General features: G+C 49.8%; 2 protein-coding genes across 4 annotated transcripts in view; one reads left to right on the top strand and one right to left on the bottom strand.

Moving 5' to 3' along the window:
• Window positions 1-3,260, bottom strand: part of kcnq2b (potassium voltage-gated channel, KQT-like subfamily, member 2b) — an 87,932-nt gene extending 84,672 nt beyond the window's left edge. Inside the window, 1 exon segment of the mRNA XM_078418599.1 lies at window positions 2,902-3,260. Coding sequence (XP_078274725.1) covers window positions 2,902-3,164 — 263 coding nt within the window. The 5' untranslated portion in view covers window positions 3,165-3,260.
• A 31,066-nt stretch (window positions 3,261-34,326) lies between these two features.
• Window positions 34,327-61,961, top strand: LOC144604328 (large ribosomal subunit protein P1-like). 3 transcript variants are annotated; one of them, XM_078418564.1, is made up of 4 exons: window positions 34,327-34,503; window positions 55,935-56,009; window positions 59,124-59,247; window positions 60,287-61,961. In XM_078418564.1, the coding sequence occupies exons 1-4, from the start codon at window positions 34,402-34,404 to the stop codon at window positions 60,364-60,366; spliced, it is 381 nt and encodes a 126-aa protein (XP_078274690.1). In that variant the 5' UTR covers window positions 34,327-34,401; the 3' UTR covers window positions 60,367-61,961. The 3 variants fall into 3 exon arrangements, with proteins under 3 accessions (XP_078274690.1, XP_078274689.1, XP_078274692.1); XM_078418563.1 differs by having other exon boundaries at window positions 34,327-34,533; XM_078418566.1 differs by having other exon boundaries at window positions 34,327-34,473; window positions 60,287-61,959.
• The last annotated feature ends 9,696 nt before the right edge of the window (window positions 61,962-71,657 follow it).

Raw genomic sequence — 71,657 nt, 5'->3', positions numbered from 1 at the left:
GCGGGGTCTGTCCCCAGGGTGGGGGCGGGGTCTGTCCCCAGGGTGGGGGCGGGGTCTGTCCCCAGGGTGGGGGCGGGGTGGGGTGTGTCTGTCCCCAGGGTGGGGGCGGGGTCTGTCCCCAGGGTGGGGGCGGGGTCTGTCCCCAGGGTGGGGGCGGGGTCTGTCCCCAGGGTGGGGGCGGGGTCTGTCCCCAGGGTGGGGTGGGGTGTGTCTGTCCCCAGGGTGGGGGCGGGGTCTGTCCCCAGGGTGGGGGCGGGGTCTGTCCCCAGGGTGGGGGCGGGGTCTGTCCCCAGGGTGGGGGCGGGGTCTGTCCCCAGGGTGGGGGCGGGGTCTGTCCCCAGGTTGGGGGCGGGATCTGTCCCCAGGGTGGGGGCTGGGTCTGTCCCCAGGGTGGGGGCGGGGTCTGTCCCCAGGGTGGGGGCGGGATCTGTCCCCAGGGTGGGGGTGGGGGTCTGTCCCCAGGGTGGGGGCGGGGTCTGTACCCAGGGTGGGGGCGGGGTCTGTCCCCAGGGTGGGGGCGGGGTCTGTCCCCAGGGTGGGGGCGGGATCTGTCCCCAGGGTGGGGTGGGGTGTGTCTGTCCCCAGGTTGGGGGCGGGGTCTGTCCCCAGGTTGGGGGCGGGGTCTGTCCCCAGGGTTGGGGGCGGGGTCTGTCCCCAGGTTGGGGGCGGGGTCTGTCCCCAGGGTGGGGGCGGGATCTGTCCCCAGGGTGGGGGCGGGGTCTGTACCCAGGGTGGGGTGGGGGTCTGTCCCCAGGGTGGGGGCGGGGTCTGTACCCAGGGTGGGGGCGGGGTCTGTCCCAAGGGTGGGGGCGGGGTCTGTACCCAGGGTGGGGGCGGGGTCTGTCCCCAGGGTGGGGGCGGGGTCTGTCCCCAGGTTGGGGGCGGGGTCTGTCCCCAGGGTGGGGGCGGGGTCTGTCCCCAGGGTGGGGGCGGGGTCTGTCCCCAGGGTGGGGGCGGGGTCTGTACCCAGGGTGGGGGCGGGGTCTGTCCCCAGGGTGGGGGCGGGGTCTGTCCCCAGGTGGGGGCAGGGGTCTGTCCTCAGGGTGGGGGTGGGGTCTGTACCCAGGGTGGGGGCGGGGTCTGTCCCCAGGGTGGGGGCGGGGTCTGTCCCCAGGGTGGGGGCGGGGTCTGTCCTCAGGTTGGGGGCGGGGTCTGTCCCCAGGGTGGGGGCGGGGTCTGTCCCCAGGGTGGGGGCGGGGTCTGTACCCAGGGTGGGGGCGGGGTCTGTCCCCAGGGTGGGGGCGGGGTCTGTCCCCAGGTGGGGGCAGGGGTCTGTCCTCAGGGTGGGGGTGGGGTCTGTACCCAGGGTGGGGGCGGGGTCTGTCCCCAGGGTGGGGGCGGGGTCTGTCCTCAGGTTGGGGGCGGGGTCTGTACTCACACATAGGCGTGGTAGACGAATGCCCAGCCGCGGGGAATCAGACCCCCAGGGGTGAGGTGGGGTCAAACACCCCAGCAGCTTTGGAGGTAAGATGATTCCCCCCACCCAGAGGGGGTGATGGTGGGGTCAGGTACTCCCGGGAGGGGACCCCCGTGAGTGGGTGGGAGGTTCCCTAGGGTGGGGAGTAGGGTTACTTCTCCCCAGGGTTATGGGGTGGTATTGGCGTCAGGTCCCCCAGGATGGGGTCATATCTCGTCAGGATGGGGTCTTCCGAGAGGTGGTGGGGAGGGTTCTTCTTCGGGTATGGTCCATCCAGGGGTTGAGCGGGGTCTCCCCATGGTGGGGGTGGGGGGGCCCCCGACAGGACAGGGTCTGTCCCCATGGTGAGTGAGGTGGGGTCTGTCCCCAAGGTGGGGGCGGGGTCTGTACCCAGGGTGGGGTGGGAATCTGTCCCCAGGGTGGGGTGGGGGTCTGTACCCAGGGTGGGGTGGGGGCGGGTCTGTACCCAGGGTGGGGGCGGGGTCTGTACCCAGGGTGGGGTGGGGGTCTGTCCCCAGGGTGGGGTGGGGGTCTGTCCCCAGGGTGGGGGCTGGGTCTGTACCCAGGGTGGGGTGGGTCTGTCCCCAGGTTGGGGGCGGGGTCTGTCCCCAGGGTGGGGGCGGGGTCTGTCCCCAGGGTGGGGGCGGGATCTGTATCCAGGGTGGGGGCGGGGTCTGTCCCCAGGGTGGGGGCGGGATCTGTCCCCAGGGTGGGGGCGGGGTCTGTCCCCAGGGTGGGGGCGGGGTCTGTCCCCAGGGTGGGGGCGGGGTCTGTCCCCAGGGTGGGGGCGGGGTCTGTCCCCAGGGTGGGGGCGGGGTGTGTCTGTCCCCAGGGTGGGGGCGGGGTCTGTCCCCAGGGTGGGGGCGGGGTCTGTCCCCAGGGTGGGGGCGGGGTGTGTCTGTCCCCAGGGTGGGGGCGGGGTCTGTCCCCAGGGTGGGGGCGGGGTCTGTCCCCAGGGTGGGGGCGGGGTCTGTCCCCAGGGTGGGGGCGGGGTCTGTCCCCAGGGTGGGGTGGGGTGTGTCTGTCCCCAGGGTGGGGGCGGGGTCTGTCCCCAGGGTGGGGGCGGGGTCTGTCCCCAGGGTGGGGGCGGGGTCTGTCCCCAGGGTGGGGGCGGGGTCTGTCCCCAGGGTGGGGGCGGGGTCTGTCCCCAGGGTGGGGGCGGGGTCTGTCCCCAGGGTGGGGGCGGGGTCTGTCCCCAGGGTGGGGGCGGGGTCTGTCCCCAGGGTGGGGGCGGGGTCTGTCCCCAGGGTGGGGGTGGGGTCTGTCCCCAGGGTGGGGGTGGGGTCTGTACCCAGGGTGGGGGCGGGGTCTGTCCCCAGGGTGGGGGCGGGGTCTGTCCCCAGGGTGGGGGCGGGGTCTGTCCCCAGGGTGGGGGCGGGGTCTGTCCCCAGGGTGGGGGCGGGGTCTGTCCCCAGGGTGGGGGCGGGGTCTGTCCCCAGGGTGGGGGCGGGGTCTGTCCCCAGGGTGGGGGAGTATGTACTCACACATAGGCGTGGTAGACGAATGCCCAGCCGCGGGGCCGCTCCAGCACGTTGTACATGAAGTTCTGCAGGTGGCGGTAGCAGACGTGCCGCCGGGTGCGGGGCCTGCGGGCGGCCGAGCGGCCTGCGATCAGCAGCGCCCCGTCCCGGGAGCAGGCGGGCTCGGCGCCCTCCACACCCACGAAGCCCACCCGCAGCCTCCTGACGGCCGGCCCGTCTCCCTCGCCGCCCGCTGCCGCCTCCCTCCGCTTCCCTTTCTGCACCATGATCGCGGCCGCTCAGCCCATCGCCCGGGATCATTCCGTGCGGCCGCCCATGCCCATGGGCCGGAGTAGCGGCGCTCCCTCCCTCAGCGTCGGGGCTGCAAACAATGGCGGCGCCGCCGGGGGCGCGCGCACACCAACGGCCGCTGCACCTGCGCTGCGCAGCGCGCGCCGCTCCCCTTAACCCCCTCCCCGCCGCCGCTCGGCCCGCCCGCCCGCGCCCAGCCCCCTCCCCGCCGCCGCTCGGCCCGCCCGCCCGCGCCCAGCCCCCTCCCCGCCGCCGCTCGGCCCGCCCGCCCGCGCCCAGCCCCCTCCCCGCCGCCGCTCGGCCCACCCGCCCGCGCCCAGCCCCCTCCCCGCCGCCGCTCGGCCCGCCCGCCCGCGCCCAGCCCCCTCCCCGCCGCCGCTCGGCCCGCCCGCCCGCCGCCGCTCCCCTTAACCCCCTCCGCGCCCAGCCCCCTCCCCGCTCGGCCCGCCCGCCCGCGCCCAGCCCCTTAGCGCAAGGAAGGTAAAGACCAGTCCAATGCTCACCACTTAGGTTAATAGTAGAGTAGGACTACTCTCTAGCTGGTTGCTGGTTGGTTGGTTGGTTGTTACCTGATTACAGCTGGGAAGAAACTCCCTGAATGTGGAAGTGTGCATTTTCACACTTCTGTACTTTTTGCCCGATGCCTCTGCTATTACACTCATCTACTCGAGTGCGCAGCATAAGAACAGGCCCCTCAGGCCACTCCCATCCCTCTACACTGCCTCTGTGCAATCCCACTTTCACATCTACTCAACAGTACACCACATGAAGGCCTTCAGGCCACCACCACCCCTCCACATTGCTTGTACGTTATCACACTTTGGCATCCACTCATCTACTCAATGATACAGCACAAGAACAGGCCCTTCAGCCCACAATATTTATGCCGCAATGAAGGCATTGGACTTGGTCCCGGGACTGGTGCACCACAATGCTGAGGACTATATTCCGCACTCTGTATCTTCCCCTTTGCTCGAACGTCATAGCACATGGTTACACAGCATGGAAACAGGTCCTTCACCCCAACTCATCCATGCCCACAAAATGCCCCATCTATGCTAGTCCTATTCCGTTCCCTCCATATCCATGTGCCTATCTAAAAACTACTTAAACACCACCCTCGTATCTACCACCACCCCCGGCAGCACATTCCAGGCACTCACCACCCGCTGTGTAAAACAACTTGCTGCACACATCTCCTTTAAACTTTGCCCCCCTCACATTAAAGCTCTGCCCTGTCTTTGATATTTCTACCCTGAGAAAAAGCTTCTGACAGTCTACCCTATCTATGCCTCTCATTATTTTGTAAACTTCTATCAGATGTTTCCTCAACCTCTGCCACTCCAAAGAAAACAATCCAAGCTTGTCCAACCTCTCTTCACAGCTAATATCCTCTAATCCAAGCAGCATTCTGGTAAATCGCTTCTGCACCCTTCCAAAGCTTACACATCCTTCTTGTAATGGGTTGACCAGAACTGCATGCAGTACTCCAAATCCTCCACCAATCACCCGTTCACACTAGCTCAATGTTAGCCCACTTTCCAATCCACTCCCTACACACTAGGAGTGATTTACTGATACAATTAACCTACAAACCCGCACGTCTTTAGGATTTGGGAGGACCCGCAGTGATCGGGTGCGTCCTGTTGGTGGCAGCGGCCTGAAGAAGGTGCCGTGTCCAGGAGCTACAACGTGAGCCACAACAACAGCCTCGTCAAGGAATGTAAAGAAGGGTTCACTGGTGCACCTTGTGAGTCGGGTGTGGCACCAGTAGCCACGGCTCTAAGCAGAGGGGAAGCGATGTGGAAAGGATGTTTCCATTGGGAGAGTCTAGGACCAGAGGTCATAGCCTCAGAATTAAAGGGCACTCTTTTAGAAAGGTGAGGGAGGAACTTCTTTCGTCAGAGGGTAGTTAATCTGTGCAACTCATTGCCACAGAGGGCTGTGGAGGCCGTCAGTGGATATTTTTAAGGCAGAATTAGACAAATTCATGATTAGAATGGATGTCAGAGGTATGGGGAGAAGGCAGGAAAATGGGATTAGGAGGCAGAGATCAGCCATGATTGGATGGCGGAGTCGACTCGATGGGCCGAATGGCCTAATCCTACTCCTATAGCTTGTGAAACTGGAGCACCTGGAGGAAACCCAAGCAGTCACAGGAAGAAAGTGCAAACTCCGTACGGACAGCACCTGAAATCAGGATCGAATCTGGGTCTCAAGGCAGTAACTCTACCGCTGCTCCACTGTGGAGTTTGGAAAAGTGAGAGGAAGCTTGACTGAAACATGAAAGATTCTGCCAGGTCTGGCCAGGCTGGATGTGGAGAGGAAGTTTCAATGTATTTGCACTCTGACTACTCACTGTAGTGGAGTGCTGACTGGAGAGTTTGTGTGCAGTTCTCTGCAGTGTGATCTGATATCTAGCAACCAGGCTGTGACCCACTTAGCCACACTCCACACTCATCTGTGCTATCTATATACATCCAACCTTTGTTCCACTAGACTTTAAAATGCACAGTTTTTGCTCACTGTGTCTTTGGGATCTTTTGCCATGTTAGTTTAGTTTTAGTTTAGTTTATTGTCATGTGCACCAGAGGTACAATGAAAAGCTTTTGCATGCTATCCAGTCTGCGGAAAGACTATACATGATTACAATTGAGCCATCCACAGATACAGGATAAAGGGAGTAATGTGAAGAATGTTTAGTACAAGACAAAGTCCAGTAATATCTGATTAGAGATAGTACGACGGTCTCCAATGAGGTAGATAGTAGCTCAACACTTCTCTCTAGTCGGAGATCATATATCATATATCATATCATATATATACAGCCGGAAACAGGCCTTTTCGGCCCACCAAGTCCGTGCCGCCCAGCGATCCCCGCACATTAACACTATCCTACACCCACTAGGGACAATTTTTACATTTACCCAGCCAATTAACCTACATACCTGTACGTCTTTGGAGTGTGGGAGGAAACCGATGATCTCGGAGAAAACCCACGCAGGTCACAGGGAGAACGTACAAACTCCTTACAGTGCAGCACCCGTAGTCAGGATCGAACCTGAGTCTCCGGCGCTGCATTCGCTGTAAAGCAGCAACTCTACCGCTGCGCTACCGTGCATATGGTTAATATGCCAGATAACAGCTGGGATGAAACTGCTTCTGAATCTGGAGGTGTACATATTCACAATTCAGTGCCTCTTCCCTGATGCGAGAGGGGAGAAGACCGAGTGGCCAGGTTGCGACTCATCCTTGATTATGCTGCTGGCCTTGCGGAGGCAGTGTGAGGTATAAATGGAGTCAATGGAAAGGAGGATGGTTTGTGTGATGGTCTTCATGTTTCATTGTGTGGTGTGATGGTAACAGTGGGTGTTAGCTTGTGCCCCTGTGGTACTGGTGATCGCACCTCACTGTGCTGACCAGTGGCAATGGCCAAAACCACCAAGGCAAGACTCGGTATGGAACATAGAACAGTACAGCAAAGGAACACATCTTTCAGCCCAACATGATGCCAGGTTAAACAAATCTCTGCCTGCTCATGATGAGAGGGGATCTCTCATCATGATATAATTTTATTAAATTAAAAAAGGACTGGACAAGCTAGATGCAGGAAAAATGTTCCCAATGTTGGGCGAGTCCAGAACCAGGGGTGACAGTCTTAGAATAAAGGGGAGGCCATTTAAAATTGAGGTGAGAAGGAACTTTTTCACCCAGAGAATTGTGAATTTGTGGAATTCTCTGCCACAGAGGGCATTGGACGCCATATACATTAATGACTTGGATGAAGGGATTAAAAGTACCATTAGCAAATTTGCAGATGATACAAAGCTGGGTGGTAGTGTCAACTGTGAGGAAGATGCTATGAGGTTGCAGGGTGACTTGGACAGGTTGTGTGAGTGGGCGGATGCATGGCAGATGCAGTTTAATGTGGATAAGTGTGAGGTTATCCACTTTGGTGGTAAGAATGGGAAGGCAGAGTATTATCTGAATGGTGTCAAGTAAGGAAAAGGGGACGTACAACGAGATCTGGGTGTCCTAGTGCACAGGCACTGAAAGGAAGCATGCAGGTACAGCAGGCAGTGAAGAAAGCCATTGGAATGTTGGCCTTCATAACAAGAGGAGTTGAGTATAGGAGCAAAGAGGTCCTTCTGCAGTATAAGAAAATAACTGCAGATGCTGGTACAAATCGATTTATTCACAAAATGCTGGAGTAACTCAGCAGGTCAGGCAGCATCTCGGGAGAGAAGGAATGGGTGACGTTTCGGGTCCTTCTGCAGTTGTACAGGGCCCTAGTGAGAGCTCACCTGGAGTACTGTGTGCAGTTTTTGTCTCCAAATTTGAGGAAGGATATTCTTGCTATTGAGGGCATGTAGCGTAGGTTTACTAGGTTAATTCCCGGAATGGCGGGACTGTCATATGTTGAAAGACTGGAGCGACTAAGCTTGTATACACTGGAATTTAGAAGGATGAGAGGAGATCTCATCAAAACATATAAGATTATTAAGAGGCAGGAAACATGTTCCCAATGTTGGGGGAGTCCAGAACAAGGGGCCACAGTTTAAGAATAAGAGGTAGGCCATTTAGAACTGAGATGAGGAAAAACTTTTTCAGTCAGAGAGTTGTGAATCTGTGGAATTCTCTACCTCAGATGTCTCTCATAATTTTATAAACCTAACAGGTCTCCCCTGAGCTTCTGGTGTTTCAAAGAAAACAATCCAATCTCACCTTGTAGCTGAAACCCTCTAATCCAGACAGCATTCTGGTAAACCTCCTCTGCACACATCCTTCCTGTAATGGGGCGAGCAGAACAGCATGCTGTACTCTGAATGTAGCCTGACCAAAGTCTTATAGTGCTGCTATGGTTGCATGTGGAGTCACAAGAGATTGCACATGCTGGGATCTGAGCAAAAGCAAACTGCTGGAGCAACTCTGTGGGTCAGGAAGCATCTGTGAAGTGTACTGACTGTCCATTCCCTCCACTGGTGCTGCCTGACATAACATATAACATATAACAACTACAGCATGGAAGCAGGCCTGTCCGGCCCTACCAGTCCACGCCGACCATTCTCCCTGACCTAGTCTCATCTACCTGCACTCAGACCATAACCCTCTAATCCCCTCCTATCCATATACCTATCCAATTTACTCTTAAATAATAAAATCGAGCCAGCCTCCACCACTTCCACCGGAAGCCCATTCCATACAGCCACAACCCTCTGAGTAAAGAAGTTCCCCCTCATGTTACCCCTAAACCTTTGTCCCTCAATTCTGAAGCTATGTCCCCTTGTTGGAATCTTCCCCACTCTCAAAGGGAAAAGCCTACCCACGTCAACTCTGTCCGTCCCTCTCAAAATTTTAAAAACCTCTATCAAGTCCCCCCTCAACCTTCTACGCTCCAAAGAATAAAGACCCAACCTGTTCAACCTCTCTCTGTAGCCTAAGTGCTGAAACCCAGGCAACATTCTAGTAAATCTCCTCTGTACCCTCTCCATTTTGTCGACATCCTTCCTATAATTTGGCGACCAGAACTGCACACCATACTCCAGATTCGGCCTCACCAATGCCCTGTACAATTTTAACATTACACCCCAACTTCTATACTCGATGCTCTGATTTATAAAGGCAAGCATACCAAACGCCTTCTTCACCACCCTATCCACATGAGATTCCACCTTCAGGGAACAATGCACAGTTATTCCCAGATCCCTCTGTTCCACTGCATTCCTCAATTCCCTACCATTTACCCTGTACGTCCTATTTTGATTTGATTTGTCCTACCAAAATGCAGCACCTCACACTTATCAGCATTAAACTCCATCTGCCATCTTTCAGCCCACCCTTCCAAAAGGCCCAAGTCTCTCTGTAGACTTTGAAAATCTACCTCACTATCAACTACACCACCTATCTTAGTATCATCTGCATATTTACTAATCCAATTTGCCACACCATCATCCAGATCATTAATGTAAATGACAAACAACAGTGGACCCAACACAGATCCTTGGGGTACTCCACTAGACACTGGCCTCCAACCTGACATACAATTGTCAACCGTTACCCTCTGGTATCTCCCATTCAGCCATTGTTGAATCCATCTTGCAACCTCACTATTAATACCCAACGATTTAACCTTCTTAATCAACCTTCCATGTGGAACCTTGTCAAATGCCTTACTGAAGTCCATATAGACAACATCCACAGCCTTGCCCTTATCAATTTCCCTGGTAATCTCTTCAAAAAATTCAAGAAGATTAGTCAAACATGACCTTCCAGGCACAAATCCATGTTGACTGTTTCTAATCAGGCCTTGATTATCCAAATAATTATATATATTGTCCCTAAGTATCTTTTCCATTAATTTTCCCACCACAGACGTCAAACTAATAGGTCTATAATTGGACGCTGTTCCTCCGGCACTTGTAATTTGCTCAGTTTCTTCTCAGCTGTCATCAGGCAACTGAACCATCCTATCAACAACTAGCGAGCAGGCCTGAACTATCAACAACTAGAGAGCAGGCCTGAACTATCAACAACTAGAGAGCAGGCCTGAACTATCAACAACTAGAGAGCAGGCCTGAACTATCAACAACTAGAGAGCAGGCCTGAACTATCAACAACTAGAGAGCAGGCCTGAACTATCAACAACTAGAGAGCAGGCCTGAACTATCAACAACTAGAGAGCAGGCCTGAACTATCAACAACTAGCGAGCGGGCCTGAACTACCATCTGCCTCATTGAAGATCCTTGGATTTTCTTTAATTGGACTTTACTAGACTTTATCTTGCACTAAATCATGTATTGTCTTTCCGCTGTCTGGATAGCATACAACAAAAAACTTTTCACTGTACACGTGCCAATAAACGACACCAAACTAAACACAACTAATGGATTGGATATGGCCTGGGTAGCTGACAAGGGTGATTTTTAAGAAAATGGACAATTCAGAACATATTTGGTCAGATTCAGTCCATCTATCTCATGCCTGTACCTGCATTAAAATGCATCCAATCTGAAATAGCCCACACAAAATCAGCTCCCAACCTCTGCCCCATAGTGGTGATTTATCTAGTCTGAAGAAGGGACCCGACCAGAAACATCACCTGTCCATTGCCTGACGTTAAGTTCCTCCAGCAATTTGTGTTTTGTTCAAGATTCTAGCATCTGCAGTTCCTTGTGTCTCAAAAAATGTTCTCTAAACAGCTTGCTCTGAGACTGATGATGACTGTATTTAGGGGTATAAGAAAATAACTGCAGATGCTGGTACAAATCGAAGGTATTTATTCACAAAATGCTGGAGTAACTCAGCAGGTCAGGCAGCATCTCGGAAGAGAAGGAATGGGTGACGTTTCGGGTCGAGACCCTTCTTCAGACTGATGTCAGGGGGGCGGGACAAAGGAAGGATATAACATATATAACATATAACAACTACAGCATGGAAACAGGCCTGTCCGGCCCTACCAGTCCACGCCGACCATTCTCCCTGACCTAGTCTCATCTACCTGCACTCAGACCATAACCCTCCAATCCCCTCCTATCCATATACCTATCCAATTTACTCTTAAATAATAAAATCGAGCCAGCCTCCACCAATTCCACCGGAAGCCCATTCCATACAGCCACAACCCTCTGAGTAAAGAAGTTCCCCCTCATGTTACCCCTAAACCTTTGTCCCTCAATTCTGAAGCTATGTCCCCTTGTTGGAATCTTCCCCACTCTCAAAGGGAAAAGCCTACCCACGTCAACTCTGTCCGTCCCTCTCAAAATTTTAAAAACCTCTATCAAGTCCCCCCTCAACCTTCTACGCTCCAAAGAATAAAGACCCAACCTGTTCAACCTCTCTCTGTAGCCTAAGTGCTGAAACCCAGGCAACATTCTAGTAAATCTCCTCTGTACCCTCTCCATTTTGTCGACATCCTTCCTATAATTTGGCGACCAGAACTGCACACCATACTCCAGATTCGGCCTCACCAATGCCCTGTACAATTTTAACATTACACCCCAACTTCTATACTCGATGCTCTGATTTATAAAGGCAAGCATACCAAACGCCTTCTTCACCACCCTATCCACATGAGATTCCACCTTCAGGGAACAATGCACAGTTATTCCCAGATCCCTCTGTTCCACTGCATTCCTCAATTCCCTACCATTTACCCTGTACGTCCTATTTTGATTTGATTTGTCCTACCAAAATGCAGCACCTCACACTTATCAGCATTAAACTCCATCTGCCATCTTTCAGCCCACCCTTCCAAAAGGCCCAAGTCTCTCTGTAGACTTTGAAAATCTACCTCACTATCAACTACACCACCTATCTTAGTATCATCTGCATATTTACTAATCCAATTTGCCACACCATCATCCAGATCATTAATGTAAATGACAAACAACAGTGGACCCAACACAGATCCTTGGGGTACTCCACTAGACACTGGCCTCCAACCTGACATACAATTGTCAACCGTTACCCTCTGGTATCTCCCATTCAGCCATTGTTGAATCCATCTTGCAACCTCACTATTAATACCCAACGATTTAACCTTCTTAATCAACCTTCCATGTGGAACCTTGTCAAATGCCTTACTGAAGTCCATATAGACAACATCCACAGCCTTGCCCTTATCAATTTCCCTGGTAATCTCTTCAAAAAATTCAAGAAGATTAGTCAAACATGACCTTCCAGGCACAAATCCATGTTGACTGTTTCTAATCAGGCCTTGATTATCCAAATAATTATATATATTGTCCCTAAGTATCTTTTCCATTAATTTTCCCACCACAGACGTCAAACTAATAGGTCTATAATTGGACGCTGTTCCTCCGGCACTTGTAATTTGCTCAGTTTCTTCTCAGCTGTCATCAGGCAACTGAACCATCCTATCAACAACTAGCGAGCAGGCCTGAACTATCAACAACTAGAGAGCAGGCCTGAACTATCAACAACTAGAGAGCAGGCCTGAACTATCAACAACTAGAGAGCAGGCCTGAACTATCAACAACTAGAGAGCAGGCCTGAACTATCAACAACTAGAGAGCAGGCCTGAACTATCAACAACTAGAGAGCAGGCCTGAACTATCAACAACTAGAGAGCAGGCCTGAACTATCAACAACTAGCGAGCGGGCCTGAACTACCATCTGCCTCATTGAAGATCCTTGGATTTTCTTTAATTGGACTTTACTAGACTTTATCTTGCACTAAATCATGTATTGTCTTTCCGCTGTCTGGATAGCATACAACAAAAAACTTTTCACTGTACACGTGCCAATAAACGACACCAAACTAAACACAACTAATGGATTGGATATGGCCTGGGTAGCTGACAAGGGTGATTTTTAAGAAAATGGACAATTCAGAACATATTTGGTCAGATTCAGTCCATCTATCTCATGCCTGTACCTGCATTAAAATGCATCCAATCTGAAATAGCCCACACAAAATCAGCTCCCAACCTCTGCCCCATAGTGGTGATTTATCTAGTCTGAAGAAGGGACCCGACCAGAAACATCACCTGTCCATTGCCTGACGTTAAGTTCCTCCAGCAATTTGTGTTTTGTTCAAGATTCTAGCATCTGCAGTTCCTTGTGTCTCAAAAAATGTTCTCTAAACAGCTTGCTCTGAGACTGATGATGACTGTATTTAGGGGTATAAGAAAATAACTGCAGATGCTGGTACAAATCGAAGGTATTTATTCACAAAATGCTGGAGTAACTCAGCAGGTCAGGCAGCATCTCGGAAGAGAAGGAATGGGTGACGTTTCGGGTCGAGACCCTTCTTCAGACTGATGTCAGGGGGGCGGGACAAAGGAAGGATATAACATATATAACATATAACAACTACAGCATGGAAACAGGCCTGTCCGGCCCTACCAGTCCACGCCGACCATTCTCCCTGACCTAGTCTCATCTACCTGCACTCAGACCATAACCCTCCAATCCCCTCCTATCCATATACCTATCCAATTTACTCTTAAATAATAAAATCGAGCCAGCCTCCACCAATTCCACCGGAAGCCCATTCCATACAGCCACAACCCTCTGAGTAAAGAAGTTCCCCCTCATGTTACCCCTAAACCTTTGTCCCTCAATTCTGAAGCTATGTCCCCTTGTTGGAATCTTCCCCACTCTCAAAGGGAAAAGCCTACCCACGTCAACTCTGTCCGTCCCTCTCAAAATTTTAAAAACCTCTATCAAGTCCCCCCTCAACCTTCTACGCTCCAAAGAATAAAGACCCAACCTGTTCAACCTCTCTCTGTAGCCTAAGTGCTGAAACCCAGGCAACATTCTAGTAAATCTCCTCTGTACCCTCTCCATTTTGTCGACATCCTTCCTATAATTTGGCGACCAGAACTGCACACCATACTCCAGATTCGGCCTCACCAATGCCCTGTACAATTTCAACATTACATCCCAACTTCTATACTCGATGCTCTGATTTATAAAGGCAAGCATACCAAACGCCTTCTTCACCACCCTATCCACATGAGATTCCACCTTCAGGGAACAATGCACAGTTATTCCCAGATCCCTCTGTTCCACTGCATTCCTCAATTCCCTACCATTTACCCTGTACGTCCTATTTTGATTTGATTTGTCCTACCAAAATGCAGCACCTCACACTTATCATCTTTCAGCCCACCCTTCCAAAAGGCGGATATAGGTGGAGACAGGAAGATAGAGGGAGATCTGGGAAGGGGAGGGGAAGAGAGGGACAGAGGAACTATCTAAAGTTGGAGAAGTCGATGTTCATACCACTGGGCTGCAAACTGCCCAGGCAAAATATGAGGTGCTGTTCCTCCAATTTCCGGTGGGCCTCACTATGGCACTGGAGGAGGCCCATGACAGAAAGGTCAGACTGGGAATGGTAGAAGGAGTTGAAGTGCTCGGCCACCGGAACACCAGTTTGGCCAACATGGACCGAGCACAGGTGTTGAGCGAAGCGATCGCCGAGCCTGCGCTTGGTTTCGCCAATGTAAATAAGTTGACATCTGGAGCAGCGGATGCAATAGATGAGGTTGGAGGAGGTGCAGGTGAACCTCTGTCTCACCTGGAAAGACTGTTTGGGTCCTTGGATGGAGTTGAGGGTGGAGGTAAAGGGACAGGTATTGCTTCTCGTGCGGTTGCAGGGGAAGGTGCCCGGGGTGGTTTGGGTAGGAAGGGACGACTGGACCAGGGAGTAATGGAGGGAACGGTCTCTGCGGAACGCAGAGAGGGGGGGGGGGGGGGATGGGAAGATATGGCCAGTGGTGGGGTCCCGTTGTAGGTGCCGGAAATGTTGGTGGATGATTTGTTGGATCCGCTGGCTGGTGGGGTGGAAGGTGAGAACGAGGGGGATTCTGTCCTTGTTGCGAGTGGGGGGAGGGGGAGCAAGAGCGGAGCTGCGGGATGTAGAAGAGACCCTAGTGAGAGCCTCATCTATAATGGAGGAGGGGAAGCCCCGTTTCCTGAAGAATGAGGACGTCTCTGACGCCCTAGTGTGAAACACCTCATCCCGGGCGCAGATGTGTATTTAGGGGGAATGCCGAGTTTAACTTAGATATACAGCATGGAAACAGACCTATCAACCATCCATCACCCATTCATACTAGCTTTATGTTATCGCACTTTCTCATCCATGCCCTACACACCTGAAACCAACGTGGGAACACCTCACCACAAGCGCCATTTACGGAATGTGGAAGGAAACCGGAGCACAGGGAGGTAACCCACACGGTTACAAGGAAAACATTCAAACTCCGCACAGACAGCAGCCTCCGTCAGGATTGAACCTGGGTCCCTGTGAGGCAGCAGCTCCACCAAATTAGCTGTTGGTGCTTCCCTATTACAGCAGTAAGTGAAATTAATTGTAAAATACTTTGGTTTTGCTGCAAGTAAGAATTTCTTGTTCCATTTCAGTACTTATACAGATGGGCCACTGAAAGCATTTTATCGGGGTGCATCACAGCATGGTTTAGGGATAGCTCCAACCAAGACCGCAAAAAAGTGCAGATATGTGTAGACACAGCCCAGACCATCACGCCAAACAACCTCCATTCCATCGCCTCCATCTACACTTCGCGCTGCCTTGGCAAGGCCAGAAGCATAATTAAGGACCAGTCTCACCCCGGTCACTACCTCTTCTCCCCTCTCCCATTGGGCAAGAGGTACAGAAGTGTGAAAATGCATACCTCCAGATTCAGGGACAGTTTCTTCCCAGCTGTTATCAGGCAATTGAACCGTCCTCTCACCAACTGCCTCTGCAGGGTCAGCCAGAGCTCCCTGGGTGTGCCGAGACCATTGGCCACTGTGCCACAGCTGGTGTTGCGATCAGGCTTTGACCTGCCCTTCCCCAAAGACTCTTTACATATATAAAGTTTCAAGTGTTTTAATGAAGTCTTACACTGCAGAGCAGAATGATGCAGCTCGGATCCTGTTCCTGGACTCAAGGGGGAGGGCGAGCAATTAAGGAGGAGAGATGCACTCCCACAGCGCGGCGCTCCCTCACCCCCCCTCCCACAGCGCGGCGCTCCCTCACCGCCACTCCCACAGCGCGGCGCTCCCTCACCCCCCCTCCCACAGCGCGGCGCTCCCTCACCCCCCCCTCCCACAGCGCGGCGCTCCCTCACCGCCACTCCCACAGCGCGGCGCTCCCTCACCCCCCCTCCCACAGCGCGGCGCTCCCTCACCCCCCCCTCCCACAGCGCGGCGCGCCCTCACCGCCCCTCCCACAGCGCGGCGCTCCCTCACCCCCCCTCCCACAGCGCGGCGCTCCCTCACCCCCCCCTCCCACAGCGCGGCGCTCCCTCACCGCCCCTCCCACAGCGCGGCGCTCCCTCACCCCCCCCTCCCACAGCGCGGCGCTCCCTCACCCCCCCCTCCCACAGCGCGGCGCTCCCTCACCCCCCCCTCCCACAGCGCGGCGCTCCTTCACCGCCCCTCCCACAGCGCGGCGCTCCCTCACCGCCCCTCCCCCACAGGACGGCGCTCCCTCACCCCACCCCCTCCCACAGCGCGGCGTTCCCTCACCGCCCCTCCCACAGTGCGGCGCTCCCTCACCCCACCCCCTCCCACAGCGCGGCGCTCCCTCACCCCACCCCCTCCCACAGCGCGGCGCTCCCTCACCGCCCCTCCCCCACAGCGCGGCGCTCCCTCACCCCACCCCCTCCCACAGCGCGGCGCTCCCTCACCCCACCCCCTCCCACAGCGCGGCGCTCCCTCACCCCCCCCTCCCACAGCGCGGCGCTCCCTCACCCCTCCCTCCCACAGCGCGGCGTTCCCTCACCCCACCCCCTCCCACAGCGCGGCGCTCCCTCACCCCCCCTCCCACAGGACGGCGTTCCCTCACCGCCCCTCCCACAGCGCGGCGCTCCCTCACCCCACCCCCTCCCACAGCGCGGCGTTCCCTCACCACCCCTCCCCCACAGGATGGCGTTCCCTCACCCCACCCCCTCCCACAGCGCGGCGCTCCCTCACCGCCCCTCCCCCACAGGACGGCGCTCCCTCACCCCACCCCCTCCCACAGCGCGGCGCTCCCTCACCGCCCCTCCCCCACAGGACGGCGTACCCTCACCCCACCCCCTCCCACAGCGCGGCGCTCCCTCACCGCCCCTCCCACAGCGCGGCGCTCCCTCACCCCCCCCCCCCACAGCGCGGCGTTCTCTCACCCCACCCCCTCCCACAGCGCGGCGCTCCCTCACCCCCCCCTCCCACAGCGCGGCGTTCCCTTACCGCCACTCCCACAGCGCGGCGCTCCCTCACCGCCCCTCCCACAGCGCGGCGCTCCCTCACCCCACCCCCTCCCACAGCGCGGCGCTCCCTCACCCCACCCCCTCCCACAGCGCGGCGCTCCCTCACCGCCCCTCCCCCACAGGACGGCGATCCCTCACCCCACCCCCTCCCACAGCGCGCCGTTCCCTCACCCCCCCCCCCACAGCGCGGCGTTCCCTCACCCCCCCCCCCCCACAGCGCGGCGTTCTCTCACCCCACCCCCTCCCACAGCGCGGCGCTCCCTCACCCCCCCCTCCCACAGGACGGCGTTCCCTCACCGCCCCCCCCACAGGACGGCGCTCCCTCACCCCACCCCCTCCCACAGCGCGGCGCTCCCTCACCGCCCCTCCCCCACAGGACGGCGTACCCTCACCCCACCCTCTCCCACAGCGCGGCGCTCCCTCACCCCCCCCTCCCACAGCGCGGCGTTCCCTCACCGCCCCTCCCACAGCGTGGCGCTCCCTCACCGCCCCTCCCACAGCGCGGCGCTCCCTCACCCCACCCCCTCCCACAGCGCGGCGCTCCCTCACCGCCCCTCCCCCACAGGACGGCGTTCCCTCACCCCACCCCCTCCCACAGCGCGGCGTTCCCTCACCCCCCCCCCCACAGCGCGGCGTTCTCTCACCCCACCCCCTCCCACAGTGCGGCGCTCTCTCACCCCACCCCCTCCCACAGCGCGGTGCTCCCTCACCCCACCCCCTCCCACAGCGCGGCGCTCCCTCACCCCACCCCCTCCCACAGCACGGCGCTCCCTCACCCCACCCCCTCCCACATCGCGGTGCTCCCTCACCCCCCCCCCCCCCCACAGCCTTCTCTCTTCCAGCTTGGTCCCCACCACCTCAATGCCCCACAATACCACAATCTAAAGGAGTGTCTCGATCCGAAGCTTCATCTATCCATGTTCTGCAGAGATGCTTTAGTTTAGGAAGGTACATACTTGTTAAAAATGCTGGTACATACTTGTTAAAGAAAACTTTAGAACACATCACAAAGATCTGGCAAGACAATCAAGACTTTATTTAAAAGCGGCAAACACAGTGATCACTGATAGCATTCTAGGAGACTGCTCAATGATCAAAAATTCCTCTGCTCCTTAAATACAGACGTTCCTTTTGATGTTCTGTTTTCCATAGTAAGCATCTTAGGAATTCTCCTTCTTCCCAAATGGTTTTCCAATACTCACAGACCATTCACCTCCGGAAAACACAGAACAGTAAACACAGCCAAATGTTACCCCCATCAGATAAGCAAATGTCCTGTTATCCTTTCCATCTTATTTTATTGTTTTATGATTGCCATTTGTCCTTTGACAACAAAGAACAGAATCTGACGATGGCCGAAGACCGGAGTCGGGCCGTCTCGCCCCACAGGCCTCTCAGGGGACTGCGGTGAAGCCGGGTGGCGAGGCCTGTCTGGGCCGAAGGGGCCTCAGCGGTGGTGACGATGGGATCCTCAGCGGCGGCAGTGGGAGACTCGACGGTGGCAGCGATGGGAGCCTCAGTGGCGGCAACAGGAGACTCAGCGACAGCAAGACGAGCCTCGGCGACGGCAGCGGGAGCCTCGACGGCAGTGGGGCCTCGCGATCGATGAGCGTGGAGGGGGACGGGAAGACAATGGGGACCCGGCATGGGGGGACCGCTGTGAGGGACGGTGGAGAACAAAGGGGGAGGGGAGCTCACTAGTTTAGAATCCTCTGCCCAGGAGATAAGTCTGTGTTTGTTCATTTGTTCTGGTGAAGGCAGTGTGCACAAGGCAGCCACTTGTCTTTTTCTTTATGTTTTCACTTTTAATTTCAAGTTTTTGGGTACCTTGTGTGTTGTGACTGTCGACAGACCAATTTCCCTCTGGGGATTAATAAAGTTTTATCGTTTCGAAAAGTAAACTGCAATGTCAGCCACACATGCTCAGTTTCAACCTTCTTTAAAGCACAGTTATTATAATGTATGAAGAGGACTTTAAACATTTTAAGCACTCGAGCCATCCCTATCCCGATCTGCCTTCTTGAAGCTTTGCAATTTATCTTTGTCAATTCCACCCTTTTGTAATTTAACCACAAACTACAAATGTTACTTACAATTTATTAAAAGGTTTGTAAAGCCATGCAAATCCTTCACAATTAATTAATGCTACCCAGTACACATATGTTCACAAGGCACTATTTGCAGAGTAACCAAGACCCTTCTAAATATATGCGTCCCAAAACTCTTGGTGCTCGAAAAATGTTCAGAAAAAGGAACACTTTGTTCCATCATCCTCACACAACATTTAAGAAGTGCAAAAGTGACAAACAATAAGTGGATGATGATAAAAACAAAAATGAACCCTTGCACCAAAGGAAGTTGCTATCAATCCCAGCCTGCCCGCACCCCATCCCCACAGATACTATGTACCCCTCCTATCACCATCATGTACTGCGGCTGCTTCTTTGCAGATACGGTCAGCCAGGTTTTCACTTGCATCAGGGATATACTGTATGTGCAACATTCAGATCCTATTACGGAGATATACTTGATCCTATTACAGTGCATGTTCTCCCTCTTGCATCAGGGATATACTTGATCCTATTACAGTGCATGTTTCCCCTCTTTCAGACATTCTAGCCTTAGAGGGACATTCTAGCCTTAGTACAGAGAAGGTTCACCAGATTGATCCCTGGGATGGCAGGACTTTCATATGAAGAAAGACTGGATAGACTGGGTTTATACTTGCTGGAATTTAGAAGACTGAGGGGGGATCTTATTGAAACATATAAAATTCTTAAGGGGTTGGAGAGGCTAGATGCAGGAAGATATTTCCCGATGTTGGCATCAGCCATGATCATATTGAATGGCGGTGCAGGCTCAAAGGGCCGAATGGCCTACTCCTGCACCTATTTTCTATGTTTCATCAGGGATATACTTGATCCTATTACAGTGCATGTTCCCCCTCTTACATCAGGGATATACTTGATCCTATTACAGTGCATGTTCCCCCTCTTTCTGCTGGGAGGAAATCCAAAACCATTCGAATCTGCAGGGCAACTCTCCGGATGACCAGTATCAATCCATTTATTTCTTTAAAGGTTATGGAGGTTTCAATAGCAATCTTTTCTAACACAGAGGCTAGATTTTTTTTTAAATTTCAAAATATACTTTATTCGAGAAATAAATATATACAAAACATGTTCCTTACAAAACTCCAGCCGACATTCTCGGAGGCTCTATATACATTCAATACATACATTCAATATACCAATTACACAAAATTACCCCCCACCCTTGCCACTCATGTGGCCCACTGGTGTGGAATCCCTTCCCTTATTTTGAGGGGCGTCTCTCTCCACCACACCCTGCCCCCCATGTCCAGCAGCGGAAGGACCCTAGACTGTGGTCTCCCCCACAGAGCCTTGGCATTGGCTGCACCAAGCTTCATTGCGTCCCTCAGCACGTACTCCTGCAGTCTGCAGCGGGCCAGTCGGCAACATTCCCCCACGGACAGCTGGCAGGTCAACAAAGCTCGGGCAGACCAAAGAGCATCTTTCACCGAGTTGATGACCTTCCAGCAGCACTCGATGTCAGTCTCTGAATGCGTCCCTGGGAACAGTCCGTAAATCACAGAGTCCTCTGTGATGGAGCTGTTCAGAATAAGTCGTGATGGGGACCCTTGCAAACCTCTCCAGACTCTCTTTACAAATCCACACTCTGCGAATAGGTGGGCAACCGTCTCCTCTCCATAGCAGCCGTCCCAAGGGCAGCGTGCGCTGGTAGTGAGGTTCTGACGGTGCAGGAAGGATTGATGCTGTCTCTCACCACCTTTCCCACTCCACACCATGGGAATGCAACAGCAAAGAATCTTTCATTCTCAGTGAAATCCTTTTTTATCTGTGTTGACTGAGAGTACATTTCTGATAAGGAGGTGGAGAGGCGAATGAAAAGCACCACATAGGCCAAATAATAGGAACCTGACCAATCCTGGGGCAACCAGGCATAAACTTTATGGTCACAAACAAAGTAGGTACCATTGTAGCCAGTAAAGGATTCTACCGAGAGGGGAAACCAGGTATCCTGAAAAATGTCTCCAGTTGAATGGTCAAGGGCCATAATGTGTCCCGTATGTAAATCATCATAGAGACCATCTGAGACATTGAAATGTTGTTGCCACAAACTGTCCCCAGGCTGTGACCTTTCCTCTGTTGCCTGTTATGGCAACTTGCCCCCTCCAGCCTCCCTTCAACAGAGGTTTTGGTAACGGGCCAAGAAAATGGAAGGTAGGAACAAAATGCTGGAGTAACTCAGCGGGTCATGCAGCATCTCGGGAGAGAAGGAATGGGTGACGTTTCGTGTTGAGACCCTTCTTCAGACTGAGGTCAGGGGAGGGGGCAGGACTCATACATACAACACATACTGAAGAAGGGTCTCATTTACACATCCCTCGTATCCCACTCGACTCTCCCCGCTGCTGCTGCTGCTGCTGCCGCTGCTCCCCGCTCTCAGACAGGGGCCATTTCATACCCGGGTGGTACGGATGGGAAGGGGCAAACAATCCAATCCAATAGGTCCAATTTGGGGTATGGCGGAGTCACAGGCATTCCGTTAGCCTTATCCATTTCTTCCATCACTACTTTTTAAAATTTTCTACTTCTATTTTTAACTTCATGTGCGTATCAGTTAATCCTCTAACCTTGGAAATTCTTTTCTGTTTTGGTGCCTCTCCCTGCCAATCACACCAAGCCTCCCACCCTCTTATTTTATTCCCCTGCCATTCTAGGAGTTCCCTTAAATGCTTACGCTTCTCGATATCGAAATACCCTTCCAACAGGAATAGAAATCTTAAATCATCATTAATACCCCTATTCCATGAGTCTAGCCACTTGCAAGTCCTTTACCCCATAACTATGGCACATATAACATTCGGCCATTCCTTCAGGAATTTCAGTATCCTGCCATTTCCTTGTCCCATTTTGCCTTAGTTCCCCATCACCTCCTCCTTTGCTCTGGGAATTTCTAATATTCCCCCTTTTCACTTTCCCTTGCCTTCAAAATTCTTACTTTCGCTTCCCCAATGAGACACGGATAAATTCTCACTCTTACCTCAAGCAGTGAGTGTCTTTCTCACCGGATCTGCCCCGCTCGGATGACGTGCGCTGAACTTCGGAAAATCCCTCTCCGAGTCCTTAAACAAGGACTCTACGGGATCTTCTGCTTTCCTCAGTCATAGTCAATAGACAATAGGTGCAGGAGTAGGCCATTCGGCCCTTCGAGCCAGCACCACCATTCAATAGTCAATAGACAATAGGTGCAGGAGTAGGCCATTCGGCCCTTCAAGCCAGCACCACCATTCAATAGTCAATAGACAATAGGTGCAGGAGTAGGCCATTCGGCCCTTCAAGCCAGCACCACCATTCAATGTGATCATGGCTGATCATTCCCAATCAGTTCCCCGTTCCTGCCTTCTCCCCGTACCCCTGACTCCGCCCTCTTAAAGAGCTCTATCTCGCTCTCCCTTGAAAGCATCCAGAGAATTGTCCTCCACTGCCTTCTGAGGCAGAGAATTCCACAGATTTACAACCCTCTGACTGAAAAAGTTTTTCCTTATCTCCATTCTAAATGGCCTACCCTTTATTCTTAAACTGTGGCCCCTCGTTCTGGACTCCCCCAACATTGGGAACATGTTTCCTGCCTCTAACGTGTCCAATCCCTTAATAATCTTATATGTTTCAATAAGATCCCCTCTCATCCTTCTAAATTCCAATCATCTGAGTCATGGCACCAACTCAAGAAAACTTTAAAACACAACGCAAAGATCTATCAAGACAATCAAGATTTTATTCAAAAGTGCTAAACACAGTGATCACTGGGAGCATTCTAGGATACTGCTCAATGAACAAAGATCCATCAGCTCCTTATATACAGACTTGTCTTTTGATGTTCCGTTTTCCGAATTCTCCTTCCCAAATGGTTTTACAATACTCACCATTCACCTCCGGAAAACACAGAACAGCAAACACAGCCAAATGATACCCCATTACAGATAAGCAAATGTCTTGTCATCCTTTTAACCAGGAGTGCTGCTGGAGTTCAGCAGAGCACCGCTCCGGCACCTCTGCAAAAAAAGAGCCAAAATAAACAGCGGGGAATTTTAACAGTGGCCACTCTGGCACCAGTGACAGCTCCGGCACCTAAACAATTAGAATTTGCCTTAGTGCTTACCTCGCAAGCAACAACACGAGATACCGTAAACAATTAAGAATAAAATATTATGAATGAATGAATAAGTTTATTGGCCAAGTATACAAGGAATGTGCCTTGGTGCTCCGCTCGCAAGTAACAACACGAACATACAGTAAACAATTAAGAATGAAGCATAAAACATTAAAACATTAAGAATACAACATTACAGTTTAAACATGTGAGTGAAATAAACCAGTGCAAAAAGAGACGACAGACTTTTGGCTGTTGAGTAGAGCATCTACTCGCGGAAAAAAAAGCTGTTTTTATGTCTGGCTGTGGCGGCTTTGACAGTCCGGAGTCGCCTTCCAGAGGGAAGTGCTTCAAAGAGTTTGTGGCCAGGGTGAGAGGGGTCAGAGATGATCTTGCCCGCTCGCTTCCTGGCCCTTGCAGTGTACAGGTCATTAATGGGGGAAGGTTGCAGCCAACAACCTTCTCGGATGATCGAATGATGCGCTGCAGCCTCCGGATGTCGTGCTTGGTGGCTGAGCCAAACCAGACCATGATGGACAAGGTGAGGACAGACTCTATGATGGCAGTATAAAACTGGACCGTCATTGCCTGTGGCAGATTGTGTTTCTTCAGTTGCCGCAGGAAGTACATCCTCTGTTGGGTCTTTTTGACTGTGGAGTCGATGGTGGCCCCCCATTTAAGGTCCCTGGAGATGATGGTTCCAAGGAACTTAAATGACTCCACAGATGTGACTATGGTGTTGTTGATGGTGATTGGGGGGCGGGGGTGTGGGGGAGGGGGAGCTCTCCTAAAGTCTACAATCAATTCCACCGTCTAAAGAGCATTGAGCTCCAGGTTGTTGCGATGGCACCAGGACCCATCCTGGATCAGTCCAATCAGGGTTGTGTCATCCGCAAACTTGAGAAGCTTGACAGAGGAGTCTGTGGAGGTGCAGTCGTTGGTGTAGAGAGAGTAAAGGAGAGGGGAGAGTACGCAGCCTTGCGGTGCTCCTATGCTGAGGGTCTGCGGGTCTGAGATGTGCTTTCCCAGCCTCACATGCTGCTTCCTGTCTGTCAGGACGTTGGTGATCCACTGACAGAGGGGTTCAGGCACAGTCAACTGGGAGAGTTTGGAGTGTAGTAGCTCTGGCACAATGGTTGAATATAGAGCTTAAACCCACAAACAAAATCCTTGCATAGGTCCCCTGGCCGTCTAGGTGCTGGAGGATGATGTGCAGGCCTGGGTTGACTGCGTCATCCACTGATCTATTGGCCCTGTATGCAAACTGCAGGTGGTCCAGCAGGGGGTTTGTGATATTTTTCAGATGGGCCAGCACGTCTTTCAAGGGTCTTCATGATTACAGAGGTCAGTGCGACAGGCCTGTAGTCATTAAGGTTAAAGTGTTGTATTTGAATGCGCAAAGTATAAAAAATAAAGTGGCTGAGCTTGAGGCTCAGTTAGATATTGGCAAATATGATGTTGTGGGAATTACAGAGACATGGCTGCAAGAGGACCAGGACTGGGAGCTGAATATTCAGGGGTATACGACCTATCGAAAAGACTGACAGGTGGGCAGGGGGGGTGGGGTTGCGCTGTTGGTAAGGAATGATATTCAGTCCCTTGCAAGGGGTGACATAGAATCAGGAGATGTAGAATCAGTATGGATAGAAATGAGGAACTGTAAGGGTATAAAGACCCTAATGGGAGTCATCTACAGCCCCCAAACAGTAGCCTGGATATAGGGTGCAAGTTGAATCAAGAGTTAAAATTGGCATGTCGCAAAGATAATGCTACGGTGGTCAAGGGAGTTTGTGGAGTGCCTCTGAGATGGATTTTTAGAGCAGTTTGTACTGGAGCCTAGCAGGGAGAAGGCAATTCTGGATTTAGTGTTGTGTAATGAACTGGATTTGATGAGGGAACTCAAGGTAAAAGGGCCATTAGGAGGTAGTGATCATAATATGATCAGTTTTAATCTACAATTTAAGAGGGAGAAGGGAAAATCAGAAGTGTCAGTATTGCAGTTGAGCAAGGGAGACTATGGAGGCATGAGGGAGGGAAGATGGTGGAACAACAATGGCAGGTATTTCTGGGAATAATACAGAAGGTGCAGGATCAGTTCATTCCAAAGAGAAAGAAAGATTCTAAGGGGAATAAGAAGCAACCTTGCTGACAAGGGAAGTCAAGGACAGCATAAAAATAAAAAAGAGGTATAACATAGCAAAGATGAGTGGGAAGCCAGAGGATTGGGACTCTTTTAAAGAGCAACAGAAGATAACTAAAAAAGCAATATGGGGAGAAAAGATGAGGTACGAAGATAAGTTAGCCAATAATATAAAGGATGATAGTAAAAGCTTCTTTAGGTAAGTGAAGAGGAAAAAAATAGTTAAGACAAATGTGGGTCCCTTGAAGACAGAAGCAGGTGAATTTATTATGGGGAACAAGGAAATGGCAGACGAATTGAACAGGTACTTTGGATCTGTCTTCACTAAGGAAGACACCAAGAATCTCCCAGATGTACTAGTGGACAGAGGTCCTAGGGTGACGGAGGAACTGAAGGAAATTCACAATAGGCAGGAAATGGTGTTGGGTAGACTGATGGGACTGAAGGCAGATAAATCCCCAGGGCCTGATGGTCTGCATCCCAGGGTACTTAAGGAAGTGGCTCTAGAAATCGTGGATGCATTGGTGATTATTTTCCAATGTTCTACAGATTCAGGATCAGTTCCTGTGGATTGGAGGATAGCTCAAGTTATCCCACATTTTAAGAAAGGAGGGAGAGAGAAAATGGGAAATTATAGACCAGTTACCTTGACATCAGTGGTGGGGAAGATGCTAGAGTCAATTATAAAAGAAGAAATTGTGGAACATTTGGATAGCGGTAACAGGATTGTTCCGAGTCAGCATGGATTTACGAAGGGGAAATCATGCTTGACTAATCTTCTTGATTTTTTTGAGGATGTATCCAGGAAAATGGACAAGGGAGAGCCAGTGGATGTAGTGTACCTGGACTTTCAAAAAGCCTTTGATAAGGTCCCACATAGGAGATTAGTGGGCAAAATTAGAGCACATGGTATTGGGGGTAGGGTACTGACATGGATAGAAAATTGGTTGGCAGACAGGAAACAAAGAGTAGGGATTAACGGGTCCCTTTCAGAATGGCAGGCAGTGACTAGTGGGGTACCGCAACGCTCGGTGCTGGGACCGCAGCTATTTACAATATACATTAATGAATTAGATGAAGGGATTAAAAGTAACATTAGCAAATTTACGGATGACACAAAGCTGGGTGGCAGTGTAAACTGTGAGGAGGATGCTATGAGGTTGCAGGGTGACTTGGACAGGTTGTGTGAGTGGACAGATGCATGGCAGATGCAGTTTAATGTGGATAAATATGAGGTTATCCACTTAGGTGGTAAGAACAGGAAGGCAGATTATTATCTGAATGGTGTCAAGATAGGAAAAGGGGAAGTACAAAGGGATCTGGGTGTCCTTGTTCATCAGTCACTTAAAGTTAGCATGCAGGTACAGCAGGCAGTGAAGAAAGCTAATGGCATGTTGGTCTTTATGACAAGAGGAGTTGACTATAGGAGCAAAGAGGTCCTTCTGCAGTTGTATAGGGCCCTAGTGAGACCGCACCTGGAGTAATGTGCGCAGTTTTGGTCTCCAAATTTGTGGAAGGATATTCTTGCTTTTGAGGGTGTGCAGCGTAGATTCACTAGGTTAATTCCCAGATTGGCGGGACTGTCGTATATTGAAAGACTGGAGCGACTAGGCTTGTATACGCTGGAATTTAGATGGATGAGAGGGGATCTTATTGAAACATATAAGATTATTAAGGGATTGGACACATTAGAGGCAGGAAACATGTTCCCAATGTTGGGCGAGTCCAGAACCAGGGGCCAAAGTTTAAGAATAAGGGGTAGGCCATTTAGAATGGAGATGAGGAAAACCTTTTTCAGTCAGAGAGTTGCAAATCTGTGGAATTCTCTGCCTCAATAGACAATAGACAATAGACAATAGGTGCAGGAGTAGGCCATTCAGCCCTTCGAGCCAGCACCGCCATTCAATGCGATCATGGCTGATCACTCTAAATCAGTACCCCGTTCCTGCCTTCTCCCCATATCCCCTCACTCCGCTATCCTTAAGAGCTCTATCCAGCTCTCTCTTGAAAGCATCCAACGAACTGGCCTCCACTGCCTTCTGAGGCAGAGAATTCCACACCTTCACCACTCTCTGACTGAAAAAGTTCTTCCTCTTCTCCGTTCTAAATGGCCTACCCCTTATTCTTAAACTGTGGCCCCTTGTTCTGGACTCCCCCAACATTGGGAACATGTTTCCTGCCTCTAATGTGTCCAATCCCCTAATTATCTTATATGTTTCAATAAGATCCCCCCTCATCCTTCTAAATTCCAGTGTATACAAGCCTAATTGCTCCAGCCTTTCAACATACGTCAGTCCCGCCATTCCGGGAATTAACCTAGTGAACCTACGCTGCACGCCCTCAATAGCAAGAATATCCTTCCTCAAATTTGGAGACCAAAACTGCACACAGTACTCCAGGTGCGGTCTCACCAGGGCCCGGTACAACTGTAGAAGGACCTCTTTGCTCCTATACTCAACTCCTCTTGTAACGAAGGCCAACATTCCACTGGCTTTCTTCACTGCCTGCTGTACCTGCATGCTTCCTTTCAGTGACTGATGCACTAGGACACCCAGATCTCGTTGAACATCCCCTCTTCCTAACTTGACACCATTCAGATAATAATCTGCCTTTCTATTCTTACTTCCAAAGTGAATAACCTCACACTTATCTACATTAAACTGCATCTGCCATGTATCCGCCCACTCACACAACCTGTCCAAGTCACCCTGCAGCCTTATTGCATCTTCCACACAATTCACACTACCCCCCAGCTTAGTATCATCTGCAAATTTGCTAATGGTACTTTTAATCCCTTCATCTAAGTCATTAATGTATATCGTAAATAGCTGGGGTCCCAGCACCAAACCTTGCGGTACTCCACTGGTCACTGCCTGCCATTCCGAAAGGGACCCATTTATCCCCACTCTTTGCTTTCTGTCTGTCAACCAATTTTCTATCCATGTCAGTACCCTACCCCCAATACCATGTGCTCTAATTTTGCCCACTAATCTCCTATGTGGGACCTTGTCGAAGGCTTTCTGAAAGTCGAGGTACACCACATCCACCGACTCTCCCCTGTCAATTTTCCTAGTTACATCCTCAAAAAATTCCAGTAGATTTGTCAAGCATGATTTCCCCTTCGTAAATCCATGCTGACTCGGAATGATCCTGTTACTGCTATCCAAATGCTCAGCAATTTCGCCTTTTATAATTGACTCCAGCATCTTCCCCACCACTGATGTCAGACTAACTGGTCTATAATTACCCGTTTTCTCTCTCCCTCCTTTCTTAAAAAGTGGGATAACATTTGCTATCCTCCAATCCACAGGAACTGATCCTGAATCTATAGAACATTGAAAAATAATCTCCAATGCTTCCACTATTTCTAGAGCCACCTCCTTAAGTACCCTGGGATGCAGACCATCAGGCCCTGGGGATTTATCAGCCTTCAGTCCCATCAGTCTACCCAAAACCATTTCCTGCCTAATGTGGATTTCCTTCAGTTCCTCCATCACCCTAGGTTCTCCGGCCCCTAGAACATTTGGGAGATTGTGTGTATCTTCCTCAGTAAAGACAGATCCAAAGTAACGGTTTAACTCGTCTGCCATTTCTTTGTTCCCCATAATAAATTCCCCTGCTTCTGTCTTCAAGGGACCCACATTTGCCTTGACTATTTTTTTCCTCTTCATGTACCTAAAAAAACTTTTGCTATCCTCCTTTATATTATTGGCTAGTTTACCCTCGTACCTCATCTTTTCTCCCCGTATTGCCTTTTTAGTTAACTTTTGTTGCTCTTTAAAAGAGTCCCAATCCTCTGTCTTCCCACTTCTCTTTGCTATGTTATACTTCCTCTCCTTAATTTTTATGCTGTCCCTGACTTCCCTTGTCAGCCACAGGTGTCTCTTACTCCCCTTAGAGTCTTTCCGCCTCTTTGGGATAAATTGATCCTGCAACCTCTGCATTATTCCCAGGAATACCTGCCATTGCTGTTCTACCGTCTTCCCTGCTAGGGCCTCCTTCCAGTCAATTTTGGCCAATTCCAGTCAATTGCCTCATGCCTCTGTAATCCCCTTTGCTATACTGTAATACTGACATTTCCGATTTTCCCTTCTGCCTTTCCATTTGCAGAGTAAAACTTATCATGTTGTGATCACTGCCTCCTAATGGCTCTTTTACCTCTAGTCCCCTTATCAGATCAGGATCATTACACAACACTAAATCCAGAATTGCCTTCTCCCTGGTAGGCTCCAGTACAAGCTGTTCTAAGAATCCATCTCGAAGGCACTCCACAAACTCTCTTTCCTGGGGTCCATTTCCAACCTGATTTTCCCAGTCTACCTGCATGTTGAAATCTCCCATAACCACCGTAGCATTACATTTGTGACATGCCAATTTTATCTCCTGATTCAACTTGCACCCTATGTCGAGGCTACTGTTTGGGGGCCTATAGATAACTCCCTCAGAAGGCAGTGGAAGCCAATTCTCTGGATGCTTTCAAGAGAGAGCTAGATAGAGCTCTTAAAGATAGTGGAGTCAGGGGGCATGGGGAGAAGGCAGGAACGGGGTACTGATTGTGAATGATCAGCCATGATCACATTGAATGGCAGTGCTGGCTCGAAGGGCCAAATGGTCTACCCCTGCACCTATTGTCTATAATCCTTGGCTTTTTGGGTATGGGATCAATAGTGGAGACTTTGAAGCAGGCAGGGGACAGTGCAGGTTTGCAGGGACTGGTTGAAATGTCTGTGTAAGTGGGTGGGAAGTGGTGATTGGGGAGGGGTGGGTGGGGAGGAGGACCCAGTCTTTGCAGACTGGAGTCAGGCTGTAAGAGGGTGTGAAGTAGTGATTGGGGAGGAGTGGGTGGGGAAGGGTCCAGTCTTTGCAGACTGGAGTCAGGCTGGAAGTAGGTGTGAAGTGGTGATTGGAGAGGAGTGGGAGGGGGTTGTGTTTCTGTCTAATTATGTTGCACACTAATCTCTTGTGTGGGACCTTGTCAAAGGCTTTTTGAAAGTCCAGATACACCACATCCACTGGTGGTAGACACAAAATGCTGGTGTAACTCAGCAGGTCAGGCAGCATCTCCGGAGAGAAGGAATGGGTGACGTTTCGGGTTGAGACCCTTCTTCAGACTAATGTCAGGGGAGGGGACGAGACAAAGATAGGATGTAGTAGGAGACAGGAAGACAGTGGGAGATCTGGGAAGGGGAGGGGAAAGAGAGGGACAGAGGAACTATCTGAAATTGGAGAAGTCAATGTTCATACCACTGGCTGTAGGCTGCCCAAGCGAAATATGAGGTGGTGTTCCTCCAATTTGCGCTGGGCCTCACTATGACAATGGAGGAGGTCCATGACAGAAAGGTCAGACTGGGAGTGGGAGTGGGCGTTGAAATGCTGAGCCACCAGGAGATCAGGTTGGTTAAGGCAGACTGAGCGATGGTGTTGAGTGAAACGATCGCCGAGCCTGCGTTTGGTCTTGCCGATTTTGAGAAGTTGACATCTGGAACAGCGGATACAATAGATGAGGTTGGAGGAGGTGCAGGTGAACCTGTGCCTCACCTGGAAAGACTGTTTGGGTCCTTGGATGGAGTCGAGGGGGGAGGTATAGGGGCAGGCGTTGCATCTCCTGCGGTTGCAGGGAAAAGTACCTGGGGATGGGGGTGGTTTGGGTAGGATGGGACGAGTAGACCAGGGAGTTACGGAGGGAACGGTCTCTGCGGAATGCAGAAAGGGGTGGAGATGGGAAGATGTGGCCAGTAGTGGGATCCCGTTTGAGGTGACGGAAATGTTGGAGGATAATTTGTTGTATCGGATGGCTGATGGGGTGGAAGGCGGGGACAAGGGGGACTCCATCCTTGTTACGAATAGGGAGGGGGGAGCAAGAGCGGAACTGCGGGATATAGAGGAGACCCTAGTGAGAGCCTCATCTATAATGGAAGAGGGGAACCCTCATTTCCTAAAGAACGAGGACATCTCTGATGCCCGAGTATAAAACACCTCATCCTGGACGCAGATGCGGCGTAGACGGAGGAATTGGGAAACAGGATGGGAAGAAGTGTAGTCAAGATAGCTGTGGGTGTCAGTAGGTTTGTAGTAGATGTCGGTCACTAGTCTGTTTCCTGTGATGGAGATGGTGAGATCCAGAAATGGTAGGGAGATGTTGGAGATGGTCCAAGTATATTTAAGAGCAGGATGGAAATTAGTGGTGAAATGTATGAAGTCAGTGAGTTCTGCATGGGTTCAAGAGTTAGCACCAATGCAGCCGTCAATGTAGCTTTTCCTCCACATCCACTGGCTCTCTCTTATCCATTCTACTTGTTACATCTTCAAAAAATTCCAGAAGATTAGTCGAGCATAATTTCCCCTTTATAAATCCATGCTAACTTTCATCCTGTCATTGCCCCAAATATATAATTTATAATTATAATTCATAATTTAATTTATCCAAAACTATTATTTATAATTTAAAATATAATCTATTAATTATAATTTAAAATATAATTATAGATATATAATCTATAATGTAATTTTTGAGAAGAAATCTTGGGAAGTCGAGCTTAGTGATTTCAAATGTAGTCAAATGAAGAAAATTATTATGGAATGATTTGTCCAAGATCTTCAGCACCACAAAACACTAACTAAACTCAACTGTGAACTAAGGACTTTGAGCTTTGGGAATCTAAAGCAGGTTGCTTGTTACATTAGAGACACAACAGGCTGCAGATGGTGGAATCCCGAGCACAAATCCCAAGACTGCTATTGGTGGAGCGGGAACACGTGGCCGCTGGCTGGGTGAGGTCACGTGGGACAGGGGTGGTGACGTCACCTTGTCCCTTATTTGGGAGTGAGAAAGTGTCAGGCAGCATCTGGTGAAGGAGAAGACAGAGGGTATTTCGAGTCAGCAACCTTCTTTAGACTGAGATCCTCCAGTGTTTGCTTTTGTTTTGCTGCATACTTTAATAAAACTCTTCTGGACCCTCTTTAAGGTTCTGACATAATTCCAAGAGATACAGAGGACCAACCACTGTGCCATGAAGGTGCAATCACTAATGTCTTTGTTTTGTGCCTTGTGTATAAGTGGGGTGAAGAAAAGACCCAGCGCCTCTCTGCTGCCCCACACAAACATGGCGGCTCGAGTCAAGTGTCGCAGTTGTCACCCGTACAAACATAATAATAATAATAATATATTTATTTTATATAGCGCCTTAACACATGCACAAAGCGCTTTACAAATACAATTAACATAGAAACAAACAGACAAACTATCCTGACGGAATATGGCGGCGAATGCGGCTCACCAGCTGCCACGCAGTGAGATGGCCCCGACCGCCAGACTCATCGGCTGCCCCGCACAAAGGTACATAGACAATAGGTGCAGGAGTAGGCCATTCGAGCCAGCACCGCCATTCAATGAGATCATGGCTGATCATCCACAATCAGTACCCCGTACCTGCCTTCCCCCCATACCCCTTGATTCCACTAGCCTTTAGAGCTCTATCTAACTCTCTCTTGAATGCATCCAGTATTCACTGGAATGGCCTACACTACCTTCTGAGGCAGAGAATTCCACAAATTCACAACTCTCAGGGTGAAAAAGTTTTTCCTCATCTCAGTTCTAAATGGCCTACCCCTTATTCTTAAACTGTGGCCCCTGGTTCTGGACTCCCCCAACACCGGAAACATGTTTCCTGCATCTAGCATGTCCAATCCCTTCATAATTGTATATGTTTCTATAAGAGCCCCTTTCATCCCATTAAATTCCAGTGAATAGAGGCCCAGTTGCTCCATTCTTTCATCAAATGCCATCATGGGGATTAACCTGGTGAACCTACGCTGCACTCCCTCAATAGCAATAATGTCCTTCCTCAAATTAGGAGACCAAAACTGCACACAATACTCCAGGTGTGGTCTCATCAGATAGGGTTGCCAACTTTCTCACTCCCAAATAAGGGACAAGGTGACGTCACCACCCCCGTCCCACGTGACCTCACCCATCCAGAGGCCACGTGTTCCCGCTCCACCAAAGGCAGTTGCCTGGCCTTGGAGGCGGGTTGCTACGCAACATCAGTTAGGTGGCGCCCGGGCCTACAGTGCAGTGTCCGGTCCTACAGTGCAGTGTCCGGTCCTACAGTGCAGTGTCCGGTCCTACAGTGCAGTGTCCGGTCCTACAGTGCAGTGTCCGGTCCTACAGTGCAGTGTCCGGTCCTACAGTGCAGTGTCCGGTCCTACAGTGCAGTGTCCGGTCCTACAGTGCAGTGTCCGGTCCTACAGTGCAGTGTCCGGTCCTACAGTGCAGTGTCCGGTCCTACAGTGCAGTGTCCGGTCCTACAGTGCAGTGTCCGGTCCTACAGTGCAGTGTCCGGTCCTACAGTGCAGTGTCCGGTCCTACAGTGCAGTGTCCGGTCCTACAGCGCCCCCGGGCCTAATATGGGACAAGGGCGGTCCAGTATGGGACAAATCAAATTATACTCAATATACGGGATGTCCCGTCTAATACGGGACAGTTGACAACCTTACACCAGGGTCTTGTCCAACTGTAGTAGGACCTCCTTTCTCCTAAACTCAAATCCTCTCGCAATGAAGGCCAACATGCCATTAACTTTCTTCTCTGCCTGCTGTACTTGCATGCTTACTTTCAGTGACTGATGTACATGGACATCCAGGTCTCGTGCTACAATGAAGATTGACACAAAAGCTGGAGTAACACAGCGGGACAGGCATCTCTGGAAAGAAAGAATGGGTGACGTTTCGGGTCGAGACGTTTCCTGATCGTGCTGCATAAAGATGGCGGCGTTTGGCGTTGATGGAGATGCCCTGTGAAAGATGGCGGCCGCTGCCCCGCACAAAGATGGCGGCCGCTGCCCCGCACAAAGATGGCGGCGTTTGGCGTTGATGGAGATGCCCTGTGAAAGATGGCGGCCGCTGCCCCGCACAAAGATGGCGGCCGCTGCCCCGCACAAAGATGGCGGCGTTTGGCGTTGATGGAGATGCCCTGTGAAAGATGGCGGCCGCTGCCCCGCACAAAGATGGCGGCGTTTGGCGTTGACGGAGATGCCCCGTGAAAGATGGCTGCGGCTGCCCCTCACAAACATGGCGGCGTTGTTGCGCATGTCCGTGAGGCCTCCCGCTCCGCTCCCGGTGTTTGTGTCCCGGTGACGGCAGGTGACGCCATGGCTTCCGAGGCCGAGCTCGCCTGCATCTACAGCGCGCTCATCCTGTACGATGACGACGTAGCCATTACGGTGAGGGAGCGCCGCGCTGTGGGAGTGGCGGTGAGGGAGCGCCGCGCTGTGGGAGTGGCGGTGAGGGAGCGCCGCGCTGTGGGAGTGGCGGTGAGGGAGCGCCGCGCTGTGGGAGTGGCGGTGAGGGAGCGCCACGCTGTGGGAGTGGCGGTGAGGGAGCGCCGCGCTGTGGGAGTGGCGGTGAGGGAGCGCCACGCTGTGGGAGTGGCGGTGAGGGAGCGCCGCGCTGTGGGAGTGGCGGTGAGGGAGCGCCGCGCTGTGGGAGTGGCGGTGAGGGAGCGCCGCGCTGTGGGAGTGGCGGTGAGGGAGCGCCGCGCTGTGGGAGTGGCGGTGAGGGAGCGCCACGCTGTGGGAGTGGCGGTGGATAGAGTTGAGGGATTTTTTAAATAACTAGATGGTTAGACATAGGCCAGAGGGGAAAAGACAGAAGGTGTGAGATAATGATAGATGAGGTGTGAATTGTGAAGCCAGAGGAAGGAATGTAGGTTTAAGGAAGAAATGGATGCCCAGATGGGGCACAGTGCCGAAAAAGGGGGGGGGGGGGGGCGGGTTGTTTGTAGGTTATTTACCTAAAATTGGAGGATTCAATGGTCATACTGTATAAGCTACTCAAGCGGAATATGAGTTGCTGCTGTGTAGGAAGGAACTGCAGTTGCAGAATGGGTGACATTTCGGGTCGAGACCCTTCTTCAGACCCTCTAGTTTGTGTGTGGCTTCACTCGGCAATAGAGGAGGCCCAGGAGAGAAAGGGCAGAATGGGAATGGGAAGGGGAATTAAAATGGGGCAGGCATTAAAGTTGTTATACTGAGCTAGTTCCATTTGGCTGCATTTGGCCCACTTCTCAAATTCTAGCCAATGTCTAGAGAAGAAGATTTGTAGTGAAGTCTAAAAGAAGAATCCAGACCTAAAGGAAATGACCCTCTGCAGATGCTGCCTGACCCAGCACTTTGTGTGTTTTAGTCAAGATTTCATGATCTGCAGTTCCTTGCGTCTCCAAGGCTTGAAGTGATTCCTAGTAGAGGATAGCTCTGCTTCACCTGAGCAGTTGTTACACATGCATCGTCTCCAGTCCCCTGAAGAGCTACTCCTCTCCATCACTGCCAGGTGGCAGTGGATGAGTTGTGAGAGGCTCGGTGGGTGAGGGTGGTTATGTTGCCTCCCTCTCACCTGATGTACCTGCCACATCTCTGTGTCTTTATGTCATTGGGTGAATTCCTGCTGGAAGGAAGCTTTGAAGTAATTAATGTAGGAAAATAACTGCAGATGCTGGTACAAATCGAAGGTATCACAAAATGCTGGAGTAACTCAGCAGGTCAGGCAGCATCTCTGGAGAGAAGGAATGGGTGACGTTTCAGGTCGAGACCCTTCAGACTGATGTCAGGGGGGGGCGGAACAAAGAAAGGATATAGGTGGGGACAGGAAGACAGTGGGAGAACTGGGAAGGGGGAGGGGAAGAGAGGGATAGAGGAACTATCTAAGGTTAGAGAAGTCAATGTTCATACCGCTGGGCTGTAAGTTGTCCAAACAAAATATGAAGTGCTGTTCCTCCAATTTGCAGTGTGCCTCACTATGACACTGGAGGAGGCCCATGACAGAAAGGTCAGACTGGGAGTGGGAGGGGAGTTGAAATGCTCAGCCACCGGGAGATCAGGTTGGCTAAGGCGGACTGAGCGAAGGTGTGCGAAACGATTACCGAGCCTGCGTTTGGTCTCGCCGATGTAGAGGAGTTGACATCTGGAACAGCGGATACAATAGATGAGGTTGGAGGAGGTGCAGGTGAACCTCTGTCTCACCTGGAAAGACTGTTTGGGTCCTTGGATGGAATCGAGGGGGGAGGTAAAGGGACAGATGTTGCATCTCCTGCGGTTGCAGGGGAAAGTGCCTGGGGAGGGGGTGGTTTGGGTAGGAAGGGACGAGTGGACCAGGGAGTTACGGAGGGAACGGTCTCTGCGGAAAGCAGAAAGGGGAGGAGATGGGAAGATATGGCCAGTAGTGGGATCCCATTGGAGGTGACGGAAATGTTGGAGGATAAAGCGTCTTTGAGTATATGAAAAGTGCTATATAAATAAAATGCATTATTATTATTATTATTATAATTTGTTGGATACACTGGCTGATGGGGTGGAAGGTGAGGACAAGGTGGGATTCTGTCCTTGTTACGAATGGGGGGAGGGGGAGCAAGAGCGGAGCTGCGGGATACAGAGGAGGCCCTAGTGAGAGCCTCATCTATAATGGAAGAGGGGAAGCCCCGTTTCCTAAAGAATGAGGACATCTTTGATGCCCTAGTGTGAAACACCTCAACCTGGGGGCAGATACGGAGGAATTGGGAGTAGGGGATAGACTTTTTGCAGGAGGCAGGGTGGGAAGAAGTGTAGTCCAGATAGCTGTGGGAGTCAGTGGGTTTGTAGTAGATGTCAGTCACTCGTCTGTCTCCTGTGATGGAGATGGTGAGACACCAGTCTCACTAAGTAATTAGGCTAAGTACTTACTAAAGAGAGGGTTGGACAAAAGTAATCACAATTTAAGAATTGCTGAATTTACAAGGGGAGGAATTTAATGTGATTTATAATGATTAGACTTAATTCAGATAATTAGAAATTCAGAAATTCAACCCACGAGATCAGATTCGCCAAATAAGGTTTTTATCCAAGCATCAGCTGATCCCTGAGTACGAACTGAGCAGGAGCAGAGTGCACAGACTGAGTGATCTCGGACACACTGACATGTAAATTCAGGTTTTATTCTCTGTGATATGTACAGGAGGATTGTTTTGGATGTAGAGGCTTCTGAACAGTTCTGCCATAAACCGGGGTACTGTCCGATTCACCTCCATCCCATTGTGGACATTGGACTTTGTCTACGTAAATGGATAGGATAGGTTTGGAGAAACACAGGCAGGTGGGACTAGTGTGGATGGGACATGTTTGGCTGCTGTGGGCAAGTTGGGCCGAAGGGTCTGTATATCTCTATGACTAAAACTGATGCGCTACTATGCTGAGAACCACATTCTGCACTCTTCTCCTTTGCTCTACCTATTGTACTTGAGTTTGACTTGGTTGTATTTATGTATGGTATTATCTGATCCTTTTGGATAGTAGCATGCAAAACAAAGCTTTTCACAGTACCTCGATGCACGTGACAATGATAAACCTAAGAGGGTGGAATAGACGAGAGGGAAAGGTGATCCTCTTTCTTTCTGTCCTCTTTGTGACAGTGGGTGTGAAACCTAATGGAAAACAAGGAGAAAACTCATGGGAAATGTAAATGCCGAAATGATAATTTATTTCAAACAATAAAACGAATTTGTAAGTGGCATTTAAGAGGCTTTAGCTAGGCACTGGATATGCAAGGAATGGAGGAATATGGATCACTGCAGGCAGAGGATTTAGTTTAGCTTGACCTCATGTTTGGCACAGATGTTGTGAGCCGAAGGGCATATTGCTGTGCTGTACTGTTCTATGTTACCAAGTAATGTATTTGTTGTGTAAGAAGAAACTGCAGATGCTGGTTTAAACCGAAGATAGACACAAAAAGCTGGAGTAACTCAGCGGGACAGGCAACATCTCTGGAGAGAAGGAATGGGTGACGTGTCGGGTCGAGACCTTTCTTCAGATGTATTTGTTGTTATGGGAATACTGATTATTTGCCAATTATTTATGAGAAGAAAGGCTCTCCTCTTCTTGCTGGAGAGTTCTCGCTGACAGGTAGTTGGAGAACGTGAGATTGGAGTAGCTGGTCCTTCTAGGAAACAATTTTTACTGCCAGGAACTCATGACTTGATTGCTAGATATGGGGCACTGAACTTACACATTTGAACACAGAGGACACGTCCCACATATGAGAGGCCAGCACCACAGCAAGAGCTCTGATGCATTCATTTGAATGTGTTTAATTTTATTTAGTTTAATTTCATTCATTATATTTATTGTCACGTGTACAAAGATACAATGAAATGTTTGTTCCGCGTACTAGCCATCCAAATCACACCATACATGAACAATAATCCTCTTTTGGAACAGCACGCAGAGAGTCGCCATGTTCTGGCACGATCTTGCAGCTTCCAAACCTCTGAAACAAGATATGCACTTTCTATTTTTCTTACTTTATGGTCCAGTTCTCTCAAAAAGTTAACCATTACTTATCCATCATTAAATCTTTCAATGTATTCACCAATCAACTAATTCCAACTGTCATTTGTGATACCTTCGATTTGTACCAGCATCTGCAGTTATTTTCCTACACAACTGTCATTTGTGATATTCCCAGTGGACTAGAGCATCTATTATGAATCAGATGGATTAGAGCTGCCTTGTCACTGAAACGCCATTTTCAATCTGTCTCCTTTGAATGAATTGGTGAGGATCTGGGTGCGGTCACTGACAGAGTTTTGCGATCACCAGAAACAATTGCAACTTGAAAAGCATGTTAGTTGTTTTAGTTTATTATCACGTGTACCGAGGTACAGTGAAAAGTTTTTGTTGTGTGCTAACCAGTCAGCGGACAGACAATACATGATTACAATTAAGCCCCTTACAGTGTTCAGATACATGATAAAGAGAATAGCGTGAATAACATTTAGTGCAAGATAAAGCCAGTAAAGTCCAATCAAAGGTAGTCCGAGGTTCTCCAATGAGGTAGATAGTAGTTCAGGACTATTCTCTAGCTGTGGTAGGATGGTTCAGTTGCCTGATAACAGCTGGGAAGAAACTGTACATAGATGTATTTTCACACTTATGTACCTTGGAAGTACAGTTATTGATGCAAAGTAGTAATTGTGGCTGCCAATTTACTGATAACAAAAAGCAGAATCAGGAGTCCAATGCTAACCACATTATCTGCTTAAAACACATCTGCTGGAAAGCTCTAAGTTAGGCAGCATCTGTGGAAGGAACGGACAGGCAATGTTTTGGGTTAGGAACTTCCTTCAAACTGCTATGTTGCTCCGACCCAAAACATTGTCTGTCCATTCGCTCCACAGATGCTGCCCGACATGCTGCGTTCATCCTGCATTTTGTGTTTTGCTCAAGATTCCAGCATCTGCAGTTGCTTGTGTCGCCATTCTTTGCTTTAATGACTTTCACTGAAGGATACTGGCTGGCTAGGGCACACAGGAGAGTCCCCTGCCCTTTCTCAAACAATATATATTGCTTTTTAGTTTAGGTACACAGCATGGAAACAGTTCTGGCCTACATCCTAGGGACAATTTACAGAAGCCAATTAAATTACCAACCTATACCTTTTTGAAATGTGAGAGGAAACTGGAGAAAACCCACAGGGAGAATGAACAAACTCCTTACAGACAGCATGAGTAGTCAGGATCAAACCCGGGTCTCTGGCACTGTAAGGCAGAAACTCTACCACTGCACCACTGTGTTTGAGGTACTGGAGAAGGTGGGCAAAGGTACAGTATGATAGCCCACCCGGCAATAACACCCCTGACAGTGCAGCACTCCCTCGTCATTATACCAGTATTGTCAGCTTCTGTGTTTGTGTTCAAAACGCCGCCCTGGGACTTGAACTGACGCTGCCCCATGTTAAATCCATCTCGTGTTCCCCTTGGGGCACATTCACTGGGCCCTGAAAGCAGTGAGACTACCTTATCTCCTGCAGCAGATGAATGGATTCCACTGAGTAATGGCAGATGGAGAATTGGGAGTGTTGTTGAGGCTTCAGCAGCTGCAAGAGTACTGAGTCTGGGCTGCTTGGGCTGTGTAAGGCCTCAACTCACCTCTGCTGGATCGTTTCAAATATTCATCACTTACCTTCTCTCCAAACCTTTCCTGTTTCATTTGGCAAAAAAAGAATCAAATGCTGGAGTAACCCAGCAGGCCTGGATAGAGTGGATGTCGAGAGGATGTTTCCACTAGTGGGAGAATCTAGGACCAGAGGTCGAAGCCTCAGAATTAAAGGACGTTCCTTTAGGAAGGAGATGAGGAGGAATTTCTTTACTCAGAGGGTGGTGAATCAGAGGCCGTTGATGGATATTTTTAAGGCAGAGATAGATACGTTCTTGATTAGTACAGGTGTCATGGGTTACGGGGGGAAGATAGGAGAATGGGGTTAGGAGGGAGAGATAGATCAGCCATGATTGAATGATGCAGTCGACATGATGGGTCAAATGGCCTAATTCTGCTCCTATCACGAATTTATGAAGTCAGGCAGCAACTCTGGAGAACATGGGTAGGTGACGTTTCACAGTGCTGGAGTAACTCAGCGGGTGAGGCAGCATCTCTGGAGAACATGGATAGGTGTTTCACAGAGTGCTGGCGTAACTCAGCGGGTCAGGCAGTATCTCTGGAGAACATGGATAGGAGACGTTTCAGAGTGCTGGAGTAACTTAGCGGGTCAGGCAGCAACTCTGGAGAATGTGGATTGGTGAAGTTTTGGGTCGGGTTCTTCAGACTTTTTTGGGGTGGGGAGGGAGGAAACTGGAAGCGAGAGAAAAACAGGACAATTCAGGACCGCCAATAGATGACCTCAGGCAAGGAGATTCCATGATAGGCCGATTGTTGGCTCTGGAAGGTCTGATCCCAAGAGGGCTACATCATTGTGAACTGTGGAACTAGTTAACTGACTTTTAGTGGAGGGGAAAAGAGCGGGAAGAGGGAGAGGAGTGGGGAGGAAGTTAGAGGTTACCTAAAATTAGAGAATTCAAGGTTCATACCACTGTGTTGTATGCTACCCAGGCAGAATATGAGGTGCTGTTCCTCTAGTTTGTGCTTCACTCTGGCAATGGAGGAGGCCTAGGACAGAAAGGTCAGTTTGGCAATGGGAAGGGGAGTTGAGGTAGTTAGCAACCAGGAGAACCAGTTGGCAGGAGATCCAGTTGGCCGAGCCTAAGTGTTGGGCAAAATGGCCAGTGAGTCTACGCTTGGTATTGCCATTGGCTAGTCTCCCCCACCCCACCTTTTACTACAATCAAGCAGAAGAAAGGCCCCAACCCGAAATGATAGCAGAGTCAAGGGATATGGGGGGAAGGCAGGAACGGGGTACTGATTGTGGATGATCAGCCATGATCATGGTGAATGGCGGTGCTGGTTCGAAGGGCCAAATGGCTTACTCCCATCCTGAGGCTGCGTTCATTGTTTCAACAGAGCCAATATGAAGAAGGTTCTCCCAAAATACTTCCAACACATCACTTTTCCCACTAGGGGAGAGCAGACCCTGGACCATTGTTACACCCCATTCAGAGATTGTCTATTGTCTATCATCACCTCTCCATGTTCCCAAGAGATGCTGCCTGGCCTGCTGAGTTACTCCAGCACTTTGTTCCCTTTTGTGTAAACCAGCATCTGCAGTTCCATGTTTCTTCACACAGAGGGTGGTGGGTATATGGATTGAGCTGCTGGAGGAGGTAATTGAGGTAGGTACTACAACTGGGCGGCACGGTAGCGCAGCGGTAGAGTTGCTGCTTTACAGCGAATGCAGCGCCGGAGACTCGGGTTCGATCCTGACTACGGGTGCTGTACTGTAAGGAGTTTGTACGTTCTCCCCGTGACCTGCGTGGGTTTTCTCCGAGATCTTCGGTTTCCTCCCACACTCCAAAGATGTACAGGTATGTAGGTTAATTGGCTGGGTAAATGTAAAAATTGTTCCTAGTGTGTGTAGGATAGTGTTAATAGTGTTAGTGTGCGGGGATCGCTGGGCGGCGCGGACTTGGTGGGCCGAAAAGGCCTGTTTCCGCGCTGTATATATATGATATGATATGATGATGATAACTCTTTGTGGGCCATGGATGTCTGTGTTTTAACTATACACTGCTCCCCGGTTCTGGAGCTGTTGACCATTAAAGCTAGACCTTTCTACCTCCCCAGAGAAGGTATTTATTCACAAAATGCTGGAGTAACTCAGCAGGTCAGGCAGCATCTCAGGAGAGAAGGAATGGGTGACATTTTGGGTCGAGACCCTTCTTCAGACCCGAAACCTCACCCATTCCTTCTCTCCTGAGATGCTGCCTGACCTGCTGAGTTACTCCAGCATTTTGTGAATGAATACCTTCGATTTGTACCAGCGTCTGCAGTTATTTTCTTATACTACCTCCCCAGAGACTTCAGTTCAGTCCTCCTTACTGTTGCTTACATACCCTCACAGGCTGATGAATCTCTAGCCCTAGATGAACTGTATGGGATTGTAAATGAGCTGGAGAACTCCCATCCTGAGGCTGCGTTCATTGTTTCAACAGAGCCAATATGAAGAAGGTTCTCCCAAAATACTTCCAACACATCACTTTTCCCACTAGGGGAGAGCAGACCCTGGACCATTGTTACACCCCATTCAGAGACTGTTATAAGCCCCTCCCTCGCCCTGCTTTTGGTAAGGCAGATCACTGTTCCATTCTACTGCTGCCTGCATACAGGCAGAAACTAAAACAGGAAAAAACGGTTTCCAGGGTCATATATAAATGGAACAACGAGGTTGATGAGGCCTTACAGGACTGCGTTGACACAACTGACTGGCAGATGTTTAAAGACGCAGCAGAAGGCAATATCAACGATACACAGACTCTGTCTTAGGCTACATAAGTAAGTGCATCGATGATGTGGTTCCAAAAGCCACCATCTGCACTTACCCAAATCAGAAACCCTGGGTCGGACGGGAAATCCGTGCTAAATTTAAAGCACGGACTACTGCCTTCAACTCAGGCGAGCTCAAGGCCTACAAGGTAGCCAGATATGACATCTGGAAGTCCATCAGGAAAGCCAAGAGAGACTACAGAAACAAAGTGGAATCTAACTACTACAGCATGTGGAGTGGATTACGCTGCGTCACAGACTACAAAAGGAAAAACAGGAGCACTGTTCAGCCTACCGCATCGCTCTCAGACAAGCTTAACACCTTTTACGCCCGGTTCGATGCAGACAACACAGCGCCCACCATGAGCCCACAGGTGTGCAGGGGGACTACCACACTGTCCTTACAAACGGCAGACGTGAGGCGGTCCTTCAAAAAGGTCAACGACCGCAAAGCTCCAGGGCCGGATGGTATTCCAGGGCGGGCCCTCAGAACGTGTGCTGATCAACTGGCAGACGTGTTCACCAACATCTTCAACCTCTCTCTGAGTCAGTCTGTGGTTCCCACCTCCTTCAAAGCATCCATCATCGTTCCTGTTCCAAAGAAACCAGTAACCTCCTGTTTAAATGACTACCGTCCTGTCGCACTGACATCAGTCATCATGAAGTGCTTCGAGCGACTAGTCAAAACTCACATCTGCTCCTCTCTCCCTGACACCTTAGACCCTCTTCAGTTTGCATATAGACCAAACGGCCACGGACGATGCCATCGCCATGACAATACATACTGCCCTCACCCACCTGGACAAAGGAAATACATATGTGAGAATGCTCTTTATTGACTACAGCTCGGCATTCAACACTATTATTCCCTCAAAACTCGTCTCCAAGCTCCTTGATCTTGGACTGGAGACCTCCATCTGCGGATGGATATTCGATTTCCTGACGGGCAGGCCCCAGTTGGTGAGAATTGGCAGCCACACCTCTTCCTCACTGATCCTCAACACAGGCACACCACAGGGCTGTGTGCTCAGTCCTCTCCTGTACTCCCTGTTCACACACGACTGTACTGCTAAGCACAGCTCAAACAGCATCCTAAAGTTTGCTGACGACACGACCATCTTGGGCCTCATCACAGACAACAATGAGACGGCCTACAGAGAGGAGGTAAAGGCACTAAACAGCTGGTGCCAGGAAAATAACCTCTCTCTCAATGTCAGCAAAACTAAAGAGATGATGGTGGACTACAGGAGACAGCGGGGGAGTGGACACCTCCCCATCCACATCGGTGATGCTGAGGTTGAAAGGGTCAGCAGCTTTAAGTTCCTCAGTGTGCACATCACTGAGGACCTATCCTGGACACTGCACACGGACACAATAACAAAGAAGGCCCACCAGCAGCTCTTTTTCCTGAGAAGGCTGAGGAAGTTTGGCATGAACGCCAGCATCCTCACAAACATCTACAGATGCACCATCGAGAGCCTGCTGACGGGCTGCACTACAGTCTGGTACGGGAACTGTTCTGCCCACAGCCACAAATCACTACAGAGAGTGGTGAAGACGGCACAGCACATCACTGGCAACTGTCTCCCGGCCATTCAGGACATTTTCTACCGGCGGTGCCTGCGGAAGGCATGCAGCATCATCAAGGACCTTGTTACACACAAAATGCTGGAGTAACTCAGCAGGTCAGGCAGCATCTCAGGAGAGAAGGAATGGGTGACGTTTCGGGTCGAGACCCTTCTTCAGACTGTCTGAACAAGGGTCTCGACCCGAAACGTCACCCATTCCTTCTCTCCTGAGATGCTGCCTGACCTGCTGAGTTACTCCAGCATTTTGTGAATAAATACCTTCGATTTGTACCAGCATCTGCAGTTATTGTCTTACAAGGACCTTGTTACCGTCAGGCAGAGGATACTGGAGTATGGCTGCGCGTACCACCAGACTTAAGAACAGTTTCTACCATCAGGCCATCAGGTTTCTGAACTCATAAACACTTTTCAAATCATATATGTTGATTATTATTAATATTGTCTTTTTACCTATTTTTAATATTGTCTTTTTGCCTTACTAATGTCATTTTTTAATCTTATTTATCCTTGGAATATTAATGCTGAGGTGACCCGTTGTCTTGTCAAATACATTTCAGTGTACCATTGACCCTGTGCCAACCTACATATGACAAATAAAATTTATTATTATTATTATTATTATTATATAGGAAAGGTTTAGAGGGAAATGGGCCAAATGTGTGCAAATGATGGGGGATCTAGGTCGGCATGGGCAAGTTGGACCAAAGGGCCTGTTTTCATGCTGTATGACTCTATGTAACAACCAGTGCTTGTAAAGCTGCAGCAAAGAAGGCTTTCTTTGTTCCGGTTCATTTCTGGTGTAGTTGGCAAATAAACAAATAAACCCTCTTGATCTTGGATGTCGAGCCCTTATGTTGTGATGGATTTAAATTCAATCCGTTTATTTGAATTTTTGCACTCACCGTTCAATGGTGTGGAGCACAGGCTGAACAGACTGTTCTGCACACTGCCGCTCTAAGACAATTAAACTGATTGCTTTTTCTATTTGTCTTTTATTGTAGCACAAGATGGGATTAATTAATGACCTCAGTAGCAGAATGCGATGATTAAATGCGTTTAATTTGAGGGAGAGTAGAGTGAGTTCACAGCCAATATTTTAACTGAAAGTCAAAAAAGCTGCATATTCTGGAAATCAGAATATGCTGGAATATCTGAGGTTCGACACAGCATTTTTGAAGAGACAAACGGTTAACGTTTCCGGTCACGGACTCCAGATCAGACTTGGAAAAGAATGAAGACAAGTTAGTTTTAAGTTTTAGTTTAGTTTAGTTTAGAGTTAAAGCGTGGCAACAGCCCTAGGGCCCACCGAGTCCGCACTGACCAGCGCTCCCCACACATTAATACTATCCTAACACACTAGGGACAATTTACATTTAGAAACATAGAAAATAGATGCAGGAGGAGGGTATTTGACCCTTCGAGCCAGCACCGCCATTCATTGTGATCATGGCTGATCATCTACAATCAGTAACCTGTGCCTGCCTTCTCCCCATATCCCTTGATTCCGCTAGCCCCTAGAGCTCTATCTCACTCTCTTTTTAATTCATTCAGTGAATTGGCCTCCACTGCCTTCTGTGGCAGAGAATTCCACAAATTCATAACTCTCTGGGTGAAAATGTTTTTTCTCATCTCAGTTTTAAATGGCCTCCCGTTTATTCTTAGACTCTGATTTATACCAAATCAATTAACCTACAAACCTGTATGTCTTTGGAAGTGTGGGAGGAAACTGAAGATCTTGGAGAAAACCCACGCGGTCACGGGGAGAAAGTACAAACTCAATACAGACAGCACCCGCAGTCAGGATGGAATCCGGGTCTCTGGAGCTTTGAGGCAGCAACTCTCCTGCTGCGCCACTCATCGTGGTGATCTATGGGATTTGGAACCAATGCCTCAACTTTGTACAATCTGAGGCAATGGCATGGTTGAAGGCAGCAAAGTTGCAGTGGGTAAATTTGCTGATGACATAGACAATAGGTGCAGGAGGAGGCCATTCGGCCCTTCGAGCCAGCACCACCATTCAATGTGATCATGGCTGATCACTCTCAATCAGTACCCCGTTCCTGCCTTCTCCCCATACCCCCTAACTCCACTATCCTTAAGACCTCTATCTAGCTCTCTCTTGAATGCATAAAGGTGGTTGGGTGAGTGTAGTGGACCTAACAAAGCTACAATGAATAGAGATATGTTAAATGAGTGGGTAATGATCTGGCAAATAGGAAAATGAGAAATTGTCCATTTGAACGAGAGAAATGGAAGGATATTATCTAAATGGTGATGGATTGCAGAGCTGTGAGATCCTCTGCCTTGGATTCCAGTCAGTTTACAGTAGCTACTCTTTCATTCTTCGCAACCAGCTCTTGCTCTTGCCCATTGAGTAACGTTGGCCCAGAGCCCAGTTCAAGAGTCCAGGAAGAGAAACCGGCAGTAATCCTGAAGTGGTCTTTGGGAGTGTGCGCATGGGAGCAGGCCTGTCCGAGGTTTCCTCTGCAGTCTTACTGCAGTCTCAGACTGAGTTACTGTACATTTGGCTGTTTAGTGTTTATGTGTCGAGGCATAGCATGGAAACAGGTTCACACTGATTCTATGTTGTCCCACTTTTGCATTCACTCCCTACACATTAGGGGCAATTTTAAAGGCCAATTAACCTATAAACCTACATTTTTTTTGGATATGGGGAGGAGGGGTTATGGTGGCACTGTGGCATAACTGGTCGACTTGCTGTCTCACTTATCGCCAGAGACCAGGTTCGATCCTGTATGGAGTTTACTTGTTTGCTCTGTGACCACGTGGGTTTAAACTAAACTAAACTGGAGCACTTATCGAGAGCATGTAAATGATCACCATAATCAAGGACCTCTTACACACCCTTCCAGGTCACAGAAGATACAAAAGCGTAGATGGACACAAAAAGCTGGAATAACTCAGCAGGACAGGCAGCGGGACTCCCCTAAATGGCCTTCTACCCTCTCCAACTGCCGGCGTGACATCAACCGTCTCAACTTTTCCACTCCCCTTACCTACTCGAACCTCACCCCCTCTGAATGCACAGCCCTCCCTCCGCTCACTCTGCAGCAACCCCGATATTATCATCAAACCCGCCGACAAGGGAGGTGCCCTGGTAGTCTGGCACACTGACCGGGCTGAGGCCAGGCGCCAACTCTCAGACTCCTCCTCCTACTTATCCTTGGACCATGACCCCACAGACGAACACCAGGCCACAATCACACAGACCATTTCAGATTTCATCATTTTTGGCTGTCTGCCTTCCACAGCCTCCAACCTTATCGTTTCCCAGCCCCGCACAACCCGGTTTTACCTTATTCCCAAAATCCATAAACACAACTGCCCTGACAGACCCATTGTATCTGCCTGCTCCCATCCCACGGAAATGATTTCCTCGTTCCTCGACTCCATCCTATCCCCCCTGGTCCAATCTTGCCCGACCTATGTCCAAGATACCTCACATGCCCTTCGTCTAATGACTTCCGCTTTCCAAGCCCCCACTCCCTCATCTTTACCTTGGACGTTTAGTCATTCTACACCTCCATCCCCCACCAGGAAGGCCTTAAAACCCTCCGTTTCTTCCTCGACCACAGAACCATCCAATTTCCCTCTACTAACACTCTACTCCACCTAGCTGGTTCTCACCCTTAACAACTTCTTCGACTCCTCCCACTTCCTCCAAATCCAAGGCATAGCTATGGGCACCCGCATGGGCCCCAGCTATGCCTGCCACTTTGTACGGTACGTTTAACAATCCTTGTTCCAGGCGTACAATGGCCCTATCCCCGAATGTATCTCTGTTATATTGACGACTGCATCGGTGCTACCTTCTGAACCCATGCAGAACTCATGGACTTCATCAACTTCACCACCAATTTCCATCCTGCACTCAAATTTACTTGGACCATCTCCGACACCTCCCTCCCCTTTCTTGATCTCACCATCTCCATCACAGGAAATAGACTATTGACTGACGTCTATTACAAACCCACTGACTCTCACTGCAATCTCGACCTCTTCCCATCGTACTTCCTGCAAAGACTCTATCCCCTATTCTCAATTCCTCCATCTATGCCGCATCTGTGCCCAGGATGAAGTGTTCCATACCAGGACATCCGAGATGTATGGAATACCTCATCCTGGGTGCCGATGCGGCATAGAAGGAGGAATTGGGTGTAGGGGATAGAGTCTTTGCAGGAAGCAGGGTGGGAAGAAGTCGATATTGCTCCGAGATGTCCTCATTCTTTAGGGAACGGGGCTTCCCCTCTCCTATCATAGATGAGGCCCTCACTCGTGTCTCCTCGGTACCCCGCAGCTCCGCCCTTGCTTCTCCTCCCCCTAGTCGCAACAGAGACAGAGACCCCTAGTCCTTACCTTTCATCCCATCAGCCATCGCATGCAACACATAATCGTCCAAAATTTCTGCCACCTCCAGTGGGATCCCACCACGAGCCACATTTTTCCATTTCCATCACTTTTCGCCCTCTGCAGAGACCGTTCGCTCCGCAACTCCCTGGTTAATTCATCCCTCACCATCCAAACCACCCCCTCCCCAGGTACCTTCCCCTGCAACTGCAGAAGATGCAACACCTGTCCCTATACCTCCTCCCTCAACTCTCAGGGACCCCGACAGTCCTTTCAGGTTAGGCAGAGGTTCACTTGCACCTCCTCCAACCTCATCTATTGTATCCGTTGTTCAAGATGTGGACTTTTATACATCGGCAAGACCAAAAGTAGGCTGGGTGATCGTTTCGCTGAACACCTTCGCTCAATCCGCCTGAACCTACCTGATCTCCCGGTTGCTGGACACTTTCATTCTCCTTCCCATTCCCACATTGACCTTTCTGTCCTCGGTCTCCTCTATTGTCAGAGTGAGGCTAAACGCAAATTGGAGGAACAGCATCTCATATTTCACTTGGGCAGTTTACTGCCCAGAGGTATGAATATTGATTTCTCTCACTTCAGGTAGCCCCGGCACTCCCTCTCTCTCTCTATCCCTCCCCCACACAAATCGCACTAGCTTCTCGTTTTCACCCCACAGACAGCTAACAATGGCCTGTTTCCTTAATCATCGTTATGTTTTTGCATATCTTTCTTTCATTGTTCTTTATCTCTCTACATCTTCGTCTATATCTCTCGTTTCCCTTATCCCTAACCAGTCTGAAGAAGGGTCTCGACCCGAAACATCACCCATTCCTTCTCTCCAGAGATATTTTCGGTTTAAACCAGCATCTGCGGTTCCTTCCGATACAAAAGCATCACAGCACGTACCACTAGATTCAGGAACAGCTTCTTCCCAACTGTTACCAGACTAAGCTAGGGTGTAGTCCCGATCTCACAACCTACCTCATTGTGGACCTTGCACCTTTTCTCTGTAACTATAACACTGTAACAATATATTCTGTACTCTGGCGTTTTTCCCTTTGCACTACCTGCTGCGCTTGGTTGCGTACAGCGTGATTATACATGTATATGGTTTGATTTAATGATAGATTCAGGTTTATTATTGTCACGTGTACTGAGGTACAGTAAACAGCTTTGTTTTGCATGCTATCCAATCAGATCAGATAAAACTATACATGAATACAATCAAGCCAAACTCAAGTACAACAGAGCAAAAGGAGAGATACAGAGTATACAATAACTGGTCTCCAGGGACTGAGGGTCTGAGCTATAGGGAGAAGTTGGGAAGGTTAGGACTTTATCCCTGGGAGCACAGAAGGATGCGGGAGGAATCTTAGAGGTGTTCAAAATTGTGAGGGAAACAGGTAGAGTGAATGCTATCTATATACTAAAACTCTCGTTTGTTTGTTTGTTTGTTCCTGAACTACAGCCAAAACGGTACACGATAGTGCGACAATTTTAGGCCCACCTTACTCACCATTGGTGCTAATGGAAGAAGTTTAATTGAAATTGGTGTTATATTTTTTAAGTTATTCACATTTTAAAGTTTAAATCTATCTCTGAGGGAGGGAGGGGGGAGGGAGGGAGGGGGGAGAGAGGAAGGGGGGGAGGAGCGGGGGTTGAGGGGGATAGAGTGGGAGGGAGGGGAAGGGGGGAGTTGGGGAGGAGAGGGTGCTGCACCAATGCAAGAGAGGTTTGGGCCCATTGGGTCCACTTAGTCTAAGAAGATAACTGCAGATGCTGGTACAAATCGAAGGTATTTATTCACAAAATGCTGGAGTAACTCAGCCGGTCAGGCAGCATCTCAGGAGAGAAGGAATGGGTGACGTTTCAGGTCGAGACCCTTCTTCAGACTGATGTCAGGGAGGCGGGACAAAGGAAGGATATAGGTGGAGACAGGAAGATAGAGGGAGAACTGGGAAGGGGGAGGGGAAGAGAGGGGCAGAGGAACTATCTAAAGTTGGAGAAGTCAATGTTCATACCGCTGGGCTGCAAACTGCCCAAGCGAAATATGAGGTGCTGTTCCTCCAATTTCCGGTGGGCCTCACTATGGCACTGGAGGAGGCCCATGACAGAAATGTCAGACTGGGAGTGGGAGGAGGAGTTGAAGTGCTCAGCCACCGGGAGATCAGGTTGGTTAAGACGGACTGAGCGAAGGTGTTGAGCGAAGCGATCGCCGAGCCTGCGTTTGGTTTCGCCGATGTAAAGAAGTTGACATCTAGAGCAGCGGATGCAATAGATGAGGTTGGAGGAGGTGCAGGTGAACCTCTGTCTCACCTGGAAAGACTGTTTGTGTCCTTGGATGGAGTTGAGGGGGGAGGTAAAGGGACAGGTGTTGCATCTCGTGCGGTTGCAGGGGAAAGTGCCCGGGGATGGGGTGGTTTGGGTAGGAAGGGACGAGTGGACCAGGGAGTTACAGAGAGAACAGTCTCTGTGGAACGCAGAAAGGGGAGGGGATGGGAAGATGTGGCCAGTGGTGGGGTCCCGTTGTAGGTGACGGAAATGTTGGCGGATGATTTGTTGGATACGCTGGCTGGTGGGGTGGAAGGTGAGAACGAGGGGGATTCTGTCCTTGTTACGAATGGGGGGAGGGGGAGCAAGAGCGGAACTGCGGGATGTAGAAGAGACCCTAGTGAGAGCCTCATCTATAATGGAAGAGGGGAAGCCCCGTTTCCTGAAGAATGAGGACATCTCTGATGCCCTTGTGTGAAACACCTCATCCCGGGCGCAGATGCGGCGTAGACGGAGGAATTGGGTGTAGGGGATAGACTTTTTGCAGAAGACAGGGTGGGAAGAAGTGTAGTCCAGATAGCTGTGCGAGTCAGTGGGTTTATAGTAGATGTCAGTCACTAGTCTGTCTCCTGTGATGGAGATGGCGAGGTCCAGAAACGGGAGGGAGATGTCGGAGATAGTCCAAGTATATTTAAGGGCAGGATGGAAATTGGAAGTGAAGTGTATGAAGTCAGTGAGTTCTGCATGGGTACAAGAGGTAGCACCAATGCAGTCGTCGATGTAGCGGAGGTAGAGTTCGGGGATGGGGCCAGTGTACGTCCGGAACAGGGATAGTTCGACGTACCCGACAAAGAGGCAGGCGTAGCTAGGGCCCATGCGAGTGCCCATAGCTACGCCTCTGGTTTGGAGGAAGTAGGAGGAGTCAAAGGAGAAGTTGTTAAGGGTAAGAACCAGCTCTGCTAGGCGCAGGAGAGTGTTAGTAGATGGGAATTGGCTGGTTCCACGGTCGAGGAAGAAACGGAGGGCTTCAAGACCATCCTTGTGGGGGATGGAAGTGTGGAGTGACTGGACATCCATGGTAAAGATGAGGGAGTGGGGGCCTGGAAACCAGACGTTATCGAGGAGATGGAGAGCATGTGAGGTGTCTTGGACGTAGGTGGGGAGGGATTTGACCAGGGGGGATAGGATGGAGTCGAGGTAGGTGGAAATAAGTTTGGTGGGACATGAGCAAGCAGAGACAATGGGTCTGCCAGGACAGTTCTGTTTATGGATTTTTGGTAGGATGTAAAATCGGGCCGTGCGGGGCATTAGAGGGTAGATTGCCGGAAATGGTGAGGTCCGTGATGGTGCTGCTGATAAAGGTCTGGTGTTTGTCGGTGGGGTCATGGTCCAGGGATAAGTAGGAAGAGGTGTCTGAGAGTTGTCGTCTGGCCTCGATCTGGTAGAGGTCAGCCCACCAGACAGCACCTCCCTCGTCAGCGGGTTTGATGACTAAGTCAGGGTTGTTGCAGAGTGAGTGGAGGGCTGCACGTTCAGGAGGGGAGAGGTTAGAGTTAGTCAGGGGAGTGGAGAATTTGAGGCGGTTAATGTCACATCGGCAGTTGGAGATGAAAAGTTCTAGTGAATGTAGTTGGCCAACCGGAGGGGTCCAAGAGGAGGGGGTCCGTTGGAGACAGGAGAAGGGGTCATCAGTGGGGGGTAAGGACTCCTTCCCATGGAAAAAGGCTCGGAGGCGGAGGCGATGGAAGAAGAGCTCCACGTCATGGCGGACCCGGAACTCGTTGATGTGGGGTCCACTTAGTCTAGTAGATAATTAAATACATAAATGCAAACGTCAAACTCAAGTACAATCAGCAGAGCAAAGGGGAAGTTCTCAGCATTGTAGCACAATAGTTCAACACAATGGAATGCAAAGAAGCTTTAACATCACCTGTACCTCCCTCCGACTGTCCCTGTGGCAATAATCCATGGCCGCATCCACACCACCCTGGCTATGTCCTCACCTCACCCCTGCCATCAGGAAGCCTGAAAGCTGCAACCTTCAATGTGTATGCACACACATACACACACACTGTAATAGTGCAAAAAAACAAAACCCATGCCATATATAAAGGTCCAGTACATTTGTATACGTATATATAAAGATAAAATGTACTGAACTTTTTTTTAGTTTGTTATGTTGTTTGTAGGGTACTCTGTTTACTTATTCTGTTGTGCTGCTGCAATAAGAATGTCATTGTTCTATCTGGGACATGTGACAATAAAACACACTCTTGACTCTTTCTGCTGCAAGTAAGAATTTCACTGTTCTGTTTTGGACATATGACAATAAAACACTCCTGAAACCCTGCCAATGTTCCTGCACTGATGTGTAAGAAGCTCAATTTCCTGAAGCTCATTGAATTGATTCCTTTTAAACTGAAGGGGTAGATTCACACCTTTTGCTTCACTGAGATGGTGCATGGGTCGCCATCTGCTGTTGTTTCCGCATTTGCCACTTGTGCTGCTAAACTTGAGAGGGTTTAGACCTGTGGTCTTGCAATGGGCTGTGGCTGGTAACACTGCAGGCACACCAATGGCTGCTGTGCAAACACACAAAATGCTGGAGTACCTCAGCGGGACAGGCAGCATGTCTGGAGAGAAGGAATGGGTGATGTTTCAGATTCAGACCCTTCTTCAAACTCCGGCTTCTGTGCACTGTGTTGTGACAAACACCTCAAATGAGAAAACACAACCTTGTTACCTGCTGCTGCTAATGGTTCCTGTGGGAAATTATTGAGAGGGGTGTTTTATACTTGAACTAAAATGAAACAATGAGCTTCGCTATGATTACATTGTATTGAGTGATGGACTGAAATGCTGTCTATATTAGCAACTGAAAGGAACCATCCAAGTTATCCCTCTTCCCCAAAATCTTGCCGTTCTTTTCTTTTTTTAAAGCACTTTAATGTGAAAGGGGCAAGGTTTAAATGAGACGTGCAGGGCTGTTTCTTTACACAGTGGGGAATGCCTGGAACGTGCTGCCAAGGGTGGTGGTGGAGGCAAATACGATAGTGGCGTTTAAGAGGTTTTCAGATAGGCCCGTGGAAGTGCGCCGAGTGGGGGGATATAAATCACGTACAGGCAGAGGAGATTAGTTTCCTTTCAATTCATGTTTGCCCAGATATTGTGGGCTAAAGCACCTGTTCTGCGAGGTACTGTTCTGTGTTATGCTGCTCAGAGTCTTTTACACAGCCTGGCTAATCAAGAACCAGAAGACGTAGGTTTACAGTGAGATGGGAAAGATTTTATAGAAACTTTGGGCGGTCACGGTGGCACAGCGGTAGAGTTGCTGCCTTACAGCGAATGCAGCGTCAGAGACCTGGGTTCCATCCCGACTATGGGGGCTATCTGTACGGAGTTTGTACGTTCTCCCCTTGACCTGCGTGGGTTTTCTCCGAGATCTTCGGTTTCCTCCCACACTCCAAAGACCTACAGGTATGTAGGTTAATTAGCTTGGTAAATGTAAAAATTGTCCCTAATGGGTGTAGGATAGTGTTAATATGCGGGGATCGCTGGTCGGTATGGCCCTGGTGGGCCGAAGGGCCTGTTTCCACACTGTATCTCTAAACTATACTACACTAAACTTGAGGGGTAACTTTTTACACAAAGGGCAGTGGGTATATAGAATGAGCTGCCAGAGGAGATTATTGTAACAGCTTTTAATCGACATTTGGACAGGTACATGGATAGGTAAGGTTTAAAGGCAGGCAGTTGAGACTGGCATTGATGAGACATCTTGGTTGGCATGGGCAAGTTGGGCTGAAGGGCCTTTTTTCATGCTCTGACTCCGTGACTCTAAGTGTCAGTCGAAAGAAAGATCCTGACCAGAAACGTGATTCATGTCTTCAGAGATGCTGCATGACTCGCTGAGTTACTCCAGCACTTTGTGTCTTTTTTTTGTTGTAAACGAGCATCTGCAGTTCCTTGTTTCTACTCCAGGATTGGTGTTGGATTTACAGGTAGAAAATAAATTTAAAAGAGTGTGATGATTGTATCAGATGATGGTAGAAGTTGTTGTGGGAGCTGCATGCCACACTCCAGTGCCAGCTTATGATCAGCTTACACACAAAGCTGCTGCCCTTCAACCTCTTTACCTTGGTGATGTTGGTGCGGCCACATTTAGAGGATTGCATTCAGTTTTAGGCACCATGTCATAGGAAAGATGTTGTCAATCTGGAACAAGGACAGAGAAGATTTATGAGGATTTTGCCAGGAATCAAGGATCTGGGCTATAGGGAGAGGTTGAACAGACCAGGACTTTATTCCTTGGAGCACAGGAGGATGAGGGGTGATCTTATAGAGTTGTATAAAATCATGAGAAGAATAGATCAGGTAAATGCACAGAGTCTCTTGCCGAGAGTAGGGGAATCGAGAACCAGAGGAAGTAAGTTTAAGGTGAGGGGGGAAAGATGTAATAGGAACCTGAAGGGTAACTTTTACACACAAAGGGTGGTGGGTGTATGGAATGAACTGCCAGAGGAGGTAGTTGAGGCAGGGACTATCACAACGTTTAAGAAGCAATTAAACAGGCACATGGTTAGGACAAGTTTAGAAGGATGTGGGCCAAAGGCAGGCAGGTGCGACATATGTAGATAGGACATGTTAGTCAGTGTGGGCAGCTTGGGCGGAAGGGTCTGTTTCCACGCTGTATCACCCCATGACCTCTTTCTGTTACAGGAGGACAAGCTGAATGCTTTGATGAAGGCAGCAGGAGTTACAGTGGAACCCTTCTGGCCCGGACTGTTTGCCAAGGTACTGCACTCAGTAACGGAAGGAATGATTTGTGAGAGATTTTCACTGCCGTAATTTAAAAGTGGTCGGGCGGTCGATCAGTCGGTCCATCTTTGCTTCCTTGTGGGCCAGGGAGATCCTCCCTGAATCACTGGGGATTAACATTAGAAACGAATAGGAAGTTATTTGTGTACATCACTTAATTAAGGAAATTAAATCTAGAGAATTATATTTCTCTGCCTTTGGTCTGCTACCATTTGAAAAAAAGTTTGTAAGTCATAGGAACAGAATTAGGCTATTCAGCCCATCGAATCTACTCTGCCATTCAATCATGGCTGATCTCTTTCCCACTCAACCCCTTTCTCCTGCCTTTCTCCCCTTCTCCCTTCAAACGTCTGCAATTTTGGAAGAATGTGCAGCGAGCATTAGAAATAAATACCTATTGGACAGCAATGAGAGGATGGATTGGAGTTTCACTGCTGTACTAAGGGTGGAAAATACTTACCTCATGTCTTGAACTGTTGAAGAGGACATAGACAGAGCAGGGTGACCCGTGGTGCTGCAGCTTCCTGCTTCTCCTGAACGCATGGATGCTTTATTGCCTTCCATCACAGTGAGGGATGTGGGGAATCCGATGTGGTCGATGCTTATGTTAACTTTTATGTATTTGTGTGTCTTGGTGCTTTTTTAGTATGGCTGTATGGTAATTTGCATATCACTCACTGTACCTTAATTGGTACATGTGACAGTAAAAGACGCTTGAAGCCTCTGGATCTAATTTCCAGTTGACAAGGTACAACAGGAGGTGTGATAAATAATTCACACGGACAATATCATCATTAGGAGTGCCAGCAGTCAGGAAAGACTGATCAGCCTGAGCTTCATTTCTCCAGAAAGGAGGAAGCTAGGGATGACCTGACTGGGATGGCCTTTTAAACAATGAAGGGGTTGTAGGGTGTACTTGGAGAGGGTGTTTCCAGTTCTCTTGGGAATCCAAAAATGGGGCCAGAAATGTAAGAAAGTTGCCATTACATGTAATCCGGAAGGGGGGGGGACATTGTATGTCTTGATACCAGAGCAAGTGAATAGCATAGAACAAATAGAGCAGAGAACATAGGCAAGGCCAGCAGCATAATCACGGACCAGACTCACCCCGGTCACTACCTCTTCTCCCCTCTCCCACCAGATAAGAGGTACAGAAGTGTGAAAACGCACACCTTCAAATTCAGGGACAGTTTCATCCCAGCTGTTATCAGGCAACTGAACCAAGATGCCTCATTTAAGTTAGTCCCATTTAGAAACATAGAAACATAGAAAATAGGTGCAGGCGGAGGCCATTTGGTCCTTCGAGCCAGCACCGCCATTCATTATGATCATGGCTGATCACCCACAATCAGTAACCTGTGCATGCCTTCTCCCCATATCCCTTGAGTCCACTGGCCCCAAGAGCTTTATCTAACTCTCTTTTAAATTCATCCAGTGAATTGGCTTCCACTGTCTTTTGTGGCAGAGAGTTCCACAAATTCACAACTCTCTGGGTGAAAAAGTTCCTTCTCACCTCAGTTTTAAATGGCCTCCCCTTTATTCTAAGACTGTGGCCCCTGGTTCTGGACTCACCCAACTTTGGGCACATTTTGTCCTGCATCTAGCTTGTCCAGTCCTTTTATAATTTTATATGTTTCTGTAAGATCCCCTCTCATCCTTCTAAACTCCAGTGAATACAAGTCTAGTCTTTTCAATCCTTCCTCATATGACAGTCCCGCCATCCCAGGGATCAATCTCGTGAACCTACGCTGCACTGCATCAGTTACAAGGATGTCCTTCCTCAAATTAGGAGACCAAAACTGTACACAATACTCCAGATGTGGTCTTATACAACTATTTACTCCTATACTGAATTCCTCTCGTTATGAAGGCCAACATGCCATTAGCTTTCTTCACTGCCTGCTGTACCTGCACGCCAACTTTCAGTGACTGGTGTACAAGGACACCCAGGTCTCGCTGCACTTCCCCCTTATCTAACCTAACACCATTGAGATAATGAGGAACCTCCAAGCGGTTGCTTTACCTTGAGTTCCCTTATTAAATCTGGTTCATTGGCCAACACTAAATCCAGAATTGCCTTCTCTCTGGTAGGCTCCAGTATAAGCTGCTCTAAGAATCCATCTCAGAGGCACTCCATAAACTCCCATTCTTGGAGTCCAGAACCAACCTGATTTTTCCAGTCTACCTGCATATTGAAATCCCCCATTACCTTTGTGGCATTACCTTTGTTACCTGCCAATTTTAACTCCTGCTACAACCTACATCCTATATCCAGGCTAATGTTTGGGGGTCTGTAGATAACTCCCATTAGTGTCTTCTTACCGTTACAATTCCTCAACTCTATCCACAGTGACTCTACATCGTCAGTCCCAATGTCACCCTTCATAAGGGACTGAATTCCATCCCTCACCAACAGAGCTACCCCACCTCCTCTGCCCACCTGCCTGTCCTTTCTATAGGATGTATAACCCTGAATATTCAGTTCCCAGTCCCGATCCTCCTGCAGCCATGTCTCTGTAATCCCCACAATGTCATACCTACCAATCTCTAACTGAGCCTCAAGCTCATCCACTTTACTTCTTATACTTCGCGCATTCATATATAATACTTTTAATCCTTTGCTCATCTCACCTTTCACATCGATTCCTATTACACTTGGCCATTCTCTCCTATTTCTTCGTGAGCTTTTTGTCCCGTTCTGAGGTCTTTCTTAACTTTTCCTATTCTTTCCCTTTAACTCCCATTTGAAACACCCCCACCCCCTCACTATTTAGTTTAAAACCACCAGTGTAGCAGAGGCAAATTTGCCTGCATTTGGCCCTTATTTCTCTTAAATCTTTCCTATCCATGCATAGTGAACCATGAACAGTTGGATATCCTAATAGTGTGAGATGAAGAGAGATAGGGGGAGGCTAGTGTGGTGCAGAGGGAATGAATGGCCGGAATCATTGTACCGCTGGCGATATGATTTTAAGCGTTGCCCGGTTCCATGGACGCTGCCTGTTGGCCGGAGTCTGGATCCATTGGTTCCACTGTGGGGGGTCCATGTGGTGGATGTAATTGGGCCTCGTGTTTGTGTGTCTCCCACAGGCTCTGAGCAATGTGAACATGGGCAGCCTGATCTGTAACATCGGCGCTGGTGGCCCGGTGCCTCTCGGTGCCTTCCCTCAGGCCGGCCCTGCTACCGTTGGGACGGCATCTGCAGCTCCCGACGGTATGTACAGTACGTCTGTGCCCAGGACCCTGCTGTGCACAGAGTGCTGGAGTAATTCAGCGGCTCAGACAGCATCTCTGAACAACATAGATAGGTCTCATCCTGAAACATCACCTATCCATGTTCTCCAGAGATGCTGCCTGACCCGCTGAGTTACTCCAACACTGTGAAACGTCACCTATCCACGTTCTTCACAGATGCTGCCTGACCCGCTGAGTTACTCCAGCACTCTGTGAAACGTCACCTATCCATGTTCTCCAGAGATGCTGCCTGACCCGCTGAGTTACTCCAACACTGTGAAATGTCACCTATCCACGTTCTTCACAGATGCTGCCTGACCCGCTGAGTTACTCCAGCACTCTGGGAAACGTCACCTATCCATGTTCTCCACAGATGCTGCCTGACCCGCTGAGTTACTCCAGCACTCTGTGAAACGTCACCTATCATGTTCTCCAGAGATGCTGCCTGACCCGCTGAGTTATTCCAGCACTATGTGAAACATTATGAACCATTCCTATCAATGTGCCTGTCTAATTGTTTTCTAAATGTTGTGATAGTACCTGCCTCAACTACCTCCTCTGGCAGCTCGTTCCATGCTCCCATCTCAGTGAAAACTTGCCACTCAGCTTCATATTAAAGTTTGTCACTCTCATCTTAAACCTGTGCCCTCTGGTTCTTGATTTATCTACCTTGGGTAAAAGACAGTGCATTCACTGTATCCCCTCATCATTTTATTATGTTTTATCTTCATGCCCTCAAAGAATTAAGTCCTACATTGCCCAATTTCTCCCTGTAGCTCAGGCCTCGAGTCCCGGCAACATCCTCGTAAATCTCTGCATCTTTCGGGCTTGGTCCGAGGTAGATCTTTTCACTGCCGGAGACTGTCAGGTGATGGGGCGATACGGAGCGGCGGTGTGACGGGTTTAGTCTCTGCTGCAGGATGCGGCTTGGGCGGGCTGCAGTGGGTTTTTTCCTTCCTGCTTGCCTGTTTGTAGACAGCCAGTTGCCGATGCCAACACCCTCTGTTTCCTCCCTGCAGCTGAAGAGAAGAAAGCCGAGGTGAAGGAGGAATCGGAGGAGTCAGACGAAGACATGGGCTTTGGGCTCTTCGATGATTAGCCTGGACTTTCCAGCAAGACAAACCGAAAATCTTCTCACCCAGCGACTCCCAATGCCTGAGCCAAATTAAGACCAGCTAGGGAACAGGCCAGGAGGCACAGCAGCATGTTTGGCACTCGATCATGCGGAGCAGCCCGTTCCTCTGTGACAAACCTACCCTGGGACCCAGCTTGGTTTGGCTGGGGGATTGGGACTTGGACCTCCCTAGTCCAGCATGTGTCCCTTGCACTTTGATCTCCTTTTAAAGTGCGCCCTGTGATAGCCTAGAGCAGATGCAACGATGTAGACAGAGACACTGGAGGTTTCAGATCGAGCATGGAGGGTGGTGGGATGCAGATTGCAATGTCGCCACCCCTCCTGCTTGGAATCCACTATGCTCATGGTATAACACTCCATTTTATTATAAATTACATTCCTAGAGTTTGCATATAGTTTTATTTTTTTTAGTAGCTAAAGATAACTTATTGTCGTGCTGTGAAACGAAGCACCATGGTAGTTGTGCTTGTGGAAGGAGTCCCGTTAGGCACCATATTGAATCAGATTTGGATGGAGGCAAATGGGGGATGTGTATGCACTTTATTGCAGTTTGCAGGGTGATGATGTTTCCTGTGGTCTGATTTCAAGCCTGAGAGTGGCTCTGCTGCTTGTGAAAGTAATGTGGAGCAGGTTGAAGTACTCAATGTCTCGCCAGCCCCTGCCCCAAACCCGAGGCACTGGTCTTTCACCCAGTCCACGCTCTTCCCACAGCTCAGCTTGTTTTACAAGCAACTCCACCGGCGTTTCAGAGTGGCTCATCTCCATTATCCAACAGTTCCTGACAAGGGGGCAACTATCATCCAATCAGGCTGGTCCCTTTCAACACAGGTCATTATGAGCCAATGAGAGTGGTTCCTGACAAAGGGGCAACTATTATCCAATGAGGTTGCCCCTATGAACAGGGGCAGGTCCATTATCCAATGACCTGAGGCAACAATAAACCAATGGGCTGCAGACCGAGGGAAGATTGCAATATAAAAAAATACATTATTATTAAAAATAAAAGTAATAAAATATTTGGCACTTTACATAAATCACTGCAATATTTATGGTTGGACTGTCACCAGCTGGATTTGTCAAGCCTGTCTGAACAATTGTTGGGCTGATTTGATTGAAACTCTGCTTCCAACATGGTGTGAAATAAAAGCTCTAATTCCCTTTGGTATGTTTTGCTTCGTGTCTTAGAAATAATTAACGATTTTATGGAAATATTTTTAATTTGTTGCAGAGAATCTTTCCATATTGTGCTTCTGTATTTTTTTAGCTGGGTTTTGAATTGCTGTGAGTAATAACTGGCAATCATGGTACGTGCAGCACAGGAAGAGGCCACTCGGCCCAACTATTGACACTGGAATTTCTGCTCAACCTCCTCCCATTTCTTACCCATCTAACAAACTCTGACCAACCTTATTCCCTCTTCTCTCACCTGCTTGTCCAGCATATCTGCTTGAAGTCTGAAGAAGGGTTCCGACCTGAAATGTTACCTATCCATGTTAGCCAGAGATGCTGCCTGAGCTACTGAATTACTCCAGCACATTGTACCTCTCCATGTTCTCCAGAGATGCTGCCTGAGCTACTGAATTACTCCAGCACATTGTACCTCTCCATGTTCTCCAGAGATGCTGCCTGAGCTACTGAATTACTCCAGCACATTGTACCTCTCCATGTTAGCCAGAGATGCTGCCAGGCCCACTGAATTAATCCAGCACATTGTACCTATCCATGTTCTCTTTGCTGGAGTAACTCAGCAGCTCAGGCAACAACTCTGGATAACATGGATAGGTACAAAGTGCTGGAGTAACTCAGCAGCTCAGGCAACAACTCTGGATAACATGGATAGGTACAAAGTGCTGGAGTAACTCAGCAGCTTAGGCAACAACTCTGGATAACATGGATAGGTACAAAGTGCTGGAGTAACTCAGCAGCTCAGGCAGCAACTCTGGAGAAAAAGGATGGGTGACTTCTCGGGTCGGGACCCTTCTTCAGGCTGAAAGTAGGGGGTGGGGGGTGTGTAAAGACCAGGATCTATCAGAGATGTCCACAAATAACAGAGGAGTCTGAAGAAGGGTCTCGACCCGAAATGTCACCCATACCTTCTCTCCAGAGATGCTGCTTGTCCCGCTGAGTTACTCCAGCATTTGGTGACCTCGGGCAGGGTAGTGCCCTGGTGAACCCATTGTTGGATCAGGAAGCTGTGATCTCAAGAGGGATACAATGTGGTGAACTGCAGAACTGGCTAAACGACTATGGTGGAGGAAGAGGCTAGGGGAAGGGAGGAAAGTGCAGCTTGTCTTATCTTCAACCCCTCTAGTTGTGCTCTTCTCTCCATCTAGAATTTCTCTCTATCTTGTACATCTTGTATGCATTAAAAGCTACCTTGCTTCTGAAATTCAGTCCTTGGTATTGATTCATTATGTCACGTATACCGTGATGCAGTGGATAAACCTGGTGACATAATGACTACAAATGCCGAATCATGATCAAAACAGAAGGTGCTGGGGGAACTCAATGGGTCAGGCAGCATCTGCGGAGGGAAATGGACAGGAAACGTTTTTGGTCGAGTCCCTTTAGACTAATCCCGACATGTCTGTACATTCCCTCCACAGATGCTGCCTGACCCATTGAGTTCCTCCTGCACTTTGTGTTCTACAGTGAAAATCTTTGCATGTTATTATTGTACACGTTACAATGATAAGTCACAACTGATCAATTTAGGTTTATTTTTGTCAGAGGTACAGTGAAAAGCTTTGCTTGCATGCTTTCAGAACAGATCAGAAAAGATAATACTATATATAAAAACAATCAGTGTAAACTCAAGTACAATAGATAATAATAATAATACATTTAATTTATATAGCGCTTTTTCTGGAAACTCAAAGACGCTTTACAGAGCAAACAAAACATAAAACAAACAAACAAACAAAAGATTTATCCAGACGGAGAAGCGGCGAACAAACAGCGTCAGCGTCCTCCCTCTCACGCCAGCGTCCTCCCTCTCACGTCAGGGTCCTCCCACGTCAGGGTCCTCTCACATCAGGGTCCTCTCACATCAGGGTCCTCCCTCTCACGTCAGGGTCCTCTCACGTCAGGGTCCCCTCACGTCAGGGTCCTCCCACGTCAGGGTCCTCTCACGTCAGGGTCCTCTCACACTCACATCAGGGTCCTCACATCAGGGTCCTCCCTCTCACGTCAGGGTCCTCCCACATCAGGGTCCTCTCACATCAGGGTCCTCCCTCTCACATCAGGGTCCTCCCTCTCACGTCAGGGTCCTCTCACATCAGGGTCCTCTCACATCAGGGTCCTCCCTCTCACATCAGGGTCCTCCCTCTCACGTCAGGGTCCTCCCTCTCACGTCAGGGTCCTCCCACGTCAGGGTCCTCCCTCACGTCAGGGTCCCCTCACGTCAGGGTCCTCCCTCTCACGTCAGGGTCCTCCCACGTCAGGGTGCTCTCACGTCAGGGTCCTCCCTCTCACGTCAGGGTCCTCCCACGTCAGGGTCCTCCCACGTCAGGGTCCTCCCTCTCACGTCAGGGTCCTCCCACGTCAGGGTCCTCCCTCTCACGTCAGGGTCCTCCCTCTCACGTCAGGGTCCTCCCTCTCACATCAAGGTCCTCTCACGTCAGGGTCCTCTCACGTCAGGGTCCTCCCACGTCAGGGTCCCCTCACGTCAGGGTCCCCTCACGTCAGGGTCCTCCCTCTCACGTCAGGGTCCCCTCACGTCAGGGTCCCCTCACGTCAGGGTCCCCTCACGTCAGGGTCCTCTCACGTCAGGGTCCTCCCTCTCACGTCAGGGTCCCCTCACGTCAGGGTCCTCCCTCTCACATCAAGGTCCTCTCACGTCAGGGTCCTCCCTCCCACGTCAGGGTCCTCCCTCTCATGTCAGGGTCCTCCCTCTCACGTCAGGGTCCTCTCACGTCAGGGTCCTCCCACGTCAGGGTCCGGCGTAAATGGTTGACAATAAACAGTAAATGGTTGACAGTAAACAATAAAGAACACAAGACACACAATTACAATTTAACACAGACAACAATCACAGTGATTGCTCCAGGCACACCCTCACTGTGATGGAAGGCAAAGAAAACTCTTATCTCCTCCTCATTCTTCTCCCGCGGTCAGGCAGTCAAACTGCTGCCTCGAGGCGATCGAGGCTCCCGACTTTTGAAACCCCCGCCGGGCGATGGAAGGTCCCAGGGCCGAGCCGAGCAGGCCGATGAAGGTCCTAAGCCCCCACCGGGCGATGGAAAGTGCCGCGGCCGAGCCACGCAGGGCGATGAAGGTCCTGCGAACGGGTCGATCGAGCCTCGCGATTCGGGGCGGTTGAAGCTGCTACGGCTGGAGTTCCCGAAAGCCGGTCGTCAGCCAGGGACCTGCGAGCTCCCGAAGTTGCGGTCCACAGAGCCTGTGGTAAGTCCAGGTAAGTCCAGGTAAGATGGTGAGTCCAGGCCCTGTGACCGGAGCCTTCAAGGTTGCTCCCAGCTGGAGGCTGCCAACTCCACGGTGTTAGGCCGTAGCGCGAACGGAGATGCGACATGGAAAAAGGTCGCATCTCCATTGAGGAGGAGATTTAGAAAAAAGGTTTCCCCCACCCCCCTCATATACACAGCTAAAAATAGGTCTAAACGTACATTTAAACGGTAACAATAGACAAAGACAGAAAAAAGACAGACAGACTGCCGGTGAGCCGCAGCCGCAAGGCACAGCCACGCCCCTAATAGATAGAGTAAAGGGGAAGATACTGAGTGCAGAATATACTGTAGTTCTCAGAATTGTAGTGCATCAGTTGGGGTAGAGGTGAATTGGACAGTTTATGGAAAGACCGTTCAGAAGCCGATAACAGAGGGGAAGAAGCTGTTCCTGAGTCTGGTGGTGCGCACCGCCTGTACGCACCGCCATTCAATATGATCATGGCTGATCATCCAACTCAGTATCCTGTACCTGCTTTCTCTCCATACCCCCTGACCCCTTTAGCCGCAAGGGCCATATCTAACTCCCTCTTAAATATAGCCAATGAACTGGCCTCAAGTACCTTCTGTGGCAGAGAATTCCACAGATTCACCACTCTGTGTGAAGAAAAAAATTCTCATCTCGGTCCTAAACCCCCTTATCTTTAAACTGTGACCCCTTGTTCTGGACTTCCCCAACATCGGGAACAATCTTCCTGCATCCAGCCTGTCCAACCCCTTAAGAATTTTGTAAGTTTCTATAAGATCCCCCCTCAATCTTCTAAATTCCAGCGAGTACAAGCCTAGTCTATCCAGTCTTTCTTCATATGAAAGTCCTGCCATCCTAGGAATCAATCTGGTGAACCATCTCTGTACTCCCTCTATGGCAAGAATGTCTTTCCTCAGATTAGGAGACCAAAACTGTACGCAATACTCCAGGTGTGGTCTCACCAATGCCCTGTACAACTGCAGCAGAACCTCCCTGCTCCTATACTCAAATCCCCTCGCTATGAATGCCAACATACCATTCGCTTTCTTCACTGCCTGCTTCACCTGCATGCCTACTTTCAATGACTGGTGTACCACGACACCCAGGTCTCATTGTATCTCCCCTTTTCCTAATCGGCCACCATTCAGATAATAGTCTGCTTTCCTGTTCTTGCCACCAAAGTGGATAACCTCACATTTATCCACATTATACTGCATCTGCCATGCATTTGCCCACTCACCTAACCTATCCAAGTCACCTTGCAGCCTCCTAGCATCCTCCTCACAGCTAACACTGCCCCCCAGCTTCGTGTCATCCGCAAACTTGGAGATTCCCTCGTCCAAATCATTAACATATATTGTAAATAGCTGGGGTCCCAGGACTGAGCCTTGTGGTACCCCACTGGTCACTGCCTGCCATTCTGAAAAGGACCCGTTTATTCCTACTCTTTGCTTCCTGTCTGCCAGCCAGTTCTCTATCCACATCAATACTGAACCCACAATACCGTGTGCTTTAAGTTTGCATACTAATATCTTATGTGGGACCTTGTCGAAAGCCTTCTGGAAGTCAAGATATAACACATCCACTGGTTCTCCCTTATCCACTCTACTAGTTACATCCTCGAAAAATTCTATAAGATTCGTCAGACATGATTTACCTTTCATAAATCCATGCTGACTTTGTCCAATGATTTCACCACTTTCCAAATGTGCTGCTATCCCATCTTTAATAACTGACTCTAGCATTTCCCCCACTACCGATGTTAGACTAACTGGTCTGTAATTCCCCGTTTTCTCTCTCCCTCCCTTTTTGAAAAGTGGGGTTACATTAGCTACCCTCCAGTCCTCAGGAACTACTCCAGAATCTAAAGAGTTTTGAAAAATTATCTGCCGGACGAAGGTGGGGAGAAAGAGGAATGACTGGGGTGGAACAACTCTTTCATTATGTTGGTTGGTTTCCCAAGGGAAGTGTAGGTGGAGTCGATGGTGGGGAGTCTAGTCTATGTGACGAATGGGCTACATCTACAATGATGGGGAGTGTGGTCTATGATGGACTGGGCTACTTCTACAATGGTGGAGAGTGTGGTCTATGATGGACTGGGCTACTTCTACAATGGTGGAGAGTGTGGTGGACTGGGCTACATCTACAATGGTGGGGAGTGTGGTGTGTGTGATGGGCTGGGCTACATCTGCAATGGTGGGGAGTGTGGTGGACTGGGCTACATCTACAATGGTGGGGAGTGTGGTGTGTGTGATGGACTGGGCTACATCTACAATGGTGGGCAGTGTGGTGTGTGTGGTGGGCTGGGCTACATCTGCAATGGTGGGGAGTGTGGTGTGTGTGATGGGCTGGGCTACATCTACAACTGTCTTCAGTTTGTTGTGGCCTTGAGCAGAGCTGTTCCCCAACCAAGCTGTAATGCAACCCGACAGTATGCTTTCTATGGCGCACCTGTAGAAGTTTGTAAGTGTCACTGGATTCCTGCTGGGTTTCCTCAGTCTCCTGGGGAAGCAGAGGTTGGTGCCATCCTGGCTGCTGCATCACTGGTCCACCAAAGATAGGCTGAATGGCCTCCTATGCTGTCACTTATATGCGATTCTGTGAAATAAGAAAACATTGCAGTTTGCAAAAGAGAAACTGCAAGCTAAAGTGTGCAGTGGGAAGCTGGCTGACAGTTAAATGCAGGGTGCAAAGGATAGTTTGTTTCAGCTGTGCGTCAATGGGATGTAGGTAATTGTGGACTGGTTATTATTCCAAACACTGACAGGTTGCCACTTTATTAAAACTGACGTAACTTAGCGGAGCGTCAGGACATGGACATCACTGGTAATGTACAAGTGCGGGAGGAACTCGGCAGCTCAAGCACCAACCAGCATCACACACCAGGTTCAGGAACAGCCCTACAACCGTCAGGTTTTTGAACCGACCGCACAAGCCTAATCCCACCTCGGCAATTGAACACTACCCACCAACTCTTGCACCAACATGGACTTGTTCTCCAATTCTGTTTTTGCACCATCTTACAAGTTTTTTCACATTTTCTTATCTATTCGCTTTCCATCTGTGTGTTGTCTGAGTCTAGGTGATGTTGCTACAAACAACATGTTTATTGTATCTGTACCTCACCATACTGGTACAGATGATGATAAACTCGACATGACTGCTGACCCAAGATGAGAACAGAAAATGATACGAACGGGGAACAGGATGAGGCCACTCGGCCTCTCGATCCCATTATGTCATTCAACAAGACCATGCCTGCTCTAACCTCAACTTTACATTCTCATCGACTCATGGAAACCTTTCAGTCACTGGTTTATCGATAATCCATCTACTGCTGCCTTAAGAACTTTCAAAGGGCGGCACGGTGGTGCCAAGGTAGAGTTGCTGTGTCACAGCGCTTACAGCGCCAAACACCCAGGATTGATCCCGGCTTGTCTGAACGGAGTTTGTACGTTCTCCCTGTGACCACATGGGATTTCTCTGAGATCTTTGGTTTCCTCCCACACTCCAAAGACGTACAGGTTTCTAGGTTAATTGGCTTAGTCATAGTCATAGAGTGATACAGCATGGAAACAGGCCCTTCAGCCCAACTTGCCCACACCGGCCAACATGTCCCAGCTACACTAGTTCCACCTGCCTGCATTTGGTCCATATCCCTCCAAACCTGTCCTATCCATGTACCTGTCTAACTGTTTCTTAAATGTTGGGATAGTCCCAGCCTCAACTACCTCCTCTGGCAGCTCGTTCCATACACCTACCGCCCTTTGTGTGAAAAAGTGACTCCTCAGATTCCTATCAAATCTTTTCCCCTTCATCTTAAACCTATGTCCTCTGGTCCTTGATTCCCCTACTCTGGGCAAGAGACTCTGTACGTCTACACGATCTATTCCTCTCAAAATCTTATGCACCTCTGTAAGATCACCCCTTATCCTCCTGGGCTCCAAGGAATAGAGTCCCAGCCTACTCAACCTTGGGATCGCTGGTCAGTGCCAACTCGGTGGGTCAAAGGGCATGTTTCCGCGCTGTTCTCTAAACTAATCTAAAACTAAACCCTCTTATACCAACCTTTTCCAACGGTTCACTAGAGAGACAAGGAACTGTAGATATCTCACTCAAAATCAGTCTGAGGAACGGTCCAGACCCGAAACGTTGCGAAACTAAGGCCTGTTTTCGCACTTTATCTCTAAACTAAGCGATCTTGCCTTCTCAGATGCTGCCTGACCTGTTGAGTTACTCCATCAGTTTTGCTCCAAAGAGAAGCAGCATGGTGGCGCAGTGGGAGAGTTGCTATCTCACAGCGCCAGAGACCCAGGTTTGATCCTGACCAAGAATGCTGTCTGTATGGAGTTTACATGTTCTCCCTGTGACTGTGTGGGCTTTCTCTGGGTGGTCCATTTTTCTCTCGTATCCCAAAGACATGCAGGTTTGTCGGTTCATTGGCAATTTTGGTAGGATAGTGTTAGTGTACGTGGTGATTGCTTGTCAGTGCGGTCTGGTCTCCGTGGGCTGAAGGGCCTTTTACTGTGCTGTATCTCTAAAGTAAACTAAGCTCACTGCTTCCTAAGAAAAAACATTTTGCCCCTTCTCTTTCCCACACAGACTTGTTTGTCCCACCTTGTTTTTCACACAAGACCACTCACAGTGTGAGGAGAGTCCTGATTTATAAGATCATAAGGTCATAAGACTCCCACCTTGCAAGGTCCCTGCTCTTGTAACCGGAGCCTTCCAACACTGAGGGAGCAGCTGATAGACCTTGTTACTTTCAATGTGCTCATCAAGAGGCCGCTCTGTCCATCGTGTTTGTGCCAGCCCTTTAGCATGGCGATCCAGTCAGCTCCACTCCCCTCTCTTGCCACACTGAAGCTTCCACACTCCTGCTGCCTAACTGTCTGCATCATGCCCTGGTTCAGCAACTTGAACGTTCAGGAGCGAAAAAGACTGCAAAACATGGTGAACACTGCCCAGTCCATCACTGGCTCTGGCCTCCCCACCATCGAAGGGATTTACTGAAGTCGCTGCCGCAAAAAGGCAGCCATCATCATCAAATATGAGGTGCTGTTCCTCCAATTTCCGTTTCCAATTTCCAATTTCCACCGCAAATTGGAGGAACAGCACCTTATATTTCGCTTGGGCAGCTTGCAGCCCGGTGGTATGAACATTGACTTCTCCAACTTTAGATAGTTCCTCTGCCCCTCTCTTCCCCTCCCCCTTCCCAGTTCTCCCACTGTCTTCCTGTCTCCACCTATATCCTTCCTTTGTCCCGCCCCCCTGACATTAGTCTGAAGAAGGGTCTCGACCCGAAACGTCACCCATTCCTTCTCTTCTGAGATGCTACCTGACCTGCTGAGTTACTCCAGCATTTTGTGAATAAGTACCTTTGAAGAGTCTAATTATTAGATGTCCTGGCAACGGAACGGAGATTCTGACCTGCAGCAGCTTAATATAATCGCAAATACAATGGAGAAACAAGGAACCAGCAGTCTGCAGGTCGTGCAGTGATGCAGTCATTGCAGGTCGTGCAGCATGGAAACAGCCCCTTCAGCCCAGCTCATCTATGCCGACCAAGATACCCAATCTAAGGCATGAAGAAGGGTCCCGATCCAAAACGTTACCTGTCCATGTTCTCCACAGATGCTGCCTGACCCGCTGAGTTACTCCAGCACTCTGTGAAACGTCACCGATCCATGTTCTCTAGAGATGCTGCCTGACCCGCTGAGTTACTCCAGCACTCTGTGAAACGTCACTTATCCATGTTCTCCAGAGATGCTGCCTGACCCGCTGAGTTACTCCAGCACTTTGTGCCCCAGTTGACTGGGTTTGGACCATATCCCTCTGGGCCTTTTCTATTCATGTACCTATCCAAGTCTCTTTTAAATAGTGTATGGTACCTGCCTCAACTATCTCTTCTGGCAGCTTGTTCCACATAGCTACGTGAAGTTGCCCCTCAGGTTCCCATTAAATATTTCCTTCTCATTTGTCCCGCCCCACCTCTCTTCCAGCTTTCTCCCAATGTACCCCCAACTACAATCAGTCTGAAGAAGGGTCCTGACCCAAAATGTTGCCTACCCATGTTCTCCAGAGATGCTGCCTGGCCCACTGAGTTCCTCCAGCACTTTGTGATATCAGATTTGGTCAGAGTATTTGACTTGTTAGTGCACCTGCTTTATCTACGTGAGATGCTGTTTGACTGCTGACTGTTTCTTGTTTATTCCCATCTTCTGCAGCATTTACTTTCAAGCACTGGGAGATGGGAAGTGAGATTAATTAAAATAATCCCTTTTCACGAATCTCAAAGTGCTGGAGGAACTCAACGGTTCAGGCAGCATCTGTGGAGAGTCCTCAGGTCTTTTAGAAGGGTCGAACCTGGAACATCACCTGTCCCATCCCCCCCACATTATGACCCGCCCAGTTCATAACCTGTGCTCCAATCCTGTCTTTCTCCACAGACCAGGTGAGAAATGAGCTCAGGAAGATCAATGCGAGGAAGGCGGCTGGTCCTCAAGCCCTGTGCAGACCAGCTGTGTGGGATAGTGGAGCACGTCTTCAATCTGAGGTGGGGCAGTGGGGGTGATGGGTGGGGGTGGGTGGGGGTGAGGGGTGGGTGGGGGTGGGGGGGGGTGATGGGTGCGGGGTGAGGGTGGGGGTGGGTTGGTGAAGGTGAGGTTTTCAATCCCTCCCCTTGGTGACACAGTGGGCCTGCTCTGTTACCCCGGCGACGGAACCCTGGCGTTAGAGCTCTGTGTTTGAACAGGGACAGAATCTGGAACAGGTGCAGGGGGTACAGGGGGTATAGGGGGTACAGAGGGTACAGGGGGTATAGG

The sequence above is a fragment of the Rhinoraja longicauda genome, chromosome 22, assembly GCF_053455715.1.
Source record: "Rhinoraja longicauda isolate Sanriku21f chromosome 22, sRhiLon1.1, whole genome shotgun sequence".
Taxonomy (NCBI): domain Eukaryota; kingdom Metazoa; phylum Chordata; class Chondrichthyes; order Rajiformes; family Arhynchobatidae; genus Rhinoraja; species Rhinoraja longicauda.
The sequence above is the reverse complement of the archived record's forward strand: the minus strand, read 5'-3'. Positions and strand labels throughout refer to the sequence as shown.

Bases quoted from the DNA above. Each gene is read 5' to 3' on its own strand.
- LOC144604328 (XM_078418563.1), top strand. From the start codon at position 34,402: ATGGCTTCCGAGGCCGAGCTCGCCTGCATCTACAGCGCGCTCATCCTG. The intron at 34,534-55,934 runs GTGAGGGAGCGC...TTTCTGTTACAG, and splicing joins GCCGCGCTGTGGGAGTGGCG to GAGGACAAGCTGAATGCTTT. The intron at 56,010-59,123 runs GTACTGCACTCA...TGTCTCCCACAG, and splicing joins GGCCCGGACTGTTTGCCAAG to GCTCTGAGCAATGTGAACAT.